The sequence below is a fragment of the Pinus tabuliformis genome, chromosome 9 (assembly GCF_031772625.1).
Source record: "Pinus tabuliformis cultivar Carrire ecotype Pingquan chromosome 9, CPIR1, whole genome shotgun sequence".
Classification (NCBI taxonomy): Eukaryota; Viridiplantae; Streptophyta; class Pinopsida; order Pinales; family Pinaceae; genus Pinus; species Pinus tabuliformis.
The window spans coordinates 1,047,932,633-1,048,004,721 of record NC_142307.1 but is presented as its reverse complement, the minus strand read 5'-3'; positions in this window follow the sequence as shown (position 1 = coordinate 1,048,004,721).

Genomic DNA, 72,089 nt, shown 5'->3' with positions numbered 1-72,089 from the left:
TGCCGGGTTTTTGTCGTTTCAAACTCGATACGGAAATAAAACGACGTGTCTTTGATCGCTTTTTACTTTTCAGGTCAGTGACACTAATTATGAAAGTACTCCTTGGTCGCAAGATCAAGAGGTTCCCCCAGGTATTATTTTATACTTTTTCGGGCTTGAGGGACACAAATCTACGAAAAAGTTCAACTTGGAGTCTTCTTAAGTTTTTCAGACTCTCTAAAATTGAAAAACGCCGAGTTTCTCCTATACTGGGCTCGTTAAAATTTCACAGTAAAGGACCTGTTCAATTACAAGCAGGAACGAACCACTCCTTCCTAGGGTTCGAATCAAAACTAGGTTGGACTCATCCGAAGGATGAGCTTATAATCAAGCATATGTTATCCTCCTCAAGCTTGTTAAAAATAAAGAGGTACTTGCCAGAAATGGTGGGGGAAAAGAGAGAAGAATGAGCCCATTTGTTACCTTTTGTCTCAGAAGAAGCTTTATTACCACTCTTGAACACGACACTTTTTCATTCACCTGGGTTGGGAAATCCTTTACCTCACAGTTGATCAAACCACTTTGAAAGTCTTCAGCCGGGTTCCAGGGATTAACTTTGAGTTATTCAGCACCAAGCCATCTGTTGTGTCGTTATGTGTTCAAGAGGTCTGCAAACAAAACTTTCATCTGCAAAATACTTGTCATCCATTTGACCATCCCTGAGTCAGTCCTTACAGCAACATTTCTTCAACTTAAACAATGATTTCGTGTTGTGGGCTTGCCTGCAATGGGTCGCTTTCTATCGACATCGGCACATTATCTAGAGAGATGACTTAGAAATCATCAGTACCTTGAAGTCTGCATGCATCAATGGCAGGTTTCTCGCCTTTGACGACAGTTTACATCATTGAATTTCGATCGAAGGATTCCGTGAAATATTCGACATCAACTCATTCATTCACATCTCATGGATTGTACTGGGTACTTTGAGAACCATTGACATTACTGGTGGTCTCTCTCACGCTTGTTAACAGTTTACATCATCGACTGGTAATCAAGTGGTTTCTACCATGTTCGACATCAACTCATTTATTCGCATGGCTAGAATCGTACCAATTCGAGAAGTAGAAATGAAGACCCTGGATCTAGTTTCCACCATCCAGGCTGCGAGGAGTTTTGTATTCATTATCTAAGTAGACTAATCATAAACAGATGGCTGCGCCCATATTGTGTCTACAAAAGTCTATGATTATGATGTACTACAAGATCATTCCTGTAGCAGAGTAGTTAGTCTGTTAGTTAAAGTTTTAATCTGAGTATGGGAATGCCTACCTCAGTGATGATATAATCTTATACATGTATTTTGTGTTGAAAATTGCAGGTTCTGACCAGGTTCTCCACGAGATAATCCTTGAAATGATAAAGCGCTTCACCCTTCCTAGATTTACAAAACCCTAATCTATTCCAGGCTTCGCACTTTAGGGGGCAATCTGTTACACTAAAAAATGTCACCATGACTATTTACAGTTAGGATGACTCTATCAACAGTCATACTACCCTCTTAGGCAAGTCTTATGCCTCTGCTCTCCATGTCAAACTCCAAAAAAGAGAGAAAGTCTTTCTAAATGTATTTATCTCTGGGGACGCAGGTTCTCTCAAGCTTACCTGCGGGGACGCACCCAAGGTTCACAAAAGCTGCGTCTTTGGACGCTCTGTATGTAAAGGTGCAGGTGCGTCCCCCTGAAAAGGTTAAAATGCGCAAGTTTCATCTTTAAAAAGTCACTTGTGGTTATTTCTAGAGCATTCTAGAAGGTTGTTCGACGTGTATTGAGCGCCTCCAGATGGTTCATGCACTCCTACCAAAGAGGAACTTATCCCATCAATAGGGGAGCTATCCCATCCAAAGAGGGGATTATCCCATTGATGGTGGACCTGATTAACTTCCTCTTGAGCACTATAAATACAGGCATTGGGCCAGAAGGAGAGGAGGTTGAAAGCTATACATTTCTAAGGGTAAATGCTGCAGGAATTAGGACTCCCATTTAGAAGCTTGTGAGGAGAGATTGCCATCTTTACTTGTTCTATTTGGAAGTGGGTGAGCTTTGTCAAAGTAGAGGAAGACTCTTGTGGACCCTGGAAGGAGCTTGCACAACACCAAGGCTCAGGTTGTAACGGTTCCTTTTGATTACCTTTAATGCAAATTAGTCCATTCTTCTCAATAACTTGTTGTTTATGAGTTATTTCATGCACTCCTTGGTCTATATGTTGAATATGCTTTGTTTTATGTTATAATCAGGTGCTATTTAATGGTTTGACTATTGGTGATTGCAGGTTTTGGAGAAAAGGAGGAGCTCATCCAGATCAACAAAGCTTGGACTTCTACAACAGCGTTTGGACAGAGGTAAGAACAAAACACTTGATTTCTCATATCATAATGCATGTTTAGAGAAGGATAGCTCTAGTTTGTTTTGTTTGTCATTAGAATGTCTTAGACTTCTAGGAAGGTCGGTTGTGTCCGCACTTTTGACTGATTCCGTGTGACACAGCTTATATCATTGGCTGGTAATCAAGCGATGTCTTTCCATGTTCGACTCTAGAACATCTCTCACATGGATAGATTTGTACTTCGATTGAAGATCGAACGAGATTGAAGACCCTGGATCTAGTTTCATCCATCCGGGTTGTGATATATATTCAGGGAAATAAAGACATCAAATGTACATCATTGTTGTACAGATAATCATCCAATTAAGGGGATGATGACTCTATCTGAATCGTCAGTCTACACTTAGACGATTGTCTGTCCTATGTACATGAAAATGAATTTATAAAGCTGAGCATGGGAATTCCCGCCTCAGCCAGATCATGAAAATATTATGAAGATAATGTATTGTATTGTATCTTATTACAGGTCTCCTCCCAGCTTGAAAGAACTTCGGATCCTCATAATAAAGCATTTCACCCGACATCAAAAGATTAACGACCTCATGCTTTAGGGGGCAACTGTTATAGACATTTTTGGGCACTGGAACCCCAAGCATGAAATTTCCATAAACCAAGGGCTCCTAAGTTCCTAAAAGTTTTGTTCTAACCCCTAAAGGAACAAGGTCAACTGATTACAGCTTCTCCCAGACGTTCTCCATGAAAAACTGCTCAGAATTGGTCAAAACAGGATCATTTCAGCTGCTCCACAGGCCAAGTGCGTTGTATCTCACCTAAGTACACTGTGTGGGTGTGTTTCATTTCAAAAAAACCTTCTATGGGGTGTGATGGGCGAGAAATGACAAATGGGAGTGTCATTCCGCGAGGTGGAGAGGCAATGGAAGCTTCTAGAAACTTCTCCTGTGACACTTGCCTCTCTGAATTCAACCAAGGATGAGTAAGAGATCATCAATCTCCAAGTGGAAGCAAGAACTATCAGAGGGAAGACACTAATCAAATCACAAGCTTACTCATCTCCTTTACAGATATCTATATATGGATCCCTCATCCCAGAGATCCAGAGGCTGGAATTTTGCATATTGTAAGGAATTGTTGTTGGTCTCTTGAGACAAACATCAGATTGTTGGGTGATCTAAGCTTTGTATGAGGTGAAGAGGGGCTTCCTTGCTGAGAGGTTGATGTTGGGTCAGAACAACTGGTTGTAACTCCTCTTGTCTTTTTCTTGTTTATCAATAAAAGCTATTCAAGTTTTCCTCCATACTCTTGTGTCATTTATGTTTGCTGCATTTATACGGTCAATTTACATCTGATCCTAGATTGTTTATGATTATAGATCCATGTCTTTGTATAGTGCTATGCTATTGTGATCTTACATGTACTCTGTGAAGTTGGGCGTGCAAGGGAACAAGTAGCAAAAGACTATCAAGGAAGAGAGGAATCAAACCAGGAGATTAGCGCAAGATAGAGGTTGGTCTTCTTTGTTCCTCTCTATCTATACTTTATAAGGGAAAAATGAAAGTAGCTTTACTTTGTTTGTTTCTAAGGTGGCTATCACACCTTAGTGGGATAAGCAGTTCTGAGTAGACACTTTTCCCTGTAACAATAAGTGAATAACATATGGAAGAAGAGCATTGATGAAGACATATGCAATATGTTATAGGTTGAGTGAGAGAAAAATCTCATTGTTGTTGTTGTTTTGTGTTTATATATCTGAATGATATCTAAACTTTTGTGCAAATGTAACAAAGATCTCTGGAAACGATGAACGACATAAATCTATCTATCTATCTATCTATCTATCTATCTATCTATCTATCTATCTATATATATATATATATATATATATATATATATATATATATATATATATATATATAGATATATCCCCTTTACATAAACCAACATACAATTTGGAATTTCACAAGTCCGCACTCAAAACATGACAACGACCAACAATAAAAGAAATTGACTTGGACAGAAAGAAGTAGCTTCACCTTCATTCTTGAGCTACTTCTATTTATTTGAATTTGACTTGTGACATTATTTATCTAAAAAAGAATCAAAATCATCACTAGTATTAAATCATCCAACATGGACTTTGGATATCCCACTGACATCTGCATTTTTGTTGCCATGCCTGAAAACCATGGAGTTTCCTATCAATAGTAGAATAAGATGTGTGCTTGCTGCTCAAGAACACATTCCTTATTAACCATTGTTACCTGATGGAAACCAAAAAGATGACACAATATCAATGTACACAATATCCCCTACCGAAATATAATCATAACTTAGAAAAGAAGTCTAAAAGGTGTTCTTAATTAATAGACTTTGTATTTGGAAATACTGTTTCTTTATATTTAAAAAAGACTATGTTGTACAACACTTCTGTCTATTTATCCAGGCAATTATATCATAGCATATGTCACACAGTAGCAATCTACAGTACCTAAAGTAAAAAGACAAATTTTCTCAAGAAAATAGATTTAGAAAAGAGCTTTGAAAACTATAAGTTTGTCATCATGCAAGTTGTGCAGGCTATGCAAGTAGCCATTATTTCAAAATGGTTGATGTTTCAGCCCTAACAGTTATTGTGACAACCACAATGAGCTAATCAATATAGCATCTAATTATGTATTCCAGTGTGTAAGATTATAGCGACAACAAGGTAAAAATACCAACACTTGAAAGGATATGTCAAATACTTAAGAAGTTTTTAGTTTACATATAAATAGAAAGGTATAAAATCATGTTTAACAATAGAAAGGGATTAATAAATATGGGAGCTACTGTAGTCAAAGAAATGAGACTTTTGTAAAGGTAATTTAATTTGCAAGGCTAAAAAAGGATGTCTACCTGTAACATCACAACACCAGCTCCATCCCCGAAAAGAACACAAGAGCTCTGGTATGTCCAATCAACATATCTAGAAAGAGAATTTGCTCCAATAACCAAAACATGTTTAAACCCACCACCTATCATTGTTCCAAGAATACTAACCATAGATAAATGAATTATACAAAAAAAATTGATTTGTCAGCAATCAGAATAGACACGACAACTCATCTTTTAGGAAACATGTAGTTTTTACAAGACCCAACACAAAGCCATTACAAGAAGTTGTAATGTCGAAAGCCAAGGCTTTTATACAACCCACCTCACTTTGTATCAAAATTGCATTTTTTTTTCTAATATAGAATCATGAGTATGAATAATTAATGCAAAACTTTACAGAAAAATATCTAAAATATACACATAGTAAACTATATTTGTTAAAATTATACAAATTGACACAAAAAATACCAATTTAATATGGTTAAGGGGAAAAAAGGGTATGTCCTAAAGACATATGTTGTTAGCATGAAAAAACTTAATCCTAACATTAACATGAAATCCTAACATTAACATGAAATCTAAAAACATTAGAACTTTTGAGAGTCAGAAAACAAAATATTTTATAGACCCTTGGTTGGATCCCATTTAAAAACTGGAAAAATTTTATATTTCCATAAAATCAACACATGCACAATCACTAATATCAATTACTTTTCGATTGGATATCACGAGGCAATCCACTTTGTGGTGGCTACCGCATGCAATTTTCATTCAAACCCAATAGGAATGTAGTTGCAGAAAGATGTTCATATACCAACATAATTATCGATATAGATGGAATACTTTGTGGTACCATTTTGTTACATATGTGAGAAGCAAATACTACTAACATAGAACTGGCAATTTTTTAAAAACATAATACACACATGCACACAAGAACAAGTTTTGAAGACACCAAATCATGCAAGTGATTGCAAAATGTATCCCAATGAGAAACTCTTACATTGAAGTTCTTTGATTAAGTCTGTGCATATACATTTGAAATTGGTTGCTACCTTGCACAGGTAACAAATGTAGCATGAATCACACGGCCCACAACATTGAAGGAAGCTCATTTGTTGAAAATTCAAAACCAAAACCAAGTCAACATCCTCTGGCTTGACTTTTGCCATTTCAAGGGCTCTTTTAGATGACTCTACAACTAAACCAATTAGTCTTTCATCACTTGCAAAACAAAGTGAGCTTAATGACATTTTATTCCATGTAAGTGAGGAGGTTTTTGCATGCCTTTTTTTAGTATCCACAAAAAAACAATTCTAGACTTTCCTTCATCTATTCCTTCCTTGGAGTACAATTATTCAATCCCCATTCTTACACAATAAGCCTTATTTCCTTCCATATGCAAGAGTTCCTAATTAAGTGTTCCTTGTAATGATTCTCCCTAAAAGGATTGGGGAGACGATGAGGTTGGGCGAAGGACAAACTGGTAATTGGGGTTAGGGCATCAAGCTCGGTGAGTTACACTATAACAAAGAACTGGAAATGACCCGAAAGGTGTCCCCATTTCAGTTCATAGTTTATTCGTGGCATCGTCACAGTTTTCTATAGCTGTTTGTGGTTTTATGCTGGTTAGTTTTTGGTCTCCCCTAGATGGTTTCGTTCCCCCACCGACATACCTGTAGGCAGCTGTCAGCTCAGTTTTTTGACAGTTATGGAGGATAAAGCTGATTATTCCGCGGTTCCTATGGAAAATCTACTAATATGGTATCGGCCTGGGACCATTGTGGATGATTATTTAGCTTTTTACCATGAACTATCTGCAGAGGTCGATGCCCTTCCAACTCTCACTGGGTAGCACATACCCACCATCTCAATTCCTTTAGAAGCTTCGGCCATTCGAGAATACACAGGCCCTCTGCTCCTCACAGGCTCCTTATCATACATCGAGCGCTGGCGAGATCCAGAAGCACAAACCCAAGGGCCAGATTTGGGTTCGAATATTGCAGGGGTAGGGATGGATAAACCCTTGGAGGGGTATCCTTCGGTACAAGATAGTTGGGTGCCGGTTCATTCTGCACCCCTGATATCGAGGAACCCTACCCTAGTCAACTTCACAGGCATAGGTATTATATCAAGGCATTTTGACAATCTGAGGGCAAAAGGACCTTTGACAGAGAAGGACCCGGCCACACTTGTGGCAGTACAGGCGGATAAGTTGACGGTAGGCACGAGCAACAAACAAAAAGGGACTTCCAAAAGGAAAAATGCTTCCCCTGTGCAGAAACAAAATCTTCCTCAAGCTTGTCGAGGACACACCTTTTTGTGAAGCTATGGATTCTGCAGAAAAAGTTCTGGTGGCTCGTGTCAGGGGCAAACATTACAGTGTGGAGAGCCTACAAAAATGGAAAATGGAAGTTCTGGGGACATCATTTGTCAGAACCTCCTCAGGTACAAACCTTTGTTAGGGGATGGTTCACCTTGCGATTCAAATGCCTCGCTCACACTAATTGGGTCCTCTCCACAATATGGCACATTAATAAAGCACTAGTCCTCCTCCAAATGTGGACACCGATGTTCAATCCAGAACTTGAGAGGGTGGGGGCTGGACCGATTTGGGTATGAATTCCAGGCCTTCCTTGTCACTTCTGGATAGAGCAGATCTTCAGACAAATTGGGGATGCCATGGGCACGTACCTTACCTATGATGACTCATTTATCTCTACAGGAAGAATGGCTTATGCTAGGATATTATTGCACATGGACCTCATGGTGGAGGAATGCTGTGAGGAGGTAGATGCTAGATTATGAGGGGGTTCCTTTTAGATGTAGGTGCTGCCACAAGGTGGGGAACCTATTCAAAGATTTCCCTCTAAACAAGTGGAATAACAGGAAGTCAACAAGACATTCTTCTCAGGATTCACTGGAACAGGAGGCTCAGTCACATGAAGACCCTGCCAGAGAGGAATATCCTCGTGCCTCTGATGATTTTCATAGGATTTCTACTCCTTGCTCTAGAGGAACAACCACATTTTCATGCCCTACTTTGCGGTCTTCGGAACCAACTCAGAGAACTACAAGAAAGCATGGTAGACCGCCCCATCACCCCCCACCTACTGTACCTAGTTCAGTTGCAGCAGCCTCGGGTGACTCCAATACATCGGGTATGAATTCCATCCACTTACCCCCCACTCAATGCTTTTCTAATATTCATAATTAAATATCTGAGCAGTTATTGGGTTCGGGAACTGTTTTCTCAATTGAGACCCCTGTACAAAGTGTATGTGACATTACTCCCCCCCTCACCTCCTTCTCCCCCACTCCCCCCACTGTTTTTGGCACCCCTCCCCTGTAGCCCTTGGCCTCCTTAACAACGGCCTTGGTACCAAGATATAATACTCGGTCTCGATCGAGGAGTTCGGTCCTGGACCATGTGGGACTTGATATTCTCCAATCTTCCCCTCTTCCGAGGCTACTCGAGGCCGTCCCTATGAACTCAAAAATGACCAAGCACAAGCTGATGTTGACATTGCTTTGGGCAAGAAATCTACCATCCCTGGGGTTCTTAGAGCAAGAACAACCCCATCCAAACCCCCTCCATGAAGATTCTATCCTACAATTGTAGAGGGATAGCTAGGCCTGATAAAAAACTAGCTCTTCGTCAGTTACTCTTTGCTGAATCACTAGATATTATATTCCTCCAGGAGACCTTGGGTCCTGCTAATGATATTTCTCGTACACTTGAGCACACTTTGCCAGGGTGGAGATTTTCATGATTGGATGCCCATGGCCATTCTGGAGGACTTGCATTGGGCATAAATACACGATCTATCAAGGAAATTAACTGTTGGGGTGGACAGGGTTACATAGGGGCAGATGTTCACTCAGCTGAGCTGGGGATGCCCTTCAGGATTATCAATATATATGGGCCTTGCCAGAATTGCCTTGATTTCTGGGACCGCCTTCTGGGTCTGGAACTATTTTCGGTTTCTAATATGATAGTCGAAGGGGACCTCAATTTTTCATTAGGAAACGTGGAATCTTGGGGACATTGTGCATAAAGGGATTCACTCTTGGACTACTTCTTGTCCATGTTGGAACAACACCATCTGATCGACATTCCTACTGCAAAAATACAAGCCACTTGGAGGAACAATAGGGTTGGAGATAATGGACTTGCAAGGATACTAGACAAATTTCTTGTCAAGGAACAGGTCATGGATCTGGGACTCAATATCAGACAATGGGTTGGCATGGGTGGGCTCTCTGATCACCTTCCTATTTATATGGAAATGGAAAGTGGAAGAGACAGGCTGAAGGGACCTTTCAAATTCAGTTCAACCTGGCTTAAGGATGCATCATACATCAGCATGGTCATTGGCTTTTGGAAAACAAACCCACCAGGGGTTAGAGGTTCAGCTATGGCTGGGTTTATCCACAATCTAGCAGAGCTGAAGAAGATGTCCAAAATATAGGCTCATCAAAAAAGAATTCAGGATGATCAAGCGCTGAGACAGATTGAAAGTGAACTGGAGGTTTTTGAAAATGAGTTGGGAGGTCCATATAAATCAGAGGAGCACAAGAACAACATCACATCCCTCTACTTAGCCTATGGTAATATCCTCAAATATAGGGAAGAAAACTGGAGATTGAGGAGTAGGGCCATCTAGATTTAGGAGGGGGATGCTAATACAAAACTTTATCAAAAGTTTTATAATGGGAGGAAAGCTATAAATAGCATTTGGAAAATGTAGGATGAACAGGGAAGATTAACAAACACTTTCCCTCAGCTCGCCTCACTTGCAAACTCACATTTTAAAAATGCCTATAGTGACCCCAGGGAGACTAATATAGCAGAAATTATCAGAGTTGCTCGGCTTTTCCCTAGATATGTGGAGCAAGAGGATGAGGAGGATTTGGTGCAAGAGGTCACATTGGGGGAGCTGGAGGTGACTTTAAAATGGTTCAGCAAAGATAAACGCCCAAGACCTGATGGTTGGTCCATTGAATTTTATTTGGCATATTTTTAGTTGATTGGTTTGAATCTTCTTAGCGTTGTGGAGGAGTCTAGGGCTTCAGGATGCTTGGAAGCGACCATTACCTCCACTTTCATTGCCCTAATTATGAAGACAGGTAATCCGTCCACTTTTGATGAATTTCGTCCCATTTCTCTTTGTAACTGTTTGCATAAGATAACAGCTAAAATTATAGCAAACAGATTGAAGCCAATCTTATCAAAGCACATCCTTCTTGAACAATTTGCATTCCTAAAGGATAGGCAATCCATGAGGCGATTGGGACTACAGAGGAAGTATTACACTCTCTCCACTGCAAAAAAGGCAAAGGTATGATAATGAAGGTGGATTCATCTAAATATTTTGATAGGGTGAATTGGTTATACCTGAGAATGCTTCTAACCCCACTTGGTTTCCCTTTCTCTTTCATTAAGTGGATTATGGGATGCATCACTAACATTCCTTTCAGTGTACTGGTCAATGGGAGTGCAACCCCATTCTTCACCTCGGCTCGAGGTTTGCGTCAGGGGTGTCCTCTCTCACCACTGCTTTTTCTCCTGATCATGGAAGGGCTCGATCGGATAATTACGGAAGAACATAGGTGAGGAAGACTCATTGGTATTAAGATAACGGATGATTGCATGCTTACACACCTACTATTTGTGGATGACGTGCCAGTATTTCTCAATGGAAGCATTGGGGATTTGACATCGATCAGAGATATTTTTTCCTTATTTCAGAAGGCCACAGGGATGATCATTAATGATGGAAAATCTACTTTGACGGCCACAGCCTGCTCACAGCATGAAATTCATTATGCTCTACACAGATTGAACTGGAAGAGGGGTTGAAATATTTGGGTTACAAGTTAAAGCCAATAGGATACAAGATAGCAGATTGGACTTGGCTCATTGCAAAGCTAGAGAAAAGACTCAGCATATGGTACTTAAGATTCTTATCTCATGCAGGCCGATTGACACTCATCAAGAGTGTCTTGGAAGCGACCCCAGTGTATTGGATATCTCTAGCCTGGATTCCTTGAGGCATTTTGTCGAGGATAAAAAATCTTTGCTGTAGATTCTTATGGAGGGGTAATCAACTTGGAAGAATATATGCATGGGAAAAGTGGGATGCACTCACACTTCCAAAAAAATGGGGAGGCTGGGGACTCAAAAAGCTTGATGATTTTTCCTCAAGCTAGGATGACAATTGGTAGCTTCAGACAGTTTGTGGACAAGGGTGGCCTACTCGAAATATATTTCCCTTGCTCAAGTACTGGATTGGATCCGAACACCGGTTGGACTCTATACCGATATTTTGATAATATGGAAGGCTAACCTAAAAGCTTTGGATCCCATCCGCTCTGGCATTACTTGGCATATCCATTTGTGGAACTGCATTGGGATAGACTCGTGGATTGGATGTGGGAACATGCAAATATTACCTCCGGATCTCGTAATGCACCTAAGGGAGCAAAATGTTACACCCCTTTCTCATATTGTAGATGGTCTCAACTCCTCTTTCCTTCAACAGGCTTGGAAAACTGATATTCATCTCAACATTCCTCCTCTATGGTAGCAAATCTGGAGGGACTATACATAGGCCCTCTTGGAGGCTTATATCCGAATTACATATGGGGATGATGAGATTATCTGGGCTCTAGCGAAATTACGGAGATATACTCCAAAGGAGGGTTACATTGTTCTGGTGGAGTCGCGAAAGCCCTGGGTCCTTCATCAGTGGTGGAAACACCTCTGGAAGCTTAAGGCACCTCCTAGATCCAGAGTATTAATGTGGTGCATCCTAAAAAATAAAATCCCCATGGGGGATAACCTGATGAAACAATCTTTCTATGGCCCTCACTATTGTCACTTTTGCAAAAAGGATGGTGAATCTTCTTCCCACATATTCTTGAACTGCCATGTTGTTCACAATTTATGGAATCTTGTTATGGAAACTGTACCCACAAATTGTAACTGGCAACCGGGCTTTCTAGTTGATGCCTGGAACCTTTGGTTTTCCTCTGTCTTTCCCCACAAATTAAGAAAGCTCCCCTTGTTGTTTTGTTGGGCTATCTGGATTGCTCGCACTCTTTTAATATTCCAAAACACCCCCCCTAGGTGGACTATCATTGCAGCCATGATCAAAGCAGATTATTACCTTATCCATGATGACCCACACCCCCCGAACACACGAATCATCTCTCAAGAACAGATTGACCCCAACAGACCCTGGGCATATTTTGATGGGCTACACAAGAAGATGGCTATGGTGGGGGTGCAATCCTACACATATCTGAGAGGCACTTTTACTTCCTATCTATGGGTTTAAGAAGGGGAGCGAATAACTTCGCAGAACTTTCAACAGCTTTTTATATCATTCACTTTGCTTTGGAGAAGAACTGCCATGCATTACAACTTTTTGGTGACTCTACGATTGTCTGTGACTGGTTTAATAAAGTTCTTCTTGCTAGTCTTTCTCATTGAGACACATACTTGATGAAGCTTTAAGATTGATATCCACTTTTGACTATTTTTCATGTAATCATATCTACAGGGAGCGGAACTCAGAGGTTGACCGTATTTCTAAAGAAGGCATGATCTGGGAGCAGGGCATCTGGTTGATCAGTGAACAGATTGATGGAAATCTCTACCAGTACTATCATAGGCCTTTTATGGACATTTTGGACTAATCATTGGATTCTGATCTCATATTATTGTACATATTTCTTTTGTTGTTTATGAACTGATATGCGGCCATTTATATGATTGGCATAGTACATGTTTTTGGTATTATCTCCCTGCGTGGATTAAGATAATATTTTACTATGATGTTATTTTGTTTTATTTTTGACTCTTCTCTCAGACTCTGTTTGGGCTACTACCACCCTGCGTGGATTTTGGTAGTGGGCTTTGATGCTTCTTCGGAAGCAGTTATCTATCGATAGAAATATTGGAATATGCATATGCATCTAAAAAATATAATTTCTTTCTTATTAATGAAATTATGAATTTTTCCATGGGAAAAAAAGACTCTCCCTAATTGTTCATTAAATATAAGATCTAGTACTACTTTGAGTCTTAATATGTATGGAAAATATGTTTTCAACTTATAGAACTTTAAATGGTCATTCCAGTTAAAATACCTTCAACAACTTTGTCATCTTTATTGTTTCTAAGACCTTTGGGATTGCACATACAATACCAAGCCCTGTTGGCTAGGGATAAGCTTTCTTAATAGCGTGTTAGTGCTACATCCACTCATGTTCCTAAACATGAACATCAAAGTTGAGGTGCCTCATTTGATTAATCCACAAAAATTGAAATGATTCTATTTCCTAGTGACAATGTGTTTGTAACAACAATTTCCCAAAAACTAAAAAACCTGAATATAGAATTTTGGTAGCTATCTTACATAGAACTTGTTAGCAATTCAGAATTCCAACATCTCTATCCACTTTTTTAATCTAACAAATAGGATTTTCTAGCAAGCAATCACAAAAAATGTATATTTACATAAAATCTTTGGAGGCTTTCTAGCATTAGCTGCAAAAGTAATAAACAACAAATATTTTACAATAGCTCTAGTCATCATCAAATAAGTAAATGACACTTGGAGTGTTACTATAGTGATCCATAGAATTAGAATTTGGTTGTGTTGTAACTAGGAGTGAAGGTGGCACTTAAAATTTTGGGGCACAAGAAGTTGCTTCTGTTATCAGAAAAAGATGATTAGATGCATTATTTCCATAATCAGATGATCCTCCAACATCACCATTATTTTCAAACAAAACACCTTCCCATTTGGCCTGTTGCATGTCAGTGCTAATGAAATTTTCTACAAGACTACTGCTATTGGTTTGTTGCAAATTAGAAGATGAAAGATGGGGCATGCCTAGTGTTTTTCTAGGCATGCCACCAATGGGAATGGAAATGGAGACTGTAAATTTCCCATTGAAATCTTAGTAGCACCTTTTGTGCCTACTTCCATGACACCACTGACACTAACTGTAGTAAAGTTTGCACATTGAGCATTTTCCAAAGAAAATCAATTGTGCAAAATGGAACTTAACTGGCTTTGGTGTAATGCATTACAACCAAAAATCAATGATCCAGAATTCAAGCTTCTGTTTAGGAGAAATACGGAAGTGACCAATATCATCATGTTGTACTCTTTGAGAGGTGAGGGAGTTCATGTTGGGAAACATCTAATTTAATATTATTGCTCCAATTTTCCTTATCTTGCAATTTTTTTCAATCACAACTCCACCTACAACAATTAACCCTTCACATGCCAAATGTTTCTACTTGATACGTCAGGGATGGAAAGATTGTGGGGTGAGGAATTTCCTTGTGATGCTTGTCCAAGTTGAGTATTTTGCAACATCAGGCATTAATTAAACCTTTGAGCAGGGACCTGTGAACCTAGAAACAAATGAAAAGCCAAATGTTGTTCCAATGAGGATTAGTGAGTGAAGCAATTATTGTGCCTTTCTTATGTTGTAGTTAACATTAGAAGTCAAGTTAGGCATGAATAATTGAATTGTTTTTTCCAAAGGTTCTCCATAAACAATGCACATGGAATAGATCCAAACCATGACCTAGTGCACTAAAAGTGTGCTTTCTCCCAAATAAGTAGCCATGTATGTAATAAATGTGTAAAATTCCACCTTGGACATCAATGTTAGAAGTACTAGACTAGAAAGACAAATAACTTGTTGTTCCTCCATATAAGAAATGACTCTAGCAAACAGATTGTATTCTTTGTGATGAATGGATCTCAAAGTCAAAAGAGATCCAATAATTTGTGAAGTTGTTGTTGCAAATTCTGCTACAGACACTTTGGGAAACCATACCAATTAGCATGAATAGCCATGCATAACCTCAAAGCTGCACTATTATGCTTATCATGTCATCCATGTATTTCAGATATCAAACCACTATGCCACTTGTCAGCTTACCATGAATTCTGAGAGTATGCTAAAGTTGTTTTCGAAAACCACTTGTGGGAGTTGAGCCCAATAGTTGGCTACTAGATAATCCCTATAAATTTGAACTTGGTACACATGGTTTGCTACCTACAAGAATTTATCAAATTGAACAATGAAAGGGTAGAAGGCTATTATTTATTGCATAGAACATAATGCTCTTGTTGATGCGTATGGGCTCAAACTCCAATAAATGACTATTGATGGGCTCTAAGAGAATCACACAATCCAAATCCTTCATAAACTATTAGAGTCACTAGTTTATTAGATGGTTCTAGTCCAGTCTGACCCTTCAGTTTCAATACCAATTCCAACTTCTAAAACATTGTTTGTTTGTATTGATCAATACATTTGCTGTGAAGTTCCTTGTAGCCAATCAAATATTGCATAGCACATATTTTCTTAAATCTCATGGATCTTCTAAGCATTATATCTTTTTGTTAGTATGAAACTAACATAAATGCATAGATTCATATATAGCGTTAGCTACCTATACCAATAGGTTTCATTTTTCATGATTGGAAGGGGAAGTGCCAATATGATCTACTTTGGTGATACAAAGATCTCATATTCTTGTGAAAGACACATACCTATAGTTGATTGATGTTGCCCTACATCTGAATGGGTGATCCAACAGTCTAAGCTGGGTCATGCCATGTTTCAATTGTTTGTTATAGATTAGAGAAATAAATCTGTCCAAACTGTTTAATCTTGGCAGATAAAGTAGTTAGGTAGAGAATGAAGGTTCCCAACTATTTAATATGGGGCCTTGGAAGTGATAAGAGTAGCCTTAGATAGAAAATCAAAAGAAAAAGCCAAAGGAAAAGAAAAGGCACATGAGGGTTTGCAAGTCTAAATGCACCCTCCTTGAAGTAACAAAAAATGCTAGGCAATAGAATGGGTAGGGAGATGGGGTTGCAAAAGCATGAGTTATGACCTTTTCACTGGCCTAAGCAAAAGAAAAACATGGTGTCAGTGCAGATCTTCCTATTCAGCAGCGTTGTAGCAGTAAAATGATGCATGCCTAACTTCCCAATCATCCCCAATCGCATTCCTTGCTAACATCCCAATACTACCTCTGTTCATGAGAAAAGTCAAACTCTTTGTTGATTCTTGTTTTATAAAGAGCCACATTTCTTGTGTAAAATTCTTTTCATTTTGATCTACTCCCTAACTAAGTTTGTTTCCTGAAAAAACTTAGTATCCATCACTTCCCATTCACATTCCCCTCCAAAACTAACTACTGACTCTATCTATACTTAACTCCCTGTGCTTCCCCCTCCCTATTACTATAACACCATGGTGTATAAAGCCCCAAAAAAATATGTATATTCCCTCCCCTTTGGCACTATAGCCATATGTCCAAATATTGGATAACCATGCAGAATCTAAGTCTGGTTCAAGATGTTTTGTTCAAAATTAGGGATTATACTAACCCCACATTGGTTTAATAACCTAGGCCCTACCCTTTTTCCCTTTACAGCCCCTTTGAACTATTATGTCTAACCCGCGCTATTTGCAAAAAACACCAATAAACCCACTTTATCCCTTAACCCAAAGTTTTGATTAAAGCGCATTGAAAACAAAAAACATTGGAAAAAACCCATTTTTCTTAGGCTTCCAAAGTGCCGCCCGGGCGCATATTTCAAAAAATATAATAAATTATTCCCCGCCCTGCTGTCGTATCGTTCTTTTATTTTATTGACCCGTCGACCGTCGGATCTGGGCTTTCCCATCCGACGGCCCATATTGATATCAGGCTGCCCCCGAGGTCCAGACGTTACCTCTCGAAAAGTGTCAGACCATGATGTCAGGCCTGTGCCACACGTCGCTCCCATGGCGTATCGGGAATCCGCCTACCAATACTACCCCCGTACCATAAGCGGTCTGATAGAACCGCTTACCGCCCTCCGTATACCATCTGCCCACATTAACGCCTGGCCCACCATTGCTCTGACCTGTCCGCCACCTCATCAGTCCCCGTGGACCACTCACAGGCCGCCACGTCACCCGTCTATACTCGACCCCACCCGGTGACGTCATGCTGACGTCATCCAAAAAAGGCGCCAATAACCCAAAAAGTCCATATTTTCACCAAAATTTGCGTTGTTTGTCACTTTTGCCAAAAAGAACTGTTTCTGCTCTCTGCATGCAAATTACGACCATTTCGCCATCAACCTGCATAAATAAATTTCAGAGACGGTGGGCACCCTCAATCTGCCTGCATTGGCCACCATTGCCAGAATTCACCAGGTATTTCTCCAAAATCTCTCTTCTGCACCTGGTTTTGTGCACAATTCACCAAAGCAAAGCTTAAAAGGAGTGAAAACACTGTAACCTACAGTAAATCCTCGGGAACCACCTTTTCTTCAGTTCTAAGGTCGAAATTCACCTACAAAAGTCCACATTGAGCCAAATTTCCAATAAATTACAGTCATTTTGCGCATTCGCGAACTTAAAATTCTGCTGCACTAATTCACCAGGAAAACCACCCGTGAAACTCAATATCTGCTCATTGAACCTCTTTCAGGATCATTGCGACATATTTTCACCATAATTCACCTGTTTTCCTCTGCAAATCGCCCTGCTCTTGCAAAATTCACTGCCCTGTGTTGCTATGCCTTCAAAATCGAGCTCAAATCCATTTCCAAGTGTTAGTGAAACATGGAGACCCCAGTTTCACTAAATGTTGCACCTCTTAATGCCCCACACAGAGAGCTGGAATGGCAGGCCCTGGGTGACAGAGATTACCAGATGACAGAAACGGTCTCAATGCACACCAAATATAATATTCATATGCTCAATGAGCTGAAGGCCAAGCACCTCAGTGGAACTGATATTCTAGGGATTTTGGACTCCAATTTGCCCATCTATAACCTCCCTCAAGTCAATGTCCTTCCAGATTTAATTCACAGATGCAGTGCCAACTATGACCCATGTCAAAGGGCTGTCCTCAATACCTCAAGTGCAGTTTTGTTCCATGTCACCCCTGAGGCTATAAATCAAATGCTAAACTTCCACTCTGCAAAGCCATTGACTCCTCTTTCCATGATGGACTTGCTAAAGAAAGGAGGCAAGTTGTCTAGTGCCCAAATCATAAAGATTAATCAGCTATTCATTGAGTCAGGCTCTGAAACTGTGAGGACCCCTCCTATAGGAAATGTATATTTCAATGAGTTGGGCAAGTTGCTTGTAGATTTGATCAGTTATGTCCTGGGTTACAGATCAGCTGAGGATGCTGATGATACCATTCTGGCCATGATGTCTATTTTCTCCCCTGGAATGCCTCCTTCTGTTCACTATGATTATGCTGCATACATTGCCAACAAGATTCATGAGCAATTGATGAATCTAGAAAGGGAGAAGTTGTTTAGATACACTTCATACATCTACCACCTGTTCCTATTTTATCAACCAGATAGCTTCCCTATTACTCTCAAGAAGCTTGATGCTCAGGGAAACCCAAGGTCTGCGGTATTTTGGACTTCAGTCTTTCATCACCTATCTTATTCACCATACAGTTACTATGAGTTCATAGACCTCTTTATCCATCCAGCTATGTCCTTGCTATTAGGTACCCCTCCTCCAAGATTAACAGATGAGATGCAGAGGATTCTCCAGCTCTCAAAGGCCTACAGCATTGGGGACTAGTATTTCTACCAAAAACACACAGTGATCAGGATATATGGCTGCGAGCTAGCCCCATATAGATTACCAAGATATGTTCCAATGAGACTCTTTGCCCTAGAGTACTTCAGGCAATTTGGAAATGCGGACATGGTCCATTTCCACAACAAAAACAAGAAGGTAAAACTGAAGGTCAGAAATCAGCTAGGCCCATTCATTTACAACAAAAGAGAAGAGGCATGGAAAGAAGTAGATAAGATCCTAGAGGGCCTCCGATTGCAAACCAGTTTCCTCTGGTCACCCTATGACCCCAATCACTTCATTAGTCTTAGAAGGGTCAAGTATAAATTGGCTAGTTATGATCATGTAAGGCTGCCCCACATTGAAAAATATGCTAATCTGTTAGAATGGAAAGAGGGCACTTTAGAGGAAGCAAGTCCTAGAGAGGAAATACTACAAAGAGAAGCTAAGAATCTTGAGAAAGAAGCTGACTTGGAAACTTGTGGATAGGTTCCCTCATCTTATCAAAGGCAACTTGGAGCAGCTGCCTCATCCTCTACAGCTCACCAGCAAGCAGCTAAAACTACTCATCAGGAAGCCGACAAGGGTAAAGAAAAGGAGATGGAGCAGGAACAACCACCCCCTACAGCAGAACAACAAAAAGAGCAGCCAAAGCAGCAAGAACAAAAAACTGAGACCCCAATTTCCACAGAGCAGCAGGCTCAACAAAATGTGCCTCCAAGGCAAGAAACAATAGTGGATACCTCAGTGCTCCAAACTCCACTCAACGAAGAACGAAGCAGGAAGAGGGATAGAGAACAGGAAACTCCCCTCACCACATCCACAAATCAAGGGGAGAAAATGCAGAGACTAAATCCTCTTTCTGATGAGGAGATTCCTATTGGGCAATCCTTGGGCATGGGCCCTCCTAGCATGGAGGCATCTGCCAGTTCCTTTCAGCAGGAACAAGAACGAACCCTTGGAGGAGAGGTCAGCTCCTCAAGTCAGCAAAGGAGAGCTGAATCAGGCATAAAGAAACAGTTTATCGACATCAAAAAGAGAAATGAGCCAGTCAGGCTCCAACTCTGTAATCACCTGCTTAAAATGGCCCCTACAAACCAACAGAGGCTTATGTCAGCATATGACATAAACAAGGGGAAAATGACCATGAGTCATTTCATGCCTACCATGCTGCAGCCACAGTCAGCTGCAGATTATATAAGGACCAACCTTGAGGTTCTTGCCAAAGACATCCACCCTATGGACCAGATAGAGCTTCACAAGCAAACAGGTGAGATGGTTTATTCAACACTTGCAGACAAGACCTTCCTGGCACATAAGTTGCAAAACAGTCTGCATAATACAACTTCTCAACTTGAGTTGGAGAAAGCATCCTCGCAGGCCAAAGACAACAGGATCAGGTCTTTGGAAGACATCATTATAGAGCTTGGGCATGACCCAAAGGATCCCAAAGCCATACTGGCGCTGCTAAAGATAAGAGATGCAGACATTGCAGCTTTGAGAAAAATGATAAAGATCCCAGCAACCCTTCACCCTCAAACGGAAGAGGTTGCTCAACAGAGAAAAGACCAGGATGTAGCAGCCATGTTGCTAACACTACATAAGCAACTGGTATAGACATAAGGAAAGCTGGTAGAGACAGAGGCTGCACTTCAGGAGGCATTGAAGCTGAAAGGGGAAGTCCCAAAATCTCAGCCCCCTCCACCAGTGATAAATCTTGAGGAGCCCCCTCAAACTATCACTCCTCCCACAGGGCAGACAGTTGAAACAGGCCCATCAACAACAACGCCAGCAACAACATCAGAACAGGCTCAAAGCCTTGACATGCAGAAGATGATGAAAGAAATTCAAGTTCTAGAGGCACAAATGGCAGAGTTGAATGAAGCCAAGGAGAAATTGGCCACATTTAATGAAAAATATGACAAATCAAAGCAAAGTGTAGCTGAAAAGGCAAGAGAGGTGAAAGCTCTTAAGGAGAAAATAAAAGAGCTAGAGAAAGAACTCACCCTTGAGAAAATAGTGGCCGAGATCAAGAAAGTCCTATGGGCCAATATTAGCCAATCAATAATAGATCAATGGCAGTACATAGAGACCATTCATGAGCACATGGAGCTCATAAGCAGAGCACACAAGGAAAGCCAAAGAGCAAGGGCATCTCTAGGCAATATGCCTGAGATAGCCAACAGAATGATAAATGCCTTGAATAACCGCACAGGCCCTCAGCTGGCAGCAATAGGGATCACCAATAGAACTGACACCATCTTGATAATTAAGAGGGTCCTCACTTTGAGAAATCTGCTGCAGACATTGGATAGAAGGTGCCAGGAGATGCAAACAGAGGTGAACAAATTTGCTAGTAAATTCACAGCATTGCACAGCCGAGGCCTTCCCAGCTTACTGAACAGCGCAGGAAGGCTCCTATCACATGAAAATTATGCTAAAAGGGTAAACACATTCACCACCAATCAGATCACTGTAGGATCAAGCACCCCAGAAGAAGCAGGGCCTGCATCTGGGCAGAGCCTTTATGAGAAAATAGAAAATTTGTTTTTTTATTATGAATGAAATCAGACATTTGTTTGAAGTACCTCCAAATTACTTCAAATATATAGAGGCAGATGAAACATTAGGCGCAATTTTGAGGCATCAGTTGCCTACACAGGAATGGTGGACCAGCACGATACAACTATTACTATGAACCAACAGGTGTTCACCAAATTTTTGCATAAAAGATATATAATCAGCAGGTTCAGAGAGTTAATGCATTCAATATGACTAAAAAAGACTGGGATGAGCCAACTCAGCAAAGTAATTCGGCCACGGAAGCAACAGTGACAAGTGCAGTTGACAGGGCCGAGAAAGCTACAGCACGACAGAGCCATAAAAAATATCATTCAGAATTAATGAAGAGCGCTCAACCGACTCAGTGACCTCCAAAGGTCAAAATATTTCTGACAGAAGTAAAGGATATTCATTAGAAATTTAAGACAACAATAACTTTCATATCTGCTATTTTGAAAGTTGGTGAACGCATTTATTTCATCAAATGACTCAGTAATTCAGATATTTTGTAAAACCAATTGTATATATCTCCCCTCGCATAAGCTTGCAGGGGTTGTTGATTTTCTCTTCAAAAGAGCCTATGTTGTAAATTTCAGAGTTTAATACAGGGAGCTAATGGAATTTCCAAAGTTCTGTGTTGTCTGATGCGTTGTGATGTGTTTGCTGATTGCTACAGGATTCCTACATATTTCATGGCACAATAAGTTTTCCTAACTTTCTTGTTATGTATCTCGTTCTTTCATAATCCCTTACGCTCTATGTTTCACAGTTTAATGGCACAAAAAAGGAATAGTTTCAGGATTTATTCATTGAATGCCCTAAACTCAATCTATGCTGTTATGAATGTTTTTCTTCAGTTATAGTTGTGAAAGTGCAATTCTTAATTGCTGCACCTTTAGACTAAAACTTTTCACAGAGACTATTATTCAGGAATTCAAATCTGCTCTTGGATGATATGTCCCTTTCTCAAGTCACCAGCTTAGTGAAAAACTCTTAATTGGCTTTCACTCGCTAATCCATTTCATTATCCTAATTTTACGTTTGTTTCATGACATATCCAAAGGCCCTGCAGTTCCAGGCAATTTCACTCAACACCTCAAACAACCCACAATTACAGACTCCATTGCCCAATGGACTGAAACTAGCTGAAGATCTCATCCTAGGTTAGGATATTCCGACACATAGGAAATAGTTAAGTTCAACTTGGTCTAGTATAGAGTTAGGTATAGAGTTAGGTAAAGTGTGTTTCTTTACCATTGTACATTTTGTAACTTACAATCCGACGGTCACGATATGTAGTGATCCGACGGTTCACTCTCTCCTCGGTATTACCGACACTTGATCCGTGGCTTGACACCCGATTTGTCCATGAGTTCTATTTAAAGCGCATGGAGGGTCATTGTTCGGGTAATCCGTGCATGAGAGAAGCTTATGTAAATTTTCATTCTTTGATTAATAAATTGCCTGTAGTAGCCACGTTGGCGCAGGCCGTGGACTGTTTCCCTCTTTGAGGGTTTTAACCACGTCAAAAATACTGGTGTATTGATCTGTGATCTGTTTGTGAGCGGTGTCCTTTTGGTGTTCTTTCTGAGGAACTTACCCTGTAGATTCCTACATGGTATCAGAGCTATTTGAGGGCCGCGTCCGTTGGTGATCCAAATCTGAAGCCGGTAGAACTGCATGCGGCTGTCGTTTCCTAAATCTGCTATCTCTGACTGCTTTCGGGCCAAGAGGACTGCTCTGTTGCATTCAGATCATCTATTCCAGTGAGGAACCCCTTTCGTTTCACGCGAAAAGGTTTCCGGTAGCCCTAGCTGCGTCATTTTTCAGATCGGGAGGTATACAGTGTTTTTGCAATTTACTGTTATTTTCTCTCTGCTTATTTTTGTTTCGGTTTATTTAGCCCTTTTTTTAACCGGATCTATACCTTTCATTTCTGTGTATGCTCTTTGCCCTGTGACTCTGTGCGATTTGGACAAATCAGAAACAGAAAGGAAGGATTTTTCTCATGCGTATGCTCTTTTCCCTGCACCTTAGTGTGATCTCGGAAAATTAGAAACATTGAGAAAAATATTTAGTTTTTTGGCTAAAGCTAACTTTGAGCCGCAAGGTTCATTTTTTAAAATATCTAGTTTTTTGGCTAAAGCTAACTTCGAGCCGCAAGGTTCGTTTTTCTTTGCATATTCGTGTTGGGTTTTGTGTTTTGTGTTTTGTAGGGAAAAAGAGCTTTCTCAAGGCAAGCACGCAAACCAAGGCCCCCCCCCTCTCTCTCTCTCTCTCAAATTTTTTGTATAGATCAATTGGTTCAAAGCTATTTTAAGAGAGTAGAGGTCTTGGGTTCAAGTCTCCATTTTGTGGGGGCAGATTTTTTCATTCCCGCACATTCGCGCACTTTGCCGGCAACTTCAACAATTTTTTTTTCAAAAAGCCATAACTTCTTCATCCGGAAGCCTTTTTCTGAGCCGTTTTTTTTTAAAACAGCCTAATTTTTCGAGATCTATCCATTGGAACACTTACTTTCAGCATCTTCAGCTTCAGTTTTTAAAAAAAAAATGGAAAGTCCATGCCAAGTCATTCTTGACAGCACTAACTACTTCCAATGGGTAGCCTACATGGAAGATTTACTTAGAAGTAAAGGTCTTTACAGAATAGCCACAGACCAAGAGAAGAAACCAAAAGATGAAGACAAGGCTGCAAAATGGGAAAATAGACAAGATCAAGCACGTGGTTTGATAGGGATGTCTATTTCTCCTGATCTTAGATTCCATATTGTAGAACTTGAGACTCCTCATGAAGCATTGGAAAAAATCACTAAAGTTTTTGGGATTAAAAATGAAATTAGAGCCCATCAACTTGAAAATGAGTTTCTTACTTTGGATCCTAATAATTTTTCTTGCATTGAAGATTTCTTGTCCAAATTCAAGACCCTTAGATATCTCTTGGAAGGTGTTAAGGTTAAGAAAGAAGATAGTAACCTTATTTATTCCATCCTTACTAAGTTGGGACCAGCCTACTCTGTATTTGTTTTCACTTTCCATTCTACAAGGGAAGCTTTCATTTGTCAAGGAAAAGACTACAAGGCCCCTTCCTTTGACTCCTTTTGTGATTCCTTAATAAGAGAGCAAGAAAAACTCTTACACCTTGGTCTTCTTAATCTTGGAAACTCTTCCAAGAAAGCGTTAGCCGCCCAGCAGCAACCAAATTCAAAGAATCCTAAGAAGTCATATCCTAAAAAGAATGGTCCTAAACCAAACAAGGGTCCTAAGCAAACTCAGCCTCAAAATGAAAGATCATTTCAGCAAAATGATAAGACCAATAAAAACAAATGGAAGAAGACTGATAGACATTGTAACTTTTGTAATCGAGATGGCCACTTAGAATCTAAATGCTTTAAGAAGATGGAAGCCTTGGAAGCCGCAATGAAGAAACATAACATCCATGTGGAGCATACTTCAACTTCAACTTCCGGAATGGCACTTTCTGCATGTCATTGTCAATCATCTCAGTCTGGTTATGCATTAAATGTATCTTCTTCTTCTCCTTTTCATGAGTGGCTCATTGATTCTGGAGCCTCTTATCACATGGCCAAAAACCAAGCCATGTTTTATTCTTTAAATTATTGTAACACCAAAAATATATATGTTGGTGATGATAGATCTCTTAATGTTGTAGGGACTGGAACTGTTCATCTAGACAATGGTCAGTTTAATGATGTATTATGTGTTCCAACCTTATCCTGCAACCTTCTATCTGTATATCAGATAACTCATTCAGGTGAAGGTAAAATTGTTGAATTTTCACCTCATGATGTTGTAATCAAGGATCTAAGAGATCCTAAACAGATTCTAGCTACTGGTATTGCTGATGATTCCACAAGGTTGTATAATTTTCACAACTTTGGGTCATCAAATCTTCCCTCAGTAATTGTTGCTCATAATGATGAAGTGAGCAAACTTTGGCATGAGCGATTTGGTCACTTAAACTATCGCTCCCTTCAGCATCTATGTAAAGAAAATATGGTGACAGGTCTTCCTATGGTATCTTGCAGAGATGGTGTTTGTTCCGGATGTGTACTCGGAAAACATCATCGGGACAGTTTTGACAAACGTGCCTCTTGGCACGCCTCAACCCCTTTACAGCTTGTGCACAGTGATTTATGTGGTCCACTTCCTATTGCTTCATTCTTTGGCTGCAAGTATTTCTTAACCTTCATTGATGATTTCTCCAGACGCACTTGGGTATACTTCTTAAAACTCAAGAGCGAAGTATTTAACACATTTTTGGCCTTCAAAGCCTTTGTTGAAAAACAATCTGGACATCAAATTCTTAAGCTAAGAACTGATAATGGTGGAGAATATGTTAAAAACACATTCATCAACTTTTGCACCGAAAATGGAATTCAAATGCAACATACTGTTCCATACACTCCACAACAAAATGGTGTAGCTGAAAGGAAAAATCGCACCTTAAAGGAAATGGCTAATTGTATGCTGCAATCTAAAGGACTCAGTCTTAGTTTTTGGGCCGAAGCAATTAATTGTGCAAATTATATAATCAATCGCACTCCTACTAAGGTTCTAAAGAATATCACTCCAGAAGAAGCTTGGAGTTCCATTAAACCAGATGTAAGTCACTTTCGTGTTTTTGGAAGTGAAGCATGGGCCCATATTCCAGATGAAAAGCATAAAGCTTTAGAACCTAAGAGTGAGAAATGTACTTTTGTTGGATATTCTGAAGATGTAAAAGGTTATAGACTTATTCCATTTAAGTCCAAAAATGTTATCATTAGAAGAAATGTAAAATTTGATGAAAATAAATCGGCCTGCGAGCCTAGTCCGGCGGATGTGCCACCTCTTCCTATCTCTTCTACTTTTGAAAAAATTTCTTCTTCAGATGATGAAAGTGAGGATGATAATCCTCCCCCACCTTCTCAGGATCCTCAACTTCCAAGATGGGTCCGTGCTACTCGGGATGCAGCAGGTGATCTTGCCGGTGATCCTACAGATCAGCGACGTACACGTTCTCAGTTTGAAAGAGCCTCTTCTTTACTGGCTCAAGCTCCAGTAAATCATGATCCTGACACTTTTGCAGAAGCTTCAGGCCATCCACATTTGGAAGCAGCTATGAATGAAGAATATCATTCATTGTTGACAAATGATACATGGGATCTTGTTCCTCTACCAAAGGGACGCAAACTTGTCAGATGTAAATGGGTTTACAGAACCAAGTATGGACCAGATGGGAAAGTTGATAAACATAAAGCTCGTCTTGTTGCTAAGGGTTTTTCACAGGTTGAAGGCATTGACTACACTGAAACCTTCTCCCCTGTTGCCAAAATGAACTCTATCCGCCTTGTTCTTTCCCTTGCTGCCTCTTTAAAATGGGAAGTCCATCAGATGGATGTTAAATCTGCCTTCTTGCATGGGGACTTGCATGAAGAAATCTATATGGAACAACCCATTGGCTTCATCCAAAAAGACTCCAGCCTTGTATGTCGACTTAAGAAATCTCTCTATGGTCTCAAGCAAGCTCCTCGGGCTTGGTATGCCAAAATGGATAGCTTTCTTTTAGAATCTGGCTTTTCTCAGTGCTATTCTGACAATACTGTCTACACCAAGAAAGTGGGAAACTCTCTTATCATCCTTGTTCTTTATGTTGATGATCTTATTCTTACTAGTAGTGATCCCAATCTTATCAACCATGTGAAGTCCAGCCTTAAAAAGAAATTTGAAATGACAGACTTAGGACACTTACACTATTTTCTCAGTCTTCAAGTTTTGCAATCCAAGGAGGGTATTTCCCTTTCCCAGTCCAAGTATGCTTGTGACATTCTTCGTCATTTTCACATGGAAGACTGTAAGCCAACCCCTTCTCCCTTTCAGTCTGGAGTTAAACTTTCAGTCTCTTGTACTTCTCCTGAAGTTGATGCTACCTTATACCGTCAACTTGTAGGAAAACTCTTGTATTTAACCCGTACTCGTCCTGATCTTTCCTTTGCTGTTGGCCTTGTTGCTCGTTTTATGCAAAACCCCCATGAAAGTCATTGGAAAGCAGCCAAAAGAATACTTCGTTATGTTCGAGGTACAGTACAGTTTGGGATTCATTACAGTGCCAAAGCAGCTCCTCTATTAGTTGGTTTCACTGATTCTGATTGGGCTGGTGACCCTGATGATCGGAAGTCTACTGCCGGTTATGTCTTCACTCTTGGTTCAGGACCTATTACATGGGCTTGTAAGAAACAGGCTGCCATTTCTCTTTCGTCAGCAGAAGCAGAGTATCGTGGTGCCGTGGAAGCTAGTAAGGAAGCCTTGTGGCTTCGTCAGATCCTATCAAAGTTTGGCTTTGAGCAACAGCATCCAACCACACTTTGGTGTGATAATCAAAGTTCCATTCAGCTATGCAAAGATCCAGTCCAGCATCAGCATAGCAAACACATTGAACTACACATGCACTTCATCAGAAAGCTCATTCATGACCATTTTCTTGAAGTGCAATATTGTTCAACAGATGATCAGGTTGCAGACATCTTCACAAAGGCTCTCACAGAGGCGAAGTTCACTAAACTTCGATATATGCTTGGACTTCAGGAAGTTGTCACTAAGGGGGGATAGGCTCTAGTGCCTCCTTCCTTCTCCTATTATGTCATATTTGTAAATCATTCAATCCTATCCCAAGTTGTTCTTAAGGGGGGATGTTAGGATATTCCGACACATAGGAAATAGTTAAGTTCAACTTGGTCTAGTATAGAGTTAGGTATAGAGTTAGGTAAAGTGTGTTTCTTTACCGTTGTACATTTTGTAACTTACAATCCGATGGTCACGATATGTAGTGATCCGACGGTTCACTCTCTCCTCGGTATTACCGACACTTGATCCGTGGCTTGACACCCGATTGGTCCATGAGTTCTATTTAAAGCGCATGGAGGGTCATTGTTCGGGTAATCCGTGCATGAGATAAGCTTATATAAATTTTCATTCTTTGATTAATAAATTGCCTGTAGTAGCCACGTTGGCGCAGGCCGTGGACTATTTCCCTCTTTGAGGGTTTTAACCACGTCAAAAATACTGGTGTATTGATCTGTGATCTGGTTGTGAGCGGTGTCCTTTTGGTGTTCTTTCTGAGGAACTTACCCTGTAGATTCCTACACCTAGGCACTGAAAGACATCATTCAACCAAAAATTTAAATCAAAACTCATGCCTCACAACTAGCCTAAAATCCTCAGGAAGAAAGTAAAAACTAAAAGAGAGAGCCCTCTCTGATTACACGTTGGCTAGAACCTGTAATCCAAAGCTTGGTTAGTGGTTACCCCAGCCGTATTCCCTCAGGAGTCAAAGGGAACAACCTGGGTGTTAACATAAATGGTGACTCCGCTGGGGAGCTGAATGACCTTTACAACCCCTGTCTGATCCTTAAAACTGTAGATAAAGCTTGAGTGACAGCCAGGCAGCTGCCTCAGTCAGCCTTTACTCGGTCTTAAGTTCCATACAGATGTGCTATGCTTGATCAATCCTTGTCAAATATTACTATCTCTTAGAATATCCTCCTAGAATAAATTTACAGAAACTGGCTCCTAAGAAGAAAACTCGCTACACCAGGTCAAACCCAGATCCTGATCCATCACCTGAATTCCAAAATCCAAACTTGATTCCAAGAATCCTCAAGAGACACAAATCAAAAGGGACTCTATCAGATTCAAGTTCTGAAGCAGGTCTTCAAACTAATATTCCAACCCTTGCTAAGGTTTATCCACATCCTCACACCACTGCACCACAACCTCCTAGTTCTTCATCCACTTCACAAGGTAGCCTTTCAGCCACTCCATCAGCTACACATACTCCGCTCACCCCCTTTCCTCCACTTGTCACATTCATTCTTGTTATCCCTATTGTTCCACCAAACATGGCTAATAGATATGCTCCACTGTAGTTACCTGCCAATCCAGGGCCTATGCCTCAATATTACCAAAGCAAGATTTCATATTTTGATGGTACTGGCTCTTATCCAACCCTTCAACATACTAAGAAAATGCAGGACTACTTTGAAAACTATGAGATCGATGATGATGGGGTTAGGATGAAAATTTTTGTGCAAAGCCTAACAGGTGATGTAAGAACATGGTTTAGAGGACTCCTGGTAAATTCCATAGCTGACCCTGAGGCCCTATACCAAACCTTTATCGACAGGTGGGAGAAGAAAAAGGATCCACTTCATATTTTATCTGAATACAATACCATCAAAAGAGGTCCTCAAGAAACTGTCTTGGACTATTGTGCTTGGTTTAACAATGTCTACAATGCTATTCCCCAAAATCTAAGACCTCCACCTGACCTAGATTTATACACTTTTCCTGATGGGTTTGATTCAGATATGGCGTACCAATTAAGAGAAAGAGCTCCCCAAACTCTAGCTGAAATGCAAGACATAGCAGTAAGTGTAGAATCCAACTTAATAGCTAGGAGAAATAGGACTAGAACTGAAAGAAAGACTACCTTCAAAGAAGAGGCTTCAGGCTGGGATCAAAAATTGGACACAATAATCACCGGCATGCATAGGTTAGGTGACAGAGTAGAATCAGTTGAGAGGAAATCATCATGGGAAGTACCACAGAATAATCCTATCAGGAATCCCAATTTTAGAAGAAACCAAAATCCTAATGTTGGCAAGGCCAGCCCTGAACCAGAAATTAGACCCCCATTCCAAGAAAACTATGCCGAAACATCCACTGCTAATGAGAAGGTAGATGACACCCACATCAATTTGATGGGACTTAACAATGATCAGCAAGTCTTTCTGAGTTAAGAGGATCATGAAGATGAAGACATCAAGCAGTTCCAAACCAAGTCAGGTGAGTCATTTGACTTTAAACAAGGCTATGACACAACCGTTTATGAAGTTCATAAGCAATACAAGCTAAGGAGCAGAACTATAAATGTGACACAGCCTGAGAAAATGAAGGATAGCCGGTAGCCTAAGGAAGCTATTGTTGCTGAGACTATTAACAAGACGGATTCAGTTACAGATGAAATAACAGTTGAAGAGGTAACCAAACCATTTCCCTTGAATAAACAACCAATGGTTACACCTCCTTCACAACATAACCCAAGCAACACTTTTCAGAAGGTGAACAGAAAAGACAAACCTCAAGATCAGAGTGAGAGTCATGAAGAAAACTTAACTAGCAAAGAAAATATTGTCAAGCAGGATACTAAGACCCAATCTGAAAAGCCTTTTGACTTAGAAGCTAAAATTGGAAAATTGAAGATAGCCATTCCTCTTTCAGAGCTAGCCAAGCATGATGTTTACAAACAACAAATTAAGAAGTCCCTTCAACTGACCCACCATAAAGATGATGTCAATGTATTGGATGACACCCCAGAACTGCTTTTCGGTCCAGAGGTTGATGGAAAGACAACAATCACTGGAATCCTACCTTTTTATGTCAGCCTGCATGTTCATGATAAGATATTACACAATGCAATGTTTGATTCAGGTGCTTCTCATAACCTTATGCCTAAGTCAGTCATGGAGAGGTTGAATCTAGACATTACAAGACCATATAAGGACCTATTTTCATTTGATTCTAGCCAAGTTAAGTGTTTAGGCTTGATAAAAGATCTATGTGTGTCCCTAGTCCAGTACCCTAATAAAACAATCTTAATGGATGTGGTAGTTGCTGATATCCCACCCAAGTATGGAATGCTGTTATCAAGATCATGGGGGGCCAAACTCCAAGGTTCCCTGCAATTGGATATGTCATATGCCACTATCTCTGTCTTTGGGCAACCCAAGAGGCTATACAGAGAGTCACTCATGAAATACATGGTCAGCAGTGAAGAAAAACCTCAAAATTTCCCCATTTATGCAGTCCATTCAGATATGGATTCCTTTATTCTCTTCAATGATGCCACAAGTCCAATGAGTGGTAATCAATCTATCATACTTGAACAAGATCTACATATGAATGAGGAATCCAGTCCTCAAGAAATCAAGGTGGTACAATCAAGTCATGAAACTGTTCTAGAAGGCAAACCAGGCGAAAAACAAGAGCTCCAACTTATAATCCCAAGTCATAGAGAAAAATTTGAAACTCCCCTAAATCAAGGGATCTTGTGGTTTCTTGAGTTTGATGGGTCAGTCAACAAATTAGGGGCAGGAGCTGGAGTGTGGATTCATAACAAACAAAACAATCATGCAGAGGGTAGAGCCTATAGGCTTAATTTCAGATGTACTAACAATATGGCAGAATATGAGGCTCTTCTGTTAGGCCTCAAACTGGTAAAATCCTTACAGGCCACAAAAATTTCAATCATGGGAGATTCAGATCTTATTATCCAACAAGTAAAAGGCAACTTTGTCACCAACGACAAAAGACTAAGATCATACAGGGCTGCTACTATTGAAATACTCAAAGCTTTCACTGAATTTCAAATAACCAAAATACCTAGGACTCACAACCTTCATGCTCACAGTTTAGCTACATTTTCCAGTACATGCAAATTGCCTTTTGAACCCAATCAATGCTTTACGGCTGAGATAAAACACAGACCTTCTGTCCAAGACAATGTCAAATATTGGCAAGTATTTGAGGATGACACACAAATAAACAGTTTCCTAACCTTGCAACATGAATTTTCAAGCTTGAACATCGATGTTGACACTGTGAAAGACACACAGCCAATGAGTGATGAGGACCAAACAACAATATCACCTAAAAAAACAAATCAAATACTTTGTCCAACAAACTTTGACAAGGAGAAAATACAAGAACTTGAACAGTTGCATTTCGATGAAGCAGCTGTCACAGAGGCTGAAATCATAGAGCTAAAAGACAACTTTCTACCAAAAGGCCTAAATCCATTGGAAGACATTTTTGACTCAAATGATGTTTCTAGAAAACCAAAAATGCAACCCCTTAATGCTGCCATTGAAGAATGCAACATTGGAACTAGTGAAAAACCCAAGATAATAAAACTGTCTGCCTCTTTACCTCTTGACCAGAAGCCTAAATACATTGACCTCTTTAAAGAGTTCCAAGATGTGTTTGCATGGAGTTATGAGGATTTGAAATCCTATGACACCTCTGTTATTCAGCACACAATCCCGCTCAAGCCCAATCAAAAGCCATTCAAGCAAAAATTGAGAAGAATCAATCCTATGCTCCTCCCTTCAATTGAGAAAGAGGTACAAAAAATGTTTAAAGCTGGTATTATAGCACCAATCAGGTTTTCAGACTGGATTTCAAATTTAGTCCCCACAAGAAAGAAAACTGGGGAGATTAGGCTTTGTGTTGACCTAAGGAATTTGAACCAAGTATCCCTTAAGGACAATTACCCCTTACCAAAAATGGATCACATTCTCCAAAGAGTGGTGGGGGCTTCAAGAATCTCATTACTTGATGGATTCTCAGGCTTTAATCAGATCCTAGTCCACCCTGATGATCAAGATAAAACGGCCTTCACAACCCCATGGGGAACTTTCAAATATGTTAAAATGCCTTTTGGATTGAAAAATGCAGGAGCTACATTTAAGAGAGCAATGGATATTGCTTTTGCTAAAGAGATTCATGAGTTCCTTGTTATTTACCTAGATGACCTTACACTGTTCTCAAAATCTGACCAAGAACACCTAAAACATTTGAGACAAATATTCATAACATGCAGGAAGTATGGAATTTCCTTAAATCCCAAAAAGTCTCTATTTGGTTTGGAAGAAGGTAAGCTATTGGATCATATCATCTCAAAGGACGGCATTAGAATTGACCTAGACAGAATACAGGCCATCTTGCAAATGCCCCATCCAAGAAACACCAAAGAATTACAAGCCTTCTTGGGAAAGATTAAATTTTTAAGAAGATTTATCCCAAACTTAGCAAAACTGATCAGATTATTAAACAACATGCTAAAGAAGGACTCAAAAGTGAAGTGGACAGTAGAATCAAATCAAGCTTTTGAAGGTATTAAATTGGCCCTTACCCAAACCCCAGTATTAACAAATCCTCAATTTGAAAAAGAATTTATTATTTTCTCTTTTGCCTCCCAGCATACTATTGTTGTTGTCTTATTACAGAAACATGATCAAGGGAATGAAAAACCCATTGCTTTCTTTAGCATAGCCCTTAGAGATGCACCTCTGAAATATTAGATCATGGAAAAACAAGCTTATGCTTTGGTCAAAGCCATCAAAGACTTTAGGATTTACATCCTATATTCCCATGTTATTGCTTATGTACCAAATCCCATTGTAAGAGACATACTAACTCAAGAAAAACTTAGAGGGCAGAAGGGGAAAATGAATTGCTAGTATTTTAGAATTCGATATTGAAATAAAACCTACAAAACTGATAAAAGGGCAAGGTTTGGCTAAATTAATGTCAGAAACAAATTTCCAAGCCTTGGATATTAACCAACTGGACAATGAACCGGAGCTGGCGACTCCAAAGATCAATGTAGCCTTCGAACAATCCCTCTGGTATTCTGATATCTGTTATATATTGCAAAACCTGTGTGTTCCCCCAGGATTGTCCAGAACCAAATCTAGATTTCTAAAAATGAAAGCTTCAAGATTTTGTGTTATAAATGGTGATTTACTATGGAAAAATCATGAAGGTATACTGCTGAACTGTTTAAGTATGGATGAAACTAACAATGTTATGAGAGAGTTCCATGTAGGAGATTGTGGTGGACATTTGTACTGGAAATCCACTGTGGACAAGATATTAAGGGCAGGTTACTATTGGCCCACTTTGTTCTCTGATGTCAAAAAATTTACCACCTCATGTCACAAGTGTTAGGTGTTTGAGGGGAAAAGAAAGTTGCTACGACTTCCCCTAAAGCCTATTGCAACAGAAAGGCCCTTTCAGCAATGGGGCTTGGACTTCATTGGGGAAATTCATCCTTCATCCTCAGGCCAACATAGATGGATTCTAACAGCTACAGACTACTTTACTAAATGGATTGAGGTTGTTCCGTGTAGACAAGCAAATGATTCTACTATCATTCAGTTCCTTGAGACTAATATCCTTTCTAGATTTGGTTGTCCTGACAAGATTATAACAGACAACGCTGCTGCTTTTAGATCCAAGAAAATGGTGAACTTTTGCCACAAATTCCATATTACCTTGGGACATTCCACTGCATACTATCCTCAAGGCAATGGGTTAGCAGAATCATCCAACAAAAGTCTTATCAATATCATTAAGAAGATACTAGAAGAGAATAAGAAAAATTGGCACAAGAAGCTTGTAAATGCCTTGTGGGCTGACAGGCTAACAACCAAAAGATCTATAGGGGTCAGCCCATATGAGTTGGTTTATGGAATGGAAGCCAAATTCCCTTCATCATTAGGGGTCCCTGTCATGAAGCTACTTCAGGAAAGTCAAGCTGAACCAAATGACATGCAAAGAAGAATAAACCAGGTCATATGTTTGTAGCAAACCAGAGATCAAGTGTATGACAGAGTTCAGGTCCTACAAGAGAAACTGAAGAAAGCCTTTGATAGAAGAACCAAAGCTGAAGATTTCTTCGTGGGTGATAAAGTGCTTAAATGGGATTCAAGAAGAGAAGATAAAGGTAATCATGGCAAATTCGACTCCCTTTGGAGGGGGCCTTTTGTTATTCAAGCAGTGCAAGGAAATAACACTTATTTCTTGGAAAATTTGGATGGCACTGAAACTGAAGAGGGCCCTGTGAATGGCCGGATGCTAAAGCACTACTTTAATTACTTTCCATGTATATAGCATGATTTTCCCCTGTACATAATCAGATGTATATACTATTCTCTTTCAGTCTTTAAATAGTTCGATTCAAGAAGTTTTGTAAATAAGCAGGAAGTAGACTTTTATTTCAAAGGTTCCACAACGGTGGCAGATTCCAGTTTTGAGGTCCAAAGTAACAAGTTTGTAAGTTTTGAGAAGAAGTCAAAGTCAAGGCATTTTGACCTACTGTTCTTGGTCTTTCAAGTAGAAAAACCATCCCCAAGTGGAGCCACTGTTAGCTACCTATACCAATAGGTTTCATTTTTCATGATTGGCAGGGGAAGTGCCAATATGATCTACTTTGGTGATACAAAGATCTCATATTCTTGTGAAAGACACATACCTACAGTTGATTGATGCTGCCCTACTTCTGAATGGGTGATCCAACAGTCTAAGCTGGGTCATGCCATGTTTCAATTGTTTGTTATAGATTAGAGAAAGAAATCTGTCCAAACTGTTTAATCTTGGCAGATAAAGTAGTTAGGTAGAGAATGAAGGTTCCCAACTGTTTAATCTGGGGCCTTGGAAGTGATAAGAGCAGCTTTAGATAGAAAATCAAAAGAAAAAGCCAAAGGAAAAGAAAAGTCACATGAGGGTTTCCAAGTCTAAATGCACCCTCCTTGAAGTAACAAAAAATGCTAGGCAATAGAATGGGTAGGGAGATGGGGTTGCAGAAGCATGATTTATGACCTTTTCACTGGCCTAAGAAAAAGAAAAACATGGTGTCAGTGCAGATCTTCCTATTCAGCAGCGTTGTAATAGAAAAATGATGCATGCCTAACTTCCCAATCATCCCCAATCGCATTCCTTGCTAACATCCCAATACTACCTCTGTTCATGAGAGAAGTCAAACTTTTTGTTGATTCTTGTTTTATAAAGAGCCACATTTCTTGTGTAAAATTCTTTTCATTTTGATCTACTCCCTAACTAAGTTTGTTTCTTGAAAAAACTTAGTATCCATCACTTCCCATTCACATTACCCTCCAAAACTAACTACTGACTCTATCTATACTTAACTCCCTGTGCTTCCCCCTCCCTATTACTATAACACCATGGTGTATAAAGCCCTAAAAAATATGTATATTCCCTCCCCTTTGGCACTATAGCCATATGTCCAAATATTGGATAACCATGCAGAATCTAAGTCTGGTTCAAGATGTTTTGTTCAAAATCAGGGATTAGACTAACCCCACGTTGGTTTAATAACCTAGGCCCTACCCTTTTTCCGTTTACAGCCCCTTTGAACTATTATGTCTAACCCACGCTATTTGCAAAAAACACCAATAAACCCACTTTATCCCTTAACCCAAAGTTTTGATTAAAGCGCATTGAAAACAAAAAACATTGGAAAAAACCCATTTTTCTTGGGCTTCCAAAGTTCCGCCCGGGCACATATTTCAAAAAATATAATAAATTATTCCCCGCCCTACTGCCGTATCGTCCTTTTATTTTATTGACCCGTCGACCGTCGGATCTGGGCTTTCCCATGTGACGGCCCATATTGATATCGGGCTGCCCCCGAGGTCCAGACGTTACCTCCCGAAAAGTGTCAGACCATGACGTCAGGCCTGTGCCACACGTCGCTCCCATGGCGTATCGGGAAGCCGCCTGCCAATACTGCCCCCGTACCATAAGCGGTCCGATAGAACCGCTTACCGCCCTCCGTATACCGTCTGCCCACATTAACGCCTGGCCCGCCATTGCTTCGACCTGTCCGCCACCTCATCAGTCCCCGTAGACCACTCACAGACCGCCACGTCACCCGTCCGTATTCGACCCCACCCGATGACGTCATGCTGACGTCATCCAAAAAAGGCGCCAATAACCCAAAAGTCCATATTTTCACCAAAATTTGCGTTGTTTGTCACTTTTGCCAAAAAGAACTGTTTCTGCTCTCTGCATGCAAATTACGACCATTTCGCCGTCAACCTGCATAAATCAATTTCAGAGATCGTGGGCGCCCTCAATCTGCTTGCATTGGCCACCATTGCCAGAATTCACCAGGTATTTCTCCAAAATCTCCCTTTTGCACCTGGTTTTGTGCACAATTCACCAAAGCAAAGCTTAAAAGGAGTGAAAACACTGTAACCTACAGTAAATCCCCGGGAACCACCTTTTCTGCAGTTCTAAGGTCGAAATTCACCTACAGAAGTCCACATTGAGCCAAATTTCCATAAAATTACAGTCAGTTTGCGCATTCGTGAACTTAAACTTCTGCTGCACTAATTCACCGGGAAAACCATCCGTGAAACTCAATATCTACTCATTGAACCTCTTTCAGGAGCACTGCAACATATTTTCACCATAATTCACCTATTTTCCTCTGCAAATCGCCCTGCTCTTGCAAAATTCACTGCCCTGTGTTGCTGTGCCTTCAAAATCGAGCTCAAATCCATTTCCAAGTGTTAGTGAAACATGGAGACCCCAGTTGCACTAAATGTTGCACCTCTTAATGCCCCACACAGAGAGCTGGAATGGCAGGCCCTGGGTGACAGAGATTACCAGATGACAGAAACGGTCTCAATGCACACCAAATATAATATTCATATGCTCAATGAGCTGAAGGCCAAGCACCTCAGTGGAACTGATATTCTAGGGATTTTGGACTCCAATTTGCCCATCTATAACCTCCCTCAAGTCAATGTCCTTCCAGATTTAATTCACAGATGCAGTGCCAACTATGACCCATGTCAAAGGGCTGTCCTCAATACCTCAGGTGCAGTTTTGTTCGATGTCACCCCTGAGGCTATAAATCAAATGCTAAACTTCCACTCTGCAAAGCCATTGACTCCTCTTTCCATGATGGAATTTCTAAAGAAAGGAGGCAAGTTTTCTAGTGCCCAAATCATAAATATTAATGAGCTATTCATTGAGTCAGGCTCTGAAACTGTGAGGACCCCTCCTATAGGAAATGTATATTTCAATGAGTTGGGCAAGTTGCTTGTAGATTTGATCAGTTATGTCCTGGGTTACAGATCAGCTGAGGATGCTGATGATACCATTTTGGCCATGATGTCTATTTTCTCCCCTGGAATGCCTCCTTCTGTTCACTATGATTATGCTGCATACATTGCCAACAAGATTCATGAGCAATTGATGAATCTAGAAAGGGAGAAGTTGTTTAGATACACTTCATACATCTACCACCTGTTCCTATTTTATCAACCAGATAGCTTCCCTATTACTCTCAAGAAGCTTGATGCTCAGGGAAACCCAAGGTCTGTGGTATTTTGGACTTCAGTCTTTCATCACCTATCTTATTCACCATACAGTTACTGTGAGTTCATAGACCTCTATATCCATCCAGCTATGTCCTTGCTATTGGATACCCCTCCTCCAAGATTAACAGATGAGATGCAGAGGATTCTCCAGCTCTCAAAGGCCTACAGCATTGGGGACTGGTATTTCTACCAAAACCACACAGTGATCAGGATATATGGCTACGAGCTAGCCCCATATAGATTACCAAGATATGTCCCAATGAGACTCTTTGCCCTAGAGTACTTCAGGCAATTTGGAAATGCGGACATGGTCCATTTCCACAACAAAAACAAGAAGGTACAGCTGAAGGTCAGAAATCAGCTAGTCCCATTCATTTACAACAAAAGAGAAGAGGCATGGAAAGAAGCAGATAAGATCCTAGAGGGCCTCCGATTGCAAACCAGTTTCCTCTGGTCACCCTATGACCCCAATCACTTCATTAGTCTTAGAAGGGTCAAGTATAAATTGGCTAGTTATGATCATGTAAGGCTGCCCCACATTGAAAAATATGCTAATCTGTTAGAATGGAAAGAGGGCACTTTAGAGGAAGCAAGTCCTAGAGAGGAAATACTACAAAGAGAAGCTAAGAATCTTGAGAAAGAAGCTGACTTGGAAACTTGTGGACAGGTTCCCTCCTCTTATCAAAGGCAACTTGGAGAAGCTGCCTCATCCTCTACAGCTCACCAGCAAGCAGCTAAAACTACTCATCAGGCAGCCGTCAAAGGTAAAGAAAAGGAGATGGAGCAGGAACAGCCACCCCCTACAGCAGAACAACAAAAAGAGCAGCCAAAGCAGCAAGAAAAAACAGCTGAGGCCCCAATTTCCACAGAGCAGCAGGCTCAACAAAATGTGCCTCCAAGGCAAGAAACAATAGTGGATACCTCAGTGCTCCAAACTCCACTCAATGAAGAACGAAGCAGGAAGAGGGATAGAGAACAGGAAACTCCCCTCACCACATCCACAAATCAAGGGGAGAAAAGGCAGAGACTAAATCCTCTTTCTGATGAGGAGATGCCTATTGGGCAATCCTTGGGCATGGGCCCTCCTAGCATGGAGGCATCTGCCAGTTCCTTTCCGCAGGAACAAGAACAAACCCTTGGAGGAGAGGTCAGCTCCTCAAGTCAGCAAAGGAGAGCTGAATCAGGCATTAAGCAGCAGTTTATCGACATCAAAAAGAGAAATGAGCCAGTCAGGCTCCAACTCTATAATCACCTGATTAAAATGGCCCCTACAAACCAACAGAGGCTTATGTAAGCATATGACATAAACGAGGGGAAAATGACCATGAGTCATTTCATGCCTACCATGCTACAGCCACAGTCAGCTGCAGATTATATAAGGACCAACCTTGAGGTTCTTGCCAAAGACATCCACCCTATGGACCAGATAGAGCTTCACAAGCAAACAGGTGAGATGGTCTATTCAACACTTGCAGACAAGACCTTCCTGGCACATAAGTTGCAAAACAGTCTGCATAATACAAATTCTCAACTTGAGTTGGATAAAGCATCCTCGCAGGCCAAAGACAACAGGATCAGGTCTTTGGAAGACATCATTATAGAGCTTGGGCATGACCCAAAGGATCCCAAAGCTATACTGGCGCTGCTAAAGATAAGAGATGCAGACATTGCAGCTTTGAGAAAAATGATAAAGATCCAAGCAACCCTTCACCCTCAAACGGAAGAGGTTGCTCAACAGAGAAAAGACCAGGATGTAGCAGCCATGCTACTAACACTACATAAGCAACTGGTACAGACAGAAGGAAAGCTGGTAGAGACAGAGGCTGCACTTTAGGAGGCATTGAAGCAGAAAGGGGAAGTCCCAAAATCTCAGCCCCCTCCACTAGTGATAAATCTTGAGGAGCCCCCTCAAACTATCACTCCTCCCACAGGGCAGACAGTTGAAACAAGCCCATCAACAACAACGCCAGCAATGACATCAGAACAAGCTCAAAGCCTTGACATGCAGAAGATGATGAAAGAAATGCAGGTTCTAGAGGCACAAATGGCAGAGCTGAATGAAGCCAAGGAGAAATTGGCCACACTTAATGAAAAATATGACAAATCAAAGCAAAGTGTAGCTGAAAAGGCAAGAGAGGTGAAAGCTCTTAAGGAGAAAATAAAAGAGCTAGAGAAAGAACTCACCCTTGAGAAAATAGTGGCCGAGATCAAGAAAGTCCTATGGGCCAATATTGTCCAATCAATAACAGATCAATGGCAGTACATAGAGACCATTCATGAGCACATGGAGCTCATAAGCAGAGCACACAAGGAAAGCCAAAGAGCAAGGGCATCTCTAGGCAATATGCCTGAGATAGCCAATAGAATGATAAATGTCCTGAATAACCGCACAGGCCCTCAGCTGGCAGCAATAGGGATCACCAATAGAAATGACACCGTCTTGATAATTAAGAGGGTCCTCACTTTGAGAAATCTGCTGCAGACATTGGATAGAAGGTGCCAAGAGATGCAAACAGAGGTGAACAAATTTGCTAGTAAATTCACAGCATTGCACAACCGAGGCCTTCCTAGCTTACTGAACAGCGCAGGAAGGATCCTATCACATGAAAATTATGCTAAAAGGGTAAACACATTCGCCACCAGTCAGATCACTGCAGGATCAAGCACCCCAGAAGAAGCAGGGCCTGCATCTGGGCAGAGCCTTTATGAGAAAATAGAAAATTTGTTTTTTATTATGAATGAAATCAGACATTTGTTTGAAGTACCTCCAAATTACTTCAAATATATAGAGGCAGATGAAACATTAGGCGCAATTTTGAGGCATTAGTTGCCTACACAGGAATGGTGGACCAGCACGATACAGCTATTACTGTGAACCAGCAGGTGTTCACCAAATTTTTGCATAAAAGATATAAAATCAGCAGGTTCAGAGAGTTAATGCATTCAGTATGACTGAAAAAGACTGGGATGATCCAACTCAGCAAAGTAATTCGGCCACGGAAGCAACAGTGACAAGTGCAGTTGACAGGGCCGAGAAATCTATAGCACGACAGAGCCATAAAAAATATCATTTAGAATTAATGAAGAGCGCTCAACCGAATCAGTGGCCTCCAAAGGTCAAAATATTTCTGACAGAAGTAAAGGATATTCATAAGAAATTTAAGACAACAATAACTTTAATATCTTCTATTTTGAAAGTTGGTGAACGCATTTATTTCATCAAATGACTTAGCAATTCAGATAACCGATTGTATATATCTCCCCTCGCATAAGCTTTCAGGGGTTGTTGATTTTCTCTTCAAAAGAGCCTATGTTGTAAATTTCAGAGTTTGATACAGGGAGCTAATGGAATTTCCAAATTTCTGTGTTTTCTGATGCGTTGTGATGTGTTTGTTGATTGCTACATGTTATAGACATTTTTGTGCCTTACAACATTGAGCATGAAATGTCCATAATCCAAGGGATCCAAAGTCCCTAAAAGAGTTGTTCCTGCCCCTAAAGGAACAAGGTCAACCAATGACAGCTTCTCCCAGAAGTTCTCCACCAAAAACCACTCAGAAATAGTCAATTCAGGATCAATTCAGAGGCTCCACTAGATGTCTGCGTTGAAATGCAGAGGTTACATTGGCTAGGTGCACTGCAATGCAGGTGGAAGCACTACCAGGGTGCGCTGAGCGGGAAATGACAAATGTAAGCCCTGATGATGGATCCCAGTTGGGATTTGAAACATTGGAATAAAAATGTTCATACTGTGGATTCTCCGGAAACTGAATCAAAAGATACAAACCACAGATCCCTTAAATCCGAGGTGGAAAGACCCTGGAAGCTTCCAGAATCTTCTCCAATGACACTTGCCTCAATGAATTCGACTAGTGATGAGTAAGAGGTTCTCAACCTCCAAGTGGAAGCACAAACTGACAGAGAGAAGCCACAAGTCAAAACATAAGCTGACTCATCCTCTCTGCTTACATCTATATATGGATCTCTCACCCAGAGGTTCAGGAGGCTGGAATTTTGTACTTTGCAGAGAATTGCTGTTGGTTTGAGATTGAGATTAGTACATTGGGTGATTTATGCTTTGTTGGAGGAGAGGAAGGGATTCCTTTGCTGGGAGGTAGATGCTGGATCGGGACTCACTTGGTTGTATCTCCTCTTGAACTTTGTTATCATATAAATAAAGCTATTTGAGTTTCTCCTATATGCTTGTATCTCAATGATGTTTTGTTATATTTGCATATTTAGTTTATATTTGATCCTAAACTAGTTATGAATGTAAATCCATGTCTTTTGTGTAGTTTTCCTCTCTTGTGATCTTGCAGGGACTTGGTGAAGCTGGACCAGTGAAAGAGCAGGAAGCGGGGAGCGAACAAAAGAGAGAGTGATTGGATCGACAAACTAACGGAAGACACCGGTTAGTTACATCCTTCTTTCTCTATTTACATCTCATAAAGAAGAACACTCAGATAGTTTTCCTTGTTTGTTGCTAAGGCACTATCACACCTTAGAGTGGGATAGGGGCATTCCGAATTGGATACTTTTCCCAACAACAAATTGGCGACTCCGCTGGGGAAAGTATCTTGTTAGTTTATTTGTGTTTCTATTTCTATTCATTTCATAAACTCAAGAGTGCCGAATCGAACTGCATTTTCCATTTACAAATGCAAAGTAGAGATCTACTACTCTAGTCCATTCGCTGGGCCTGTTTATGATCTGAACAGCTGATCCACAAGTGCTCTAACAACCCTTTGTGATAGATCTTAGTCCTCCTTTAAATCATCCTTCTAATTGTACCTAATTGATAGATTTTATCTGGCCAAGAACCGTAGATTAAACTGCAAACCGTGACCCAGAACCCAGAAACAACTCTCGTTTCTGCTTCACCGCAGACTTTGTGAAGAGGTTATGCATTTCAATGCAGGTCTCGTGAAGGCTACCTACACTGAAGTTCAGTTTCTCTGTGCTGAGGGTGCACTGATCAGTCTTTGCCTTGTGCAGTTGTGGTTCTCTGTTTCTTTTGGCTCAGTTTTCTCTCTGTTTTTTACAGCCTGTTATCAGTCAGTGTACCTATCTAAAACCCCTTTTCTTTGCCTCAATTCTGCCTCGTTTGTATAAAGAAACTGCATTTGTTCTTTGTGTATTCGTTACATCATTTGCAGTTTCCCATTACAAAAGTAAACTAGTCATACTGTCGCCCCTAAATCTAGACCTGTCGTAAGTGTCGTTTTGATCTTAGGAGTGAGTTTGTTTGCTATTCACAGTTGATTTAGCTTTTACTTTTGTCTTTTGGTTTGAATTTATGCATTTCAAGTGTCGAAACAAGTAAATCATAAAGTGTCGTAATCGTATTTTTGATTTCGAAAAAGGAACTTGTTTGTGTTTTTCACTTGAAATCGAATTCAAATTTGTACAACAGCTTTCTTTTTAGGCATCAATATTAAGAAAGTGAAAACAAATACATGCATATGTGCATTTGCATTTTGACAGTTTGTATGTTGATCTAGGGAAAAGTGCATTACTGTGTGCTCTATGCTCTTTGAGAAAATATGGTGTCTTTCTTTTCCCCTTGTAGCTAGGATTTTCATTGTTGAAAAGATATAAAAGCTTGCTTATCATCTTTAGACTGCATTTAGGAATTGTATCATACATATCATGGTGATCCAAAAAGGCAAACTTCTAAGAAATATCAACCTAAAATAAATTGAATGAACTTAACAACGCTTTGTAACATAATGCACAACATAGAGGTCTAGGCTAGAGACGTGTTCCGGTGTCATAAAACCTGGTCACTGGTCGCCTCACTGATGGTTGGGTGATTCCTCCTGAGAGACAATAAGTTCCAGTACGGATTGTGCTCCCACGTACCGTCGAGTATATATTGGGAGACCCCTATAGGAATAAAACCTTTATCCATAGGAAGCCGTGTCGGCCGCCTTACTGATCGCAATGCACTGAACACAGCATTCGGGAAGATTGACCGCCCGTACCCTAAAAAGTATTCTGCGGTTTTGCGAAAATTTTGGCACACCCTCTACCTAGAACTCCAGAGCAGTTCCTTTTGGCCTTTTTCAGACTCTATAACAGAAAAAGTCCATCCGAGCATTTGTCACTTCGAGCTCGTTAAAACATCGAAGGAGACTAGAGTCATCTTTAGCTTTTTCTCGACTCTTTAAAATTGAAAAAGCAAGTTGTGTCTAAGCGTCGTTAAAATTTATTTTAAACGGAACAATCACCCCTTTTCCTGCATTGATCTTTAGGTTGAGAAAATGGAGCCCACCAACCAAGGAATTCCCCTTGGTGGAAATCCTAGTCCCTTCTCCTCTTGGGGAGATGTTGGTGCGCCCCATATGGCCACATTGTTGCTACCAGGACTGACAATTGGCCTGCCGGTCTGGCTGTTCTCAACCAATGTCATTCAGAACACCACTATTCTTGAACAGTCGAATCAACAATTAGACGAGTCCAGAATTTCCCACCAACCTTCTACTTCCTATAATTCTTCCTCTCCTCCTTCCTCTTCGCGTGATGGGACTGGTAAAACTAAAAACTAAGTTCCTAAGGAGAAGAAGGAAAAGAAGAAGAAAGAGAAAAAGAAGGAGCCAAAGGCAAATAAGGGAAAACAAGTGTCGTCTGATGAAAATCCACACACAGCACTGACCAGGCCTAAATCTCCATGTGTCATCTGCAAGGGAGACCACTTTCATAGAGATTGTCCATGCATCCCTCGGATACTAAAGGATTGGTCTCGCCGTTTGCACAATCCGGTGTCATCAACCTCTGATAGCCATGTTGAAAGTACACCGTCAACTAGCGAAAGTGAAGTTCCAGGACAAAAAGAGAGAACTAGACCTCCCTGTAGACTGTGCGAAGGCGACCATGCCCTCCACCGTTGTCCCTTCTTAGACGAGGCGAAAAGAGTCTTGGAAGATCGTCCGCTTTCATCGTTACGACTTCCTCCTAGATATAAAAAACTCTTGCCAAGTCCTTCGTTAGTTGAGAATCCAGTTGGCCCGCTCAAGTGGTCAGCTGAAGCATCTATCATTGAGGATAAACCGACTGAATCCATACCAGACGAAAGTCAAAAGGTCGAGGTGGCAGTTGACCCGGTCTTGCCTTCAGAGGATTTATCTTCGAATGATACAGTCACTGAAGAGGATAAGGATGACACCATCCAGATTATTTTCATCAACACAGACTCCGACGAACACGGGGGCAATGCAACCATTCCTTTATCGCTGGAAGGAAGTTTTTCAGGGTGATATCCGGCCATCTACTCGGTCCCACCACCAAGCAACCTAGTTGTATCCTTCGACTGGAACCAACTAGGCAGACCCCAGTTGCCAGCCAGCATACCATTCAGAATTATCGTTCAAATATACAGAATGGTAATGGCTGGCACCATCATTGATGAGGGGGCATCTGTGAGTATCCTTTCCTCTATTGCTTGGAAAGCGCTTGGTTCGCCAATGCTTTTGCCTGAAATGAGAAATCTGACAGGCTTCGATAAAGGAACCAGTCAACCTTTAGGGATCCTCCCCAATGTGCCTATCACATTGAAAGGGAAGACCGTTCAAATGAATGTGATGGTCGTTCAAGGACCCTTGGATTATAACCTACTCCTTGGACGAGACTATATATATTGCATGGGAGCCATCGTCTCCTCACTCTTTAGAGTAATGTGTTTTCCACACGAAGTAAGAGTGGTCAAGCTCGTGGACCAGCTTTCATTTCCCGGATCACGCATCGCAAATAGTCATATACCATCCCTAAATGGTCTCTTCACGCAAGAAATGTCTCAACCCACAGTCCGTCCTCCCGATGAGCACGAGTGATTCGGAAGGATATGACTGGAACCCAGGGGGCATGCGTCCTGGTCTGCTTCGGCAGGAAAACTTTGGGTATAGGGTAGGTTTCCGCGGGAGAATATGACTAGTCCGTACCCCGTCCGTGATTGGAAGATGGGTTGTTCTAGAATAACATTCTTTTGTCAAAGTTATGTGAATCGGCGGGCGTCGTCATTCACCTTTGTTTATCTCGGTAGACATCGCCGAAGAAGTGTTTTGTTTGCTGTGCAAATGAGACAATCTTTGGGTAACCTGAAAGAGGTAGGCCTTTCCTGGTAGAACAAATGTTTTATCTGCAAATTGAGGGGTAACCTTGAAATCGTACTTTATACCTGGGGGCATGCAAACCTTTTGGAGTGCAAGCAAGGGGCGACTATTTATTTTTTAAATTTTTAGGTCCTCCCTTTAAACCTGTAGGTCTAACCCTTTAAACTTGTAGGATTAGTCGTTTCCGAACTTGCATAAAGAAAGGATTCCGGGGCAAAGCTTTATGAGGTGCAAGCCCCATAAAAAATGGCATCTTAAATGAGAAATTCTTATCATATGACTGGAATCGAGCAGTTTTAGCACATAGTTCATGCTCGTTAAAAAATAAACATAAGATCGAGCAAGTGTTTCAATCCACGTTTATGCTCGTTAAAAAAATGAACTATCCTCCGGTAAATAACCACTGCGAATGTATATTTATCAGCTATTAAAGCCTTGGTCGTGTTTGCACCATCACCTCCACTTTTCAATTGGCCGATCATTCACCTCCATTTGATTGTTTACCCATTTTGAGGAACAGCTGCGAAGAGTGATTTCACTAGCCATCCTTGTGACACTGCCGTGATTGGAAAATTCCAACCCTTACCTGGAATCAGCTGCTACCCGTTTTATCACTCGTTCCTCAAAAGATGAGTCTTCTTTAAGCTCTTTTCATCTGACTCGTAAAATATGAAAAGATTGCCGAGTTTTGGCCTTCCAGCTCGTTAAATCTACCAGAAGTGCTATCCCTCCTCTAGATTTTAATCTTTTTGGACCTGAGGGATTATTGCACAAAAAGATTGAGCGCTTGTTTTGTTCGGCTCGTTAAAACTATCGAAAACTCATCCCTTCTGTATTGTTTTATACTTTTTCGGACTTAAGGGATTAGATGACGAAAAAGGAACTTTGGAGTTATCTTTACATACCTTTTTAGACTCTCTAAAATTGAAAAGGACCGAGTTATCTTTGTCGTTAGACTCGTTAAAAAACACTAATAGCGACAAACTTGTCTTTAGACGAGAACGAGTTTCACTATCGCTAGGCTTGTTAAAACATAGCGATGGGTTTGCCCGAAGGGAAAATTATAGAACAAGCATATGTTATCCTCCTCAAGCTTGACAAAAATAAAGAGGTACTGGTCAGAAATGACTAGGGAAAATTAGGAAGAAACTCAAAGAACTTTTATTGGTAGCAAGTCGCTCTTGAACATGACACTTCCACTCCATGCCTGAGACGGGTTGGGTTGTTTCTTTCACCGGTCACATCACCATGGTCTCACCATACCATCCACCTTTGGGGTAAATGCTACCAATCCATCACATAAGTGTCGCCGATATTTTCAAGAGAAGTCATCCAGAGAAGTCAACCGTGTCCCACCCACCACCATACATTATCCTTCATCCTTTCATGATCGCCACCCTGAACCATATATCATCAGATCGTTTTCACCTCCATCAAAATCATTTGCTCCATTCTGTGTCATTGATGTGGGATACATTAAGGCCCTCCTTTGACGGACCGCTTCTTGTCGACATCAGCTCATTATCCAAGAAGTTGATCTAGGAACACCCCCTTTAGTACTTTGAAGCTTGCATGCCTCAATGGCAAGTTTCTCACTTCCGGTGACAGGTATACATCAATGACCTTCGACCGAAAGATTTTGCGTGGTGTTTGACGCCAAGACCTTTATTCACACCACGTGAATTGTACTGCAGTACCTTGAGGGTCATTATCATTATCGGTGATTCCTCTCGCACTTGTTAACAGTTTACATCATTGACTGGTAATCAAGCGATGTCTTTCCATGTTCGACTTCAGAACATTTCTCACATGGATCGACTTGTACTTAGAGTGAAGATCGGACGAGATTGAAGACCTCGGATCTAGTTTCATCCATCTGGGCTGCGATATATATTCAGGGAAAATAAAGACATTGACATGTACAACATTACAGTAGATAATCATCCTACCAAAAGGATGATGATTTCATCAAAATCATCAGTCTACCATCAGACGATTGTCTGTTCTATGTACAGAAAAATGAATTTATAAAGCTGAGCATGAGAATGCCTGCCTCAGCTAGATCATGAAAGCAGTATGAAAAATAATGTATTGTATTGTATCTTATTACAGGTCTCCTCCCCGCATTGGAATAACTTCAGATCCTCCTAATAAAGCATTTCACCCGATAAACGACCTCATACTTTAGGGGGCAACTGTTATAGACATTTTTGTGCCTTACAGCATTGAGCATGAAATGTCCATAATCCAAGGGATCCAAAGTCCATAAAAGAGTTGTTCCTGCCCCTAAAGGAACAAGGTCAACCAATGATAGCTTCTCCCAGAAGTTCTCCACCAAAAACCACAGTGAAACGGTCAATTCAGGATCAATTCAGAGGCTCCACTAGCTGCCTGCGTTGAAATGCAGAGGTTACACTGGCTAGGTGCACTGCAACGCAGGTGGAAGCACTACCAGGGTGCGCTAAGCGGGAAATGACAAATGGCAAGCTCATTCAACGAGGTGGAAAGACCCTGGAAGCTTCCAGAATCTTCTCCAATGACACTTGCCTCAATTAATTCGACTAGTGATGAGTAAGAGGTTCTCAACCTCCAAGTGGAAGCAAGAACTGATAGAGAGAAGCCACAAGTCAAAACATAAGCTGACTCATCCTCTCTGCTTACATATATATACGGATCTCTCACCCAGAGGTTCAGGAGGCTGGAATTTTGTACTTTGTAGAGAATTGCTGTTGGTTTGAGATTGAGATTAGTACATTGGGTGATTTATGCTTTGTTGGAGGAGAGGAAGGGATTCCTTTGCTGGGAGGTATATGCTGGATCAGGACTCACTTGGTTGTATCTCCTCTTGAACTTTGTTATCATATCAATAAAGCTATTTGAGTTTCTCCTATATGCTTGTATCTCAATGATGTTTTTTTATATTTGCATATTTAGTTTATATCTGATCCTAAACTAGTTATGAATGTAAATCCATGTCTTTTGTGTAGTTTTCCTCTCTTGTGATCTTGCAGGGACTTGGTGAAGCTGGACCAGTGAAAGAGCAGGAAGCGGGGAGTGAACAAAAGAGAGAGTGATTGGATCGACAAACTAACGGAAGACACCGGTTAGTTACATCCTTCTTTCTCTATTTACATCTCATAAAGAAGAACACTCAGATAGTTTTCCTTGTTTGTTGCTAAGGCACTATCACACCTTAGAGTGGGATAGGGGCATTCCGAATTGGATACTTTTCCCAACAACACTACAGGATTCCTGCATATTTCATGGCATAATAAGTTTTCCTAACTTTCTTGTTATGTATCTCGTTCTTTCATAATCCCTTACGCTCTATGTTTCACAGTTTAATGGCACAAAAAAAGAATAGTTTCAGGATTTATTCATTGAATACCCTAAACTCAATCTATGCTGTTATGAATGTTTTTCTTCAGTTATAGTTGTGAAAGTGAAATTCTTAATTGCTGCACCTTTAGACTAAAACTTTTCACAGAGACTATTATTCAGGAATTCAAATCTGCTCCTGGATGATATGCCCCTTTCTCAAGTCACCAGCTTAGTGAAAAACTCTTAATTGCCTTTCACTGGATAATCCATTTCATTATCCTAATTTTACATTTGTTTCATGACATATCCAAAGGCCCTGCAGTTCCAGGCAATTTCACTCAACACCTCAAACAACCCACAATTACAGACTCCATTGCCCAATGGACTGAAACTAGCTGAAGATCTCATCCTACGCACTGAAAGACATCATTCAACCAAAAATTTAAATCAAAACTCATGCCTCACAACTAGCCTAAAATCCTCAGGAAGAAAGTAAAAACTAAAAGAGAGAGCCCTCTCTAATTACAGGTTGGCTAGAACCTGTAATCCAAAGCTTGGTTAGTGGTTACCCTGGCCGTATTCCCTCAGGAGTCAAAGGGAACAACCTGGGTGTTAACATATAGATAGGTGTTCTAAAAAAACAATATTTGAAAGGAATCCACATTATCGTTACCTTGACTCTAGGGTGTTGTATTTTAAAAATTTAGCAAGGTCTTGAAAGCTTTGTTGTTGACTGAATGATATTGTTTGTCTTTAATTTTGGATATTGGTTTATTTATCATATTGTTGAAACGTTCAAGAACAATCATGTCAATATATCCACATAAGAGAATGTTGTAAACCACACTCCAAACCTTATGCCATAGAAAGACAGTGGAATTCATGCCATTAGGCTCCTAGTTGCCTTTCCAGAATCCATTGTGTTGGGTGTGGAGCCTGATTATCTTCTATAGTACCGGCATATTGGACCCCAGTTCAAAATGGGGCGGCAACGCCGCCCGTAAAATAATCGCTGCCGTGGGGGGTCCAGGGGGGGCGGCAGCGACTTTTGGGAGCCCCCCCCTGGCGGGGGGTTTCGGGGGCAGCGCCCCCGAAGCTAAAAACAACTGTAAAATTGCCTTGTAAAAGTATAGTAATTTCTAGTCAATCTGGGCTGTTCATTAGGCGGATGATCTGACGGTAGAACTTATGTTTAGTTTAGGGTTTTTCGCCCTAGAAGGCAACCCCTCTCTTTATCTGAGGGCATTATATTTGAGGCTGTGATATAGATGTGTATTCGGTGAGAGAGAAACATAGAGGTGAGACTGTGAGAGAAAACAGAGAATATTACAGCGGTTTTGCTGTAGGTTGTATCTCTTCATTTTGCTGGATAATAGAAAGGAAGGACTGGCTGTTCGGGGTGGACGTAGCCCAAACTGGGTGAACCACGTATATCTGTGTCTCTCTTGTTTTGTGCGTTTTCTGTGTTTATATTTCTGCAATATTTTATGTGTTCCATTGCTCCGTAATATATAATTTTCTAACAACTGGTATCAGAGACGAAGGTCTATTTGGCTGATAAACTCGCAGGAAAGAAGGGTTCCTGGTTCGAGTGGGAGCAATGGCGGAAGATGGTAAGTTTAGGGTCGAGAAATTTAATGGCCAAAACTTCTCACTGTGGAAGATGTAGATGGAAGATTATCTGTATCAGAAAGATCTATACCTACCATTGGGTGGAAAAACAAAGATGCCGACGGGTATGAAAGACGAAGAATGGAACCTTCTCGATAGAAAGGCACTCGGAACAATACGGCTGTGCCTTGCTACGTCAGTCACTTTCAACATTTCGAAGGAAACCACGACAGCAGGTTTGATGGAGGCGTTTTCGAAACTATATGAAAAACCCTTGGCCTCGAACAAGGTATTTCTTATGAAATAGTTATTTAATATGAAGATGTCGGAAGGTGGATCTGTTGCAGACTATTTAAATGATTTTAATACAGTTACAAGTCAGTTAAGTTCTGTAGGGGTAAACTTTGATGATGAAATTAGAGCTCTGTTATTCTTATGCTCGTTACCAGAAAGCTGGAATGGTTTGGTAATGGCCATCAGTAACTCTGTTTCTGGATCTAGTACTTAAAAGTTTGATGATGTTGTCGGTGCTATCCTTAGTGAGGAAATGCGATGGAAAAGCTCCGGTGAGACATCGGGAAATGCTTTGAGTGCAGAGTCTAGAGGAAGAAAAATGGAAAGAGGAAAGAGCTCAGGATATCGGAGTAAATCAAGGAAAGGCAGATCCAAGTCCAGATCGGGGGTAGTGTGCTGGAAATGTGGAAAGAAAGGACACCTAAAGAAAGACTGTAGATCTCGGAAGGGAAAAGAAGGAGATGCACAACAAGAAAATAGTCATGAAGCAAATGTGACAGGTGAGGTGTTACAAGATGCTTTGATTCTTTCTTTCGAAAATATTACTGATTCCTGGGTGGTAGATTCAGGGGCTTCATTCCATGCTACACCTGATAAGAAATACTTTCATGACTATGTTCAAGGAGATTTTGGACAAGTTCGTCTAGGTGATGATAAACCCTGTAAAATCGTTGGAATGGGTAAGGTTCTTGTAAAACAGCAGAATGGAAACCAATGGCTACTAAAGGAGGTAAGGCATGTTCCAGATCTAAAGAAAAATATGATTTCAATAGGGCAGTTAGCCAGTGAAGGTTGTGTGACAACTTTCACAGATAAAGCTTGGAAGGTCACTAAAGGAGCCCTGGTAATAGCAAAAGGTGAAAAGGTTGGTACATTGTATTTATGCAATGGTATTTCTAACTCTGTTAATGCTTTAACTTCCAGAGGAGTAGATGCAACATTATGGCATCATAGGCTCGGACACATGAGTGAAAAAGGGATGAAGATTCTTCACTCAAGGAATTTGTTGCCAGGTTTGAAGAATGTTGATTTGGATTTTTGTGAGAACTGCATTTATGGAAAACAGAAGAGAGTCGGATTTCTCAGAGTTGGGAAAGAAAAGAAGAACGAAAAATTAGAGCTTGTGCATACAGACGTATGGGGACCTGCTCAGGTATCATCTCTCGGTGGCTCTCGTTATTATGTTACTTTTATTGATGATGCAACTAGAAAAGCTTGGATTTATTGTATTAAGAATAAATCTGATGTATTTGATACTTTTAAGAAATGGAAAGCTTTGGTTGAGATTGAGACAGGAAAGAAATTGAAGTGTCTTAGATCAGACAATGGAGGTGAATATTGCAGCAAAGAGTTTGATAGGTACTGTTCAGAGCATGGAATTCGCAGAGAGAAGACAGTTCCAAGAACACCACAAGAAAATGGTGTGTCAGAAAGGATGAACAGAACAATCATGGATCGTGCAAGGTGCATGAGATTTCATGCAGGATTGCCTTTACAGTTTTGGGCAGATGCTGTAGATACTGCTGTTTATTTAATAAACAGAGGACCTTCAAGTTCCTTGGATGGTGGTGTTCTAGAGGAAGCATGGACAGGGAAAAAGGTAAACTACTCTATTTTAAAACCTTTTGGTTGTGAGGCCTTTGTCCATATTGATAAAGAAAATAGAACAAAGCTTGAGGCAAAGTCAAAGAAATGTACCTTTATTGGATATGGTGTTAATGATTTTGGTTATCGCTTATATGATTATGAAAATCACAAAATCATTAGGAGCAGAGATGTAATATTCAATGAAAAGGTCTTGTATAAGAATCCGTTGCAGGAAAAGAAACAAGAAAAAGAAAACAAGGAATACGCAGTTCTTGATGCAATTACTGAAAAAGTAAAGGTGCCTGAAAATAATAATAATCAGCAACCATCACAACAACAACAGGCACCCCAAACACCTGAAAGTGGTGTTAGAAGATCTACCAGGACAAGTAGACCTCCTGAACGATACTCTCCTTCATTATATTATTTATTGTTGACTGATTCTGGTGAACCTGAATTTTATGAAGAAGCAATGTAGGTTGAAAGCAAGAAGAAGTGGGAGGTAGCCATGGAAGAAGAGATGGACTCCTTAATGCATAACCAGACTTGGGATTTAGTCAGGTTGCCTGCAGGAAAAACTACATTGAAGAATAAATGGGTTTATAGGCTGAAGGAAGAAGATGGAGGAAAGCAAAGGTACAAAGCTAGACTTGTGGTGAAGGGGTTTGCACAGAAGAAAGGTATTGATTTTGATGAAATATTTTCTCCTGTTGTTAAAATGACTTCAATCAGAACTATTTTAAGTCTTGTAGCAGCTGAAGATTTGCATCTTGAGCAGTTAGATGTAAAGACAACCTTTCTCCATGGGGATTTGGAGGAAGAGATATATATGCAGCAGCCACAAGGATATGAGGTGAAAGGGAAGGAGAAACTTGTGTGCAGGTTGAAGAAGAGCTTGTATGGTTTAAAACAGGCTCCAAGGCAGTGGTATCTAAAATTTGACAAGTTTATGTATGAACAAGGTTATACTAGATGTCACTCTGATCATTGTGTTTATCTGAAAAAGCAAAATGATGGCAGCTATATTATATTGTTATTGTATGTAGATGACATGCTTGTTGCAAGATCTAACATGCAGGAAATAAATGTGCTCAAAAGAAAATTGGCAAATTCATTTGCAATGAAGGATTTGGGTGCTGCAAAACAAATCCTTGGTATGAGAATAACTAGAGACAGGAAAAATAGAAAATTAACATTGTCTCAGAATGAGTACATACAAAAGGTGTTGAAAAGATTTAACATGCAAAATGCAAAACCAGTTAGTACACCTTTTGCTAGCCATTTCAAACTTAGCAAAGAAATGTGCCCAAAGACCCAAGAAGACATGGATTATATGTCTAAAGTTCCATATGCATCAGCAGTTGGAAGTTTAATGTATGCAATGGTCTGCACAAGGCCTGATATTGCACATGCAGTGGGAGTTGTAAGCAGGTACATGAACAATCCAGGAAAGGAACATTGGATGGCAGTGAAATGGATTCTCAGATATTTGAGAGGTACCACAAATTAGGCATTATGCTTTGGTGGTTCAAACATATCCCTACAAGGATATGTTGATGCAGATATGGCAGGTGGCAGAGATAATAGGAGGAGCACTACAGGATATGTATTTACTGTCGGAGGAACAGCTGTCAGTTGGGTTTCAAAAATCCAAAGTGTTGTTGCACTTTGAACAACAGAAGCAGAGTATGTTGCTGCTACAGAGGCTAGTAAAGAAATTATTTGGTTACAAAGGTTTATGGTTGAATTGGGTAAGGAGCATGATATGGGCATGTTATACAGTGATAGTCAAAGTGCCATTCATCTTGCAAAGAACTCAGCATTTCATTCCAGGACAAAACACATACAGCTCAAGTACCATTTCATACGATCAGTGTTGGAAGATGGAGAGTTGAAGCTGTAAAAGATACACACTAGCCAGAACCCTGCAGATATGCTAACAAAAGTTGTAACCAGGGAGAAACTGAGAATATGCTCAGTTTCAGTTGGTCTTCAAGGATGACGATGAAGATGAGAAACAACCAGGTCCAAAGAGGAGTCATTGTCCAGCAAATGGAGTAGTGGTGGAGTTGCTACAATCAGTCTCCAAGTGGGAGATTGTTGGGTGTGGAGCCTGATTATCTTCTATAGTACCGGCATATTGGACCCCAGTTCAAAATGGGGCGGCAACACCGCCCGTAAAATAATCGCTGCCGCCCCCTGGCGGGGGGTTTCGGGGGCAGCGCCCCCGAAGCTAAAAATAGCTGTAAAATTGCCTTGTAAAAGTATAGTAATTTCTAGTCAATCTGGGCCGTTCATTAGGCGGATGATCTGACGGTAGAACTTATGTTTAGTTTAGGGTTTTTTTCCCTAGAAGGCAACCCCTCTCTTTATATGAGGGCATTGTATTTGAGGCTGTGATATAGATGTGTATTCGGTGAGAGAGAAACATAGAGGTGAGACTGTGAGAGAAAACAGAGAATATTACAGCGGTTTTGCTGTAGGTTGTATCTCTTCATTTTGCTGGATAATAGAAAGGAAGGACTGGCTGTTCGGGGTGGACGTAGCCCAAACTGGGTGAACCACGTATATCTGTGTCTCTCTTGTTTTGTGCGTTTTCTGTGTTTATATTTCTGCAATATTTTATGTGTTCCATTGCTCCGTAATATATAATTTTCTAACACATTGGAGACACCGGAATAAAACTCAACTAGGACCTACATATAAATGATGTTTGATTAGAGGGATTCCACCCAATACCATGCATCAGAAAATGTTGAAATCCTAAGGATGATACTCAACCAAGATTTTCATATAAATGATGTTTGATCGGATAGATTCCATAAATTATCATGCATTAGACAATGGGTAAATCCAAAGGTTGTTGTAAGGTTTACACCCCATCTTCAAGGTTTTCATGTATAGAATGAGAAGATCACTAAATACTCAGATTGAGAGATCCAAAATGTTTTTTGGTAAAGTCAAAGTGGCTAGGCAGATTGAAGCCTCTTTTGACTAAGGTTTAATGCTATTACACTAAACCCATGATACCACATGTTTGAATGATAAAGCTATAGCAGAGAAGAGATGTGGAGGGTAGTCAAAACTATCATTAGTAGCACACTTCACCTTGTACATCTCCCTAGAATCATAGTTACCTATTTTTTGTTCATGTTTGAACATGAAATTCAAAAAAAATTCACCCCATACAAAAATTAAATAAAATTCACCATTAAATTCAAATATATCTATATAAAAAACATACATGATTTTTTCAATACAACATATATCAAATAATAAATATATTAGATTTAACATTTATAAAACATGATGCATATAACTTAATAATTAAAAAGAAAATATTGACAAGCTTTATTTATTATAGATTCAAGGATGGTTTAGGTCAAAGAATTTACGGATATAAATTCACTAAATATAATAAGTGTTATGAAACTAGCTCAAGAAAAGATAGAAAATATAGATCAATGCCTTATAATTCAGCCTCTTCGAGGGGGCAAACTCCTTTACATTACATAAATGAACAATTATTTTATGATTCAAATGACAAAACCTCCTTTCTATATATAGGAGTCTAAGGAGTCACAATATAATCGAGCCGACATAACAATAATAATACAAAGCCACAAAAATAACAATAGAGGGATTCTATGGGGCACAGTAATAAAAATATGGGGGTGTAGGAATTTACAGGGTAAGTTCCTCAGACAGAACACCAAAGGACACCGCTCACAAATAGATCACAGATCAATACACCAATATTTTGACGTGGTTAAAACCCTCAAAGAGGGAAACAGTCCACGGCCTGAGCCAACGCGACCACTTCAAGCAATTTATTAATAAAAGAATGAAAATTTACATATGCTTCTCTCATAGACGAATTACCCTACAAATGACCCTCCATGCTCTTTAAATAGAGATCATGGACCAATCGGGTGTTAAGACACAGATCAAGTGTCGGTAATACCAAGGAGAGAATGAACCGTCGGATCACTACATATCGTGACCGTCGGATTGTAAGTTACAAAATGTACATAGTAAAGAAACACACTTTACCTAACTCTATACCTAACTCTATACTAGACCAAGTTGTACTTAACTATTTCCTATGTGTCGGAATATCATAACATCCCCCCTTAAGAACAACTTGGGATAGGATTGAAGGATTTACAAATATGACACAATAGGAGAAGGAAGGAGGCACTAGAGCCTATCCCCCCTGTTATCTCAAAATCAGATCCTGATAGGCTGCTGGTTAGGTTGACTCTGAGTAACTATTTCAACCTACTTTAGGCTGAGGCTTAGCCTCCTCAACCTGAGAGGGCTCTCTCTTGATGGATTAATGATTTTGATTAAAGATAAGATGGCTAACTCTTATAGAACAACTGTGAAAAATATGAATGGTGGAAACACATTAAACAAAACTATCCATTGGGCTTATGGAGTCAACAACACCTCAATATAACAATGAACTCAACCCTACATGGAAGTCAGGGCATTCAGCATTTAAACATTCAGAACATAAACTCATATGGGACCACACAGTTTATAAATGTATACAGGAAGTCAGAGCACATTCAGTGAATTCTGAGTGATTATACATCCATACCACTGTAAGAATTAAGAAAAGGACAACATCACATATTCTGAACATAAAAAATCCTTCATGAATCCTGAGAAGTAAGGTCAAGCATGTATTACTGAAAATGAGTCTTACATAGGCCAAATACAAGCTTTTCCATAAAATTTTCCAACCCCTATTACATTGCTGTTTCAGCTATATATAGAGCTCTTATTCTAACTGATCGAGATTCCTCCTCAAGCATGAGGGGAATTCGAAAACTACTTCTATTACTGACAACTCTTAAACTCTAACTACTTAATAAATACAACAAAGTGTTGACTGGAGTTTTTTAGAGATCTAAATCAACTATGATTCTAACTCCATATTACATGCATGGTGGCTTTAATTAAGATGATTCCTTTCTATGACATCTGGTTCTCTTTCAATTTGGCTGAGATGGGTGTTTAATGATCCATGTTAACCTTGGATGCTGTATCTTCTTCACTGTCCAGAAAAATTAGGAGACTATCCTTGCTTCTCGGCTGTATGATCCTCGAATCTTCATAAGTCGGTTTTTTAATTGTTGTCCCTCAAAATATGATGGTGGCCACGTTTTGATGTGCTGTCCGCTATTATGAAACCTGATTTGATGATGTGTCATCCACTGTTTCGAAAACAAAAAGGAAAACGTATTCAAGCTGTCTGATACATGCTTCAATTTCCTTATGATATGACAAAATGCCACTTTTTGATTCAAACTATTTATTTCCACTTGTGCTAGTCTGATTGGCTATTGTAACTTCAGGTGTTCTCATTGTATACAACTGTCCTTCAAAATTTTCCCGCTTCAACTTCAAAACTGCTTTATTTATGTTGAAATCATCACTTTCAGCAGTTTCGCAGCGCGCTACGAAACTGCTGAGTTATTTAAAACAACTTGTTTTTAACCTGAGACCTTTATTAACCGAGTGCTTGATTGCCAAAAACTTCTTTAGACTTTCCAAAGGCCGAATAGGGATTTAGATTTCTTCAGAAAGATAAGATCAAGCAAACTTATCAAAATTTTGAAATAGAATCTTACTTGAAATGAAAACTCATTTAGCAGGTCCTTTAAGTTGGCTTAACTGTGCCTTCAGATCTTCAATTTGTTTCTTCATAACCTTATTCCCAGCTCTCAGTTGCATATTGATCCTTCTGATGTACTTGGCTTCTTTGATTGCTGGTACTGTCCAGGTGTGAAATTGTGAATGGCCATCAACCATTGAATTCAACTGGGCTTCTACAGTTGCATTCCCTTTCCATAGAGTTTTATAATAGTTTGCTTGTATGATTGCATGTCTTCTAGCAGATTTCTTCAATTTGGCGATCTCATGCTTAGTTGATTCTAATTGGCTCTTCAGGTCTGCTATATTATCTTCTTTAGATGTGATGACTGTTTTGCCTGTGTTTTTCTTTTGCCAACGTTGTGTCCCTTCCCCTGTTTCCTCTGTTCTTGACAATGCTTCCTGTACTTGCTGGAATCTCCTTGTCATAGGTCTTCTAGGTTTAAAAACAAACTCTTCAGCTGGCTCATCAAATTTAAGCCTTTTTGAGGCCTTGGCTTTCTTGGTGCTTTCTTGTTCTGACTGTATCAACTCAATTTGAACTGGTAGAGACTGCTCAAAGTCAATAGCCTGTAATAAGGCATTTAAACTTCCCTTGGACACTGGACTTTCTTCGACTGCTACAGCTTTACCTTTTTCCTTATTCATCTAGCTTCTTGTTCTTATCCTTGAGACTACTTCAGATGTGCTTGTTTCAGGTACAGTCTTTTTACCATGAGCTTTTTCCTTAGTTGATTACTGAGGTTGATCTTGGATGATGAGTGGCTTCACTTGTTTTCTTACTTGTGAATTTGGAACTCTTTTAGCTCTTGCTTCTGTTTGGAGCTCAGCTATTGTAGAATCTCTAGCAGGTAGAGGAGTGAGGCCAGTCTGGCTTTTGAAGCCAGCCATAAAAATGAATGAATTCCAATCTCTGTCTACCTTTTGGAGCCCATCTAAAACTAGTAGTTTGATCAAACCATGATGAAACAAAGAGGTTTCACAATCCTCTTTCCTCAGCTGTACCTTATCACACATCTTACTCAAACTACGGAAAAGATAAAAAGGTAAGTCTATAGAGACCTTCCCGGTGAAATGCAAAAGGAGTTTAAAATGGTAAGAGTAAACCTTGTTATACCTTCCTTCACAAGTCAGATATTTCTGTATGCAGGTGAGTAAATGAGCATAATATTCTTTGACATAACTCCTGGGCACTGCCTTACTTAAATCTTCATTTACAAATTCATCCTTCAAAAACTCCTTGCAAGGATTCATGTCAAACTTGAAATTTTTAAACCATTGCTCTTGTCCTCGTGGGATCTCTGTCACAGTAGACATCACTTCTGGCGAAACCTGCAATTCTATCATGGCTATTTTTGAATTCAAGCCTGTGAAGTTAAGTGCAAATTCTTTAGTTACCTGTGCGTGCCCTCCTTGTAACTTTTTGCAAAAATTCCAGCACCCGGCCTTTTTAAATGCTTTCTCCACCTCTTTATTTCTCAGCGTTATATCTAAGCCTTCAGGCTCAGTCCTTAGACATTTGCCGGATCTGTGCTCCTTTTTCTCCATTGATTCTTCCAAATCTTCGCAAACAATAACTACCAGCTCCGGTTGGAATTGTGATTCAACTTCTATTTGAATTCAACCTCGCTTGATTATCAGCCTCGCTTGATTATCTTTGCAGTTGAATTTTAAATTTTGCCGTTTAAAATCTTTCAAGTTGTAATCTTGCAGATTTGTCATTTCATGCAAGACTTACGACCATCATTAAGTTTTATGCACGGTGGTCTTTCTTGGAAATGATGATTCATGTGTATCAACAGATCTAGTGGTGGTGATAGTGGCAATGAGTGGTGAAATGTGATAAGAGGGGTACATGAGCTGACATGAGAAGACATGGCCTATGACTCACCTAACGGATTTGACATTTCGGGAAATATTCGCTACGAAATGTACGAATCCATGATTTCACAGCGCTGTCAGTTTTAAATTTGAATGATGCGCTGCGAAACTGCCTAATCAGGATTGCGCTGCGAAACTGCCTAATCAGGATTGCACTGCAAAATTACAAAAAGGCACGGTGACTGACATAAGATAATAGGTGGCTATAAAACAATGGTAGATGGAGGGGAACCAATGGGAGCTGAGAATAACTTGACTCAAAAACTCTTCAAAACTTCAGATTCTAAGGGAAGAAAATTAAAACAAAAATAAACTAGCACTGACCTTTGTCATCGGGCTAGGATGAAAAGTTACATATATCAATTTTAGTTCTAAGTGATAACACCCCCTTAGTGACAACTTCCTGAACTCCAACCATAAATCGAAGTTTAGTGAACTTCGCCTTTGTGAGAGCCTTTGTAAAGATGTCTGCAACTTGATCATCTATTGAACAATATTGCACTTCAAGAACATGGTCATGAATGAGCTTTCTAATGAAGTGCATGTGTAGTTCAATGTGTTTGCTGCGCTGATGTTGGACTGGATCTTTGCATAGCTGAATGACACTTTGATTATCACGCCAAAGTGTAGTCGGATGTTGATGCTGAAAGCCAAACTCTGACAGGATCGGATGAAGCCACAAGGATTCTTTACTAGCTTCTACGGCACCACGATATTATGCTTCTGCTGAAGAAAGAGAAATGGAACCTTGTTTCTTGCAAGCCCATGTAATAGGTCCTGAACCAAGAGTGAACACATAACTTGCAGTAGACTTCCGATCATCAGGGTCACCAGCCCAATCGGAATCAGTGAAACCAACCAATAGAGGAGATGCTTCGGCACTGTAATGAATCCCAAACTGAACTGTACCTCGAACATAACTAAGTATTCTTTTAGTTGCTTTCCAATGACTTTCACGTGGGTTTTGCATAAACCGAGCAACAAGGCCAACAACAAAGGAAAGGTCAGGACGAGTATGGGTTAGATACAAAAGTTTTCCTACAAGTTGACGGTATAAGGTAGCATCAACTTCTGGAGAAGTACAAGTGACTAAAAGTTTGACTCCAGACTAAAAGGGAGAAGGGGCTGGATTACAGTCTTCCATGTGAAAGTGGCTTAGAATATCACAGGCATACTTGGACTGACAAAGGGAAATACCTTCCTTGGATTTCAAGACTTGAAGACTGAGAAAATAATGTAAGTGTCCTAAGTCTGTAATTTCAAACTTCCTTTTAAGGCTAGACTTCACATGGTTTATAAGGTTGGGATCACTACCAGTCAGGATAAGATCATCAACATAAAGAACAAGAATGATAAGAGACTTGCCCACTTTCTTGGTGTAGACAGTATTGTCAGAATGACACCTAGAGAAGCCAGATTCTAAAAGAAAGTTATCCATTTTTTCATACCAAGCTCGAGGAGCTTACTTAAGACCATAAAGGGATTTCTTAAGCCGACATACAAGCCTGGAGTCTGTTTGTATAAAGCCAATAGGTTGTTCCATATAGATTTATTCATGCAAGTCCCCATGCAAGAAGGCGGATTTAACATCCATCTGATGGACTTCCCATTTGAAAGAGGCAGCAAGGGAAAGAACAAGGCGGATAGAGTTCTTTTTGGCAACAGGGGAGAAGGTTTTAGTATAGTCAATTCCTTCAACTTGTGAAAAACCCTTAGCAACAAGGCGAGCTTTATGTTTATCAACTTTCCGATCTCGTCCATACTTGATTTTGTAAACCCATTTGCATCTAACAAGTTTTCGTCCCTTTGGTAGAGGAACAAGATCCCATGTATCATTTGCCAATAATGAATGATATTCTTCATTCATAGCTGCTTCCCAATCTGGATGGCCTGAAGCTTCTGCAAAGGTGTCAAGATCATAATTCACTGAAGCTTGAGCCAGTAGAGAAGAGGCTCTCTCAAACTGAGAACGTGTACGTCGCTGATCTGTAGGATCACTGGCAATATCACCTGCTGCATCCCGAGTAGCACGGACCCATTTTGGAAGCTGAGGAGCTGAAGGAGGATCCTAAGAAGGTGGGGGAGGATTTTCATCCTCGCTTTCATCATCTGAAGAAGAAATATTTTCAAAAGTAGAAGAGATAGGGAGAGGTGGCACATCCGCCGAACTAGGCTCGCAGGCCAATATATTTTCATCAAACTTTACATCTCTTCTAATGATAACATTTTTGGACTTAAGTGGAATTAGTCTATATCCTTTGACATCTTCAGAATATCCAACAAAAATACATTTTTCACTCTTTGGTTTTAAAGCTTTATGTTTCTCATCTGGAATATGGTCCCATGCTTCACTTCCAAAAACACGAAAGTGACTTACATCTGGTTTGTTTGAGCTCTATGCTTCTTCTGGAGTGATATTCTTTAAAACCTTAATAGGAGCGTGATTTATTATGTAATTTGCATAGTTAATTGCTTTTGACCAATAATTAAGACTAAGTCCTTTAGATTGAATCATACAATTAGCCATTTCCTTTAAGGTGCGATTCTTCCTTTCAGCTACACCATTTTGTTGTGGAGTATATGGAACAGTATGTTGCATTTGAATTCCATTCTCAGTGCTAAAGTTGATGAATGTGTTTTGAACATATTCTCCACCATTATCAGATCTTAGCTTAAGAATTTGATGTCTAGATTGTTTTTCAACAAAGGCCTTAAAGGCCAAGAACATGTTAAATACTTCACTCTTGAGTTTTAAGAAGTATACCCAAGTGCGTCTGGAGAAATCATCAATGAAAGTTAAGAAATAATTGTAGCCAGAGAATGATAAAACTGGAAGTGGACCACATAAATCACTATGCACAAGCTGTAAAGGGGCTGAGGCGTGCCAAGAGGCATGTTTTTCAAAACTGTCCTGATGATGTTTTCCGAGTACACATCCGGAACAAACACCATCTCTGCAAGATACCATGGGAAGACCTATCACCATATTTTCTTTACATAGATTCTGAAGAGAGTGATAGTTTAAGTGAACAAATCGCTCATGCCAAAGTTTGCTCACTTCATCATTATGAGCAACAAATACTGAGGGAAGATTTGATGACCCAAAGTTGTGAAACTTATACAACCTTGTAGAACCATCAGCAATTCCAGTAGCTAAAATCTGTCTAGGATCTCTTAAGTCCTTAATTACAACATCGTGAGGTGAAAATTCAATGATTTTACCTTCACCTGAATGGGTTATCTGATATACAGATAGAAGGTTGCAGGATAAGGTTGGAACACATAATACATCATTAAACTGACCATTGTCTAGATGAACAGTTCCAGTCCCTATAACACTAAGAGATCTATCATCACCAACATATATATTTTTGGTGTTACAATCATTTAAAGAAGAAAACATGGCTTTGTTTTTGGCCATGTGATAAGAAGCTCCATAATCAATGAGCCACTCATGAGAATGAGAAGGAGAAGATACATTTAGTGCATAGCCGGACTGAGATGCTTGACAACCACATGCAGAAAGTGCCATTCCTGAAGATGAAGTTGAAGTTGAAGATTGCTCCAAATGGATGTTATGCTTCTTCATTGCTACTTCCAAGGCTTCCATCTTCTTAAAGCATTTGGATTCTAAGTGGCCATCTCGATTACAAAAGTTGCAATGTCTATCAGTCTTCTTCCCTTTGTTTTTATTTGTCTTATCATTTTGTTGAAATGATTTTTCATTTTGAGGCTGAAATTGCTTAGGACCCTTGTTGGGTTTAGGACCATTCTTTTTAGGATACAACTTCTTAGGATTCTTTGGATTTAGTTGCTGCTGGGGGGCTAACGCTTTCTTAGAAGAGTTTCCAAGATGAAGAAGACCAAGGTGTAAGAGTTTTTATTGTTCTCTTATTAAAGAATCACAAAAGGAATCAAAGGAAGGGGACTTGTAGGTTTGTCCTTGAGAAATGAAGGCTTCTCTTGTAGAATGGAAGGTGGAAACAAACACAGAATAGGCTGGTCCCAACTTAGTAAGAATGGAGTAGATAAGGCTACTATCTTCTTTCTTAACACCTTCCAAGAGAAGTCTAAGGGTCTTGAACTTGGACAAAAAATCTTCAATGCAAGAAAATTTATTGGGGTCCAACGTAAGCAATTCATTTTCAAGTTGATGGGCTTTAAGTTCATTTTTAATTCCAAAGACTTTAGTAATTTGTTGCAGTGCTTCATCAGGAGTATCAAGTTCTGCAATATGGAATCTAATATCTGGAGAAATAGACATCGCTATCAACCCACGTGCTTGGTCTTGCCTATTTTCCATTTAGCTGCCTTATCTTCATCTTTTGGTTTGGTCTCTTGGCCTGTGGCTATTCTGTAAAGACCTTTACTTCTAAGTAAATCCAAAATGTAGGACCACCATTGGAAGTGGTTAGTGCTATCAAGAATGACTTGGCATGGACTTTCCATTTTTAATAGAAACTAAAGCTATAGATGCTGAAACTAAGTGTACCAATGGAAAGATCTCGAAAAATTAGGCCGTTTAAAAAAAAAACGGTTTTGAAAACGACTTTCAGATGAAGAAGTTATGGCTTTTTGAAAAAAAATTGACGAAGCCGCTGACGAAGTACGGAAATGTGCGGAAATGAAAAGATCTGTCCCCACAAAATGGAGACTTGAACCCAAGACCTCTACTCTCATAAATTAGCTTTGCACCAAGTGAGCTATACAAAAAGTTTGAGAGAGAGAGGGGGGGGGGGTGCTTTGGGTTGTGTGCTTGCTTTGAGAAAGCTCTTTTTCCCTACAAAACAAAAAACACAAAACCCAACACAGACATACAAAAAAAAACGAACCTTGCAGCTCAAAGTTACCTTTAGCCGGAAACTAAATATTTTCCTCAATGTTTCTGATTTTCCGAGATCACACTAAGGCGCAGCGGAAAAGAGCATGCGCATGAGAAAAATCCTTCCTTTTTGTTTCTGATTTGCCCAGATCGCACAGAGTCACAGGGTAAAGAGCATACGTAGAAATGAAAGGTATAGATCCGGTAATAAAAAAAGTTAAATAAAACGAAACCAAAATAAACAGAGAGAAAATAACTCTAAACTGCAAATAAACATTGTATACCTCCAGATCTTAAAAATGACGCAGCTAGGGATACCGAAAACCTTTTCGCATGAAACGAAAGGGGTTCCTCACTGGAACAGATGCTCCCAACACAATAGAGTAGTCCTCTCGGCCCGAAGGCAATCATAAATAGTAGATCTAGGAAACGAAAGTCGGATGCAGTTCTACCGGCCAGATTTGGATCACCAACGAACGCGACCCTCAAATAGCTCTGATACCATGTAGGAATTTACAGGGTAAGTTCCTCAGACATAAAACCAAAGGACACTGCTCACAAACAGATCACAGATCAATACACCAGTATTTTGACGTGGTTAAAACCCTCAAAGAGAGAAACAGTCCACGGCCTGAGCCAACGTGGCCACTCCAGGAAATTTATTAATAAAAGAATGAAAATTTACACATGCTTCTCTCATAGACGGATTACCCTACAAATGACCCTCCATGCTCTTTAAATAGAGATCATCGACCAATCGGGTGTTAAGCCATGAATCAAGTGTCGGTAATACCGAGGAGAGAATGAACCGTTGGATCACTACATATCGTGACCGTCAGATTGTAAGTTACAAAATGTACATAGTAAAGAAACACACTTTACCTAACTCTATACCTAACTCTATACTAGACCAAGTTGTACTTAACTATTTCCTATGTGTCGGAATATCCTAATAGGGGGCAATAGGGGCACAACAATATTAATAACGGGTATAACTACAATAGTAATGGGGTAATCACTAGTATTATAGGGACCCAACATGCCCCTCTCCAAAAAAGTGTTGTCCTCAATGCTTGAGTAGTTCTGGATACTTTTGCATAAAATTCTCATCCTCCCATGTGGAATCATCAGCAGATAAGTTCTTCCACTTGATAAGATACTCTGAAATTGATCGATTTCGTAGCTGTTGAGTTCTTGTTTCTGTGACTGCTTCCGGTTCCAATATAATTTTTCCTTCCTCGTCAAGTTCTGGCAATATTGTTTGAATTGGGAGCTTGTCGCCTATAACCTTCTTTAAACATGAAACATGGAAAACTGGGTGCAATCGAGAAGCTGCAGGAAGCTCCAATTTGTATGCCATAATACCAATCTTTTGCAACACCTTGTATGGACCATAATACTTTGGTGATAATTTATTATCCTTCTTAGCTTGCTTGAGGTACATTTGCTTATATAGTTGTAGCTGTAGGAATAACCAATCACCTACATCAAAACTTCTTTCACTGCGATGTTGATCTGCCTGTTGTTTCATTCTATTCTGTGCCAACACGCGGTTATCCTTTAAGAGTTGGAGGACTTGTTGTTGATGTTCGATGTGATGTTCCACTGCTTGAACCTTAGAATTTTCTCTTAAATATGATGTGATGGATGGTGGTTTATACCCATAAAGTGCCATAAATGGGGTCATTTTTGTTGTTGTATGGAAGGAAGTGTTATACCACCATTTAGCTAGAGGCAACCATTTGACCCATTGTGTCTGTTTATCAGATACAAAGCAACGAAGATATTCTTCCAAACATTTGTTTACTATCTCAGTTTGCCCATCAAATTGAGGATGATAAGATGAGCTATGAGCTAACTGAGTACCAAGACAAGAAAATAATTCTGTCCAAAAATTTCCAGTGAAAATGGGATCTCTGTCACTTACAATAATTTTGGGTTTCCATGTAGCTTTTGAATTGTTTCCATAAATGTAGTAGAAATTGTACTGGCTTTAAATGGATGTGATAATGCACAAAAGTGTGCATACTTGGTAAGTCTATCAACTACCACCATGTTGACACTCTTTCCCTCAGACTTGGGTATACCTGTGATAAAATCCATTCAAACATCCTCCCAACGTTGGCTTGGAATGGATAAAGGTTGTAATAGACCCGGTGTCTTAATTGTTTCAACTTTATTTTGTATCGAGCTCCTACAAAGTGAAAAAAGGTGTGTAGATTTTCTTAAATTTTTGCTTAAGCTTGGTTTGAAAATTTATTTTGAAGGAATTCAAAGGGTACTAAAGGAAACTCATGATGAGAACAAAAGAAATGTTAATCATGATTCCATAGACTCTAATGTTGGATCGAAGACTCACCATGTTCCAAAAATCGATATGAGGAAGTTGAATTAAGGGGTATTACAGGGAAACCAGGAAAGATAATGAGCTCTGATACCAAATGTTATGAAACCAACTCAAGAAAAGATAGAAAAGATAGATCAACGCCTTAGAATTCAGCCTCTTTGAGGGGGAAACCTCCTTTACATTACATAAATGAACAATTCTTTTATGATTCAAATGACAAAACCTCCTTTCTATATATAGGAGTCTAAGGAGTCACAATATAATCCAGCCGAACTAACAATAATAATATAAAGCGACAAAAATAACAATAGAGGGATTCTATGGGGCACAATAATAACAATATGGGGGAATAGGGGCACAACAATATTAATAAGGGGTATAACTACAATAGTAATGGGGTAATAACTAGTATTATAGGGACCCAACATGCCCCTCTCCTTCAAAAAAGTGTTGTCCTCAACGCTTGAGTAGTTCTGGATACTTATGCATAAAATTCTCATCCTCCCATGTGGAATCTTCAGTGGATAAGTTCTTCCACTTGATAAGATACTTTGAAATTGATCGATTTCGTAGCTGTCGAGTTCTTGTTTATGTGACTGCTTCCGGTTCCAATATAATTTTTCCTTCCTCGTCAAGTTCTGGCAATATTGTTTGAACTGGGAGCTTGTCGCCTATAACGTTCTTTAAACATGAAACATGGAAAATTGGGTGCAATCGAGAAGCTGCAGGAAGATCCAATTTGTATGCCATAGTACCAATATTTTGCAACACCTTGTACGGACCATAATGCTTTGGTGATAATTTATTATCCTTCTTAGCTTGCTTGAGGGACATTTTCTTATATGGTTGTAGCTGTAGGAATACCCAATCACCTACATCTAAACTTCTTTCACTGCGATGTTGATCTACCTGTTGTTTCATTCTATTCTGTGCCAACACGAGGTTATCCTTTAAGAGTTGGAGGACTTGTTGTTGATGTTCGATGTGATGTTCCACTTCTTGAACCTTAGGATTTTCTCTTAAATATGATGTGATGGATGGTGGTTGATACCCATAAAGTGCCATAAATGGGGTCATTTTTGTTGTTGTATGGAAGTAAGTGTTATACCACCATTTAGCTAGAGGCAACCATTTGACCCATTGTGTCTGTTTATCAGATACAAAGAAACGAATATATCCTTCCAAACATTTGTTTACTATCTCAGTTTTCCCATCAGATTGAGGATGATAAGATGAGCTATGAGCTAACTGAGTACCAAGACAAGAAAATAATTCTGTCCAAAAATTTCTAGTGAAAATGGGACCTCTGTCACTTACAATAATATTTGGGTTTCCATGTAGCTTTTGAATTGTTTCCATAAATGTAGTAGAAATTGTACTGGCTTTAAATGGATGTGATAATGCACAAAAGTGTGCGTACTTGGTAAGTCTGTCAACTACCACCATGACGACACTCTTTCCCTCAGACTTGGGTATACCTGTGATAAAATCCATTGAAACCTCCTCCCAACATTGGCTTGGAATGGATAAAGGTTGTAATAGACTCGTTGTCTTAATTGTTTCAACTTTATTTTGTATCAAGCTCCTACAAAGTGAAAAAAGGTGTGTAGATTTTCTTAAATTTTTGCTTAAGCTTGGTTTGAAAATTTATTTTGAAGGAATTCAAAGGGTACTAAAGAAAACTCATGATGAGAACAAAAGAAATGTTAATCATGATTCCACAGACTCTAATGTTGGATCGAAGACTCACTATGTTCCAAAAATCGATATGAGGAAGTTCAATTAAGGGGTATTGTAGGGAAACCAGGAAAGATAATCAACTCTGATACCAAATTTTATGAAACCAACTCAAGAAAATATAGAAAAGATAGATCAATGCCTTAGAATTCAGCCTCTTCGAGGGGGCAACCTCCTTTACATTACATAAATGAACAATTCTTTTATGATTCAAATGACAAAACCTCCTTTCTATATATAGGAGTCTAAGGAGTCACAATATAATCCAGCCGACCTAACAATAATAATATAAATCCACAAAAATAACAATAGAGGGATTCTATGGGGCACAGTAATAACAATATGGGGGCAATAGGGGCACAACAATATTAATAAGGGGTATACCTAAAATAATAATGGGGTAATCACTAGTATTATAGGGACCCAAAAATCAGTCAAGAAGATTCTGTTGAAAGAACAGGAACCAAATGCAAAAAGGTGAGTCCCAATGTATAGCACAAGGTTTCAATAAGTGACACAAATACAACGCAATTCATAATCTTGCAAACTGGAGGAGCAAGTTAATGGACTTGTCTCACATCATCCCCAATGCAAATCTTTCAAGAAACAAGAAGAACAACCCCTCTTTGACAATAGATCTATAATAGCATGCCAAAGAAATGATAACCTATCACATGGAATCAACCTCAAAGAAGAACCCCCTATTGAATGGTATCAAAGGAAAGCTACAATAATTCAATGATGAATACTACTTGTTGAAAGCCCTCCAAGGTTTAGAGCTTGCTCCAAAAGCTAGGGATGAGAGACAAAGGGAAGACTATGATGCTGAAGAAGAAATCCACCATTCCATTTCCTTGAAGTGAATGAATAACATGAAGAATCTTAGGTCCCCCTCTCTATGAGGGTTTAATTTATATATTTTATTTCTATTGTTCTAATAGCATAGGGTTTAGTGGCTAGTAGACAGGCTATATACAACACTGGCATGTCTTGCTTCTATTATATTTAGTGGACAACAACCCAACTATACTTAGTATTATTTTCTTTTGAGTATATTACGAGACAATGGACAAGGCACCAACACTATTGTTCTAAAACTTGGTCTGAATTGGCTCAATGGGCCAGTTTGGTACCAAATAAGACCTACTCAGCTAAGTAGATGCATGATGACCCCATACAAAATCCAAGAAAAAAAGTCTATAAAGAGATATCCCACCCCTTTATTTGTCTCACACCTGTCTCACAAAGCATTTGTGAGCATTTCAAGTTTTGTAGCAGAGCTGAAATCTTGAAGAGCAATGTGACGCTTGAGCTTGGTGCTAGTTTGGCATTTGTTTGAGGTTGTTTGCAATGGATTTAGGTAGCTTAATCAAAAGGATATAATGTATCTTGAAGCGTGGAGGAGTTTTGGACCAAATTCTTGTGCCCACTACCCATTATTTTCATTTCCAGGCATGTTTTCCCTATCTTAAAATTGCAAATGTATATGCTTTGAAATCTGTCACTATTTTTAATCTTTTTCTCTTCAAAATTCAAATACGTGCCTATTTAAATTACAAATGCAAATCATCTGAAATCTTTCCCTATTTTTAATTTGACGAGACAATGGAAAACGTCCCAATACTAGTGCTCTAAAACTTGGTCTGACTTGGCTCGATGGGATGATTTGGTACCAAATAAGCCCAACTTAGCCAAGAAGATGCATCATGACCCCATACAGAATCCAAGAAAAAATTAGTATTAAATTAAAAAACTCAAAAAGAAAAGCATTAAATTGAGAAAATTACCATAAAGAGATCTCCCACCCCTCTATTTGTCTCACACCTTTCTCACATAACATTTGTGAGCATTTGGAGTTTCGGAGCAAAGCTGAAATCTTGAAGAGCAATGTAAAGAAAAACCGCCCCTCTCAAGTAACTACATTTCCATGGAATGTGACTTTGTAATTTGTACACAACTAAAGAACCACCTGAATTGTAACTATTGGAAGGTGTAGTTGCAAATATTTGCAAGATATAATCAATACTCTATTGTTCATATGTTTCCATGTATCCCAAAGGATTTTCCAAAACCTTCATGAATGGACTATTTCCTTTAATGTTGTCATCCAGGGAACACTTTTTACTGTTATCTACAACAACTACAACAACTAAAGTTGTATCTTCAGAATAAGAGATAAGTGAAGTTCCTCTCATAGAACTAGTGTTCTGGGAATCTATAGTCATCTAAAGTTTGTATTGCAACATATGGTCAAGTATGAGAAATAACTTAGTCACC